The following is a 72,089-nucleotide window of genomic DNA, read 5'->3' as shown; positions in this document are numbered from 1 at the left end:
ATTACTAGATGGATAAAGAGACTCACCATTTTCTCCTTCCTCAACCGGTTCTTCAGCTTCCGACCGCCCAACATCTATATTCTCTGCCAGCTCATCATCACCTATGCAGTATTCATCTCCTATTGTAAGAAGAACCAAATTGCAGGACTTCACCAATATAGGCTTTCTTTAATCTGTTATTCATGTCTTCTTCTGTCACGAACTTCAAGCAAGAGGTTGAAGCCGGAGCAGAGCTGCTCACCTTGTTAGCAACCACATTTGCAAAAGATTTTCCGCCTACCCCTCTCGTAACCCCTTCTTCTCTTCTTTTCTGAAACTCCTTCTGATAAGTAATATCATTCCTCCTTACTTCCCCTGATTTATGAAACCCCTCCTTACCTCCACCACATTCAAACCTTGAAGGATTAACATGGATTTTTTCCCCTCAATCAATACATTGTCTAACTTTATTTCCAACCTCTTTAGATCATCCACCTCCACAAACCTAGCAAAACCAAACCTTTTGCCATATTTGTTCCGTCTGGGAGAAATCAACACTTCCACAATGTTACCTATGCAACCAAACAGCCCAAACACATCCTCCGCTGAAGTTTTTTCTGGTATTTTAGAGAAAAACACGGAAGAGATAGATTGATCCTCACACCCTAGCTTTCTCCGGCTCACCGGAAATACGTCCCAATAAGAAACATGATTTCTAAACCCCCTTCTTTTTACCGATTGCCATTCTGATCCCATTGCTAAAGGATTACCCAAAAAAACCTAATGGAAGTTGGAAAAACCTAGGTAAAATACAAAGGTCGTTGAGTGGACTAGGAGAGGAACAGAGCATTTTCTCTCTCATCATTATCTCACGGATTTGAATTGGTGTATCAAATTGTAAAGTTGTGAAACTTCTAACATTCACCAATTCTTATTTTATAAACCTTATATATCTTTAGTAACAGTTTACACTCATGTTAATTTTAATTTTCATCTTTTTGACAAATGTTTCATTTGCCAATTAAAAAAATAGTGTTTTCCTATCTCTTGTAAATCAATAGTTTTTAATTTTATTTTTAAAGTCTGAAAATAACATTTAAATAATTAATTGAATAAAACTATCATCATTTAAAATCTATTATATATATTAAAGCAGACACCCAACATATTTCCCACATAATGTAAATTTCGTCACATAAATCTGTTTTTGTCATGTCAACAATTTGATAATGTGGCATCTCTCACCTCTCAACTTTCATCCAGAAGAATTCAACTATTTTCTTTACATTCCTATCTAATTTATTTGGTCTGCACCTGTTTATTTTGATCTTTTAATGTGACGTTTAATTATCATATTAAATATTACATAAATGTTACAAATATTTTATTAAAATAAAATTGTAACCAATAAGCCGTTAGGAAAAAAACATAATTGTTAAAATTGAATATTTTCTTCAATTCAAATAGTAATTTATTTATTATAATCTATTATAAATAAAATAAAGTAATATACTACCAAAAGTACTTCATTACCCTAATTAATTTTAACATCCATAATTTATACCCTTAAACGTAATTTCTTCTTATTAATTATTATACCCTAATTAATAGCATGAGAACCATTTCCTTCCTTTAACGTATCGTTTTTCTTCCATTATCATGCCGTTTTCTTCCATTTCTAGGGCTGAAGTTTTCTATCTGTTCCAAATTGACTGCAATCTTTCATCTTCCCCTCCCAAATTAACAACGTTCGATTCAAAATCTAGTAGATATTATAAATATAATAAAATAATATACTACCTAGAGTACTTTATTACCCTAATTATTTTCGTTTAACATCCATAATTTATACCCCTAAACGTAATTTCATCTCATTAATCATTATACCCTAATTAATAGCATGAGAATTGTTTCCTTCCTTTAACGTGTCGTTTCTCTTCCTTTATCGTGCCATTTTCTTCCATTCTCGGGGTTGAAGTTTTCTACCTGTTCCAAATTGATTGCAATCTTTCATCTTCCCCTCCCAAATCAACAACGATCAATTCAAAATCCAATAAGTTTGTATTATTTGAAATCAAATTATTACTGTGATTTAAGTTTGTTAACGATTTAATATTTGAATTCATGTTCAAAGGTATAATTTATGATTTCAATCTTCAAAAAGGTAGATTGATTTGGGAAATTTTATTATATTTGCCTAACTTGGAATTTTGAATGTAGATACAATTTCATTCTTTACCTCTGTAATTGAGGGAAATGTTCTTCTTTTTCCAACTTCGAAATCTAGATTTGTTGGAACATAGATCTTATATTCATGTTTAGATTCAACTACTAACATCATTTTTCTGATATTTGGGTTATGTTTGCAGGTTTTTTGGTAGATTCTTTGATTTCTAATTTCTTAGTTTGGATTTAGGGTTATGAAGGTTACTTTGGATACCAAGGAAATTGGTTTTTGATTGGAAAATCATTTTTCTTCTCTATTTGTTTGATGATTGGAGGCACTGATGCATGAACAATTCATTTGTGATTTATTTGAAATATTTGGTTGTTTCTTTTATATGCTTAATATTCTCTGTTCACAATTTTTAGGTGAATTTTTCTTTTTTATTTGTTAATTTATAATTATTTGGTTAAATTTTATTTTTCAAATCTCTTTTGGAGAGTAACACACACATTAGTTAGTATTCACAACAAATAAGCGCTTAAAATTTAACATATGTGGAAAATCTATTATTGAAATCCAATCAGACACATTTTTTTATTTTCCATTAGAAATATTTTGCACTTTACATGCATGTCAAATTTTTATCTATACCAAAGATTAGGATAGCTAATTAAGTTTGAAGTTATAGATGTGTGATGCCTTATACTGCACTGCTGGAATTTTAGGTTTGTTTTTCTACATATCTATTAGCTATGGTTTGTACTTTATTATTTTGTCTCATTGTAATGTTGAATTAAAATATATGAATACTTTATGGTTATGAAATCTATGAATACTTTTGTATTTTCTGTGTGTCGGTAGCCATATGCAATGAATAATCAATTGGATTGATGGTATTGAACAACTTTCAACTACATTTGACTTCACAACAAAGGGAGTTCTCTACTATTTTTGTCAAAATTTGTCGATCTGAATTTGAATGCATGAAATGGAAGCTATCATTGAGGTTGTAGATGGAAATGAGAGCAAATTCGGAGATATAATTATTACAATCATTGGTGATAAAATGTCAGTCAAAGTAGGTGTGTGCGTGTGTGTTTTTATTTATCATTTCTTTTCATTATGATTTTAGACAATAAGTTACATGGTCGAGTGTGTAGCTTTGAAATTAAGTAGGTTTGATGTTTTGGATGCATATTTATATTGATATTGATTTGTGTTCTGCTTTTGCTATGACAATTAGTGATTGAACCAGCTGATTTCCTAGACAACATGGCTATAACAACATTGGTTCAAGTTCTCTAAAGTAGTACAACAATTTTGATGATAAATGTGTGTGAGTTTTTTTTTCATCTGTTTTCTGTTAAGATTGAAAGGAAAGTGAAGGAATGGTTCTGTCATTGACTGTTTATGAAAATTTTATTTGTATTGATTATATTACATGATTTAAAATTTGTTTTTTATTTTGGTGCTTTTAAAACTTTGAAAATTAAATGATTAGTAATTTTTCTTATCATTACTATGTGTTTTACCTATAATTTCATTTTATTCAATCTATGTGTTTTATCTAATTCTTTCTTGCCACTATTAAATCGGGTTGAACATTTATATTACCTATGTAATGTATCCAATTAAGGTGCAATTTAGAGATGGAAGAAAGGACAAGTTTTTTTATTGAAGCTATGAATCGAATTTCGCGTGAATGAATCGTGTCAGAAAGAATCGTGTCAGAAAGCTTCCTCAATTTGGAGTTGTGATCTAGTGAAAATGGAACCATGATAGCTGAAAATGCATTTTTACCAAAACTTGAATCGCTCTAATTCAAATTCTAAGCCAAATTAGTAATGCATTTCGTGTTTAAATGTGATTACCAACCTTCCATAAGCGATTAGAACTTTAAAATTCAAAGATGATGTGTGTTTTGGATAAGTGGAGTCACGAACTTCCATGAGGTAAAATGGAATCGATTTGATGAAATCACCAAACATTTCTCTTCCTCCAGCTTCACAGGTCACTCCATTATAAGTATAGACCCTAAATATTGAACTTACAACACAATAGAAACTATCTTACTCTAGCATCAAGATGATTTTAGAGAGGCTCGCAATTAACACACAAACCTTAACAAAAACACATGTAAGTTACACACAAAAATAGGTTTGCAACAATCTATTTAAAGCATAAATCAGGACTGGATTTGGGCTTTAAAAATGCAGTAAGGAGAATGCTAAAGATCTGCAAAAACGTCTCTGTTTACGGTGATTTCCGGTAAACAACCGCTAGTCCTCCAAACTATAATAAATATGATTTGGTTACTCGCAGGATTGACTAGATTGATCCTAGGACATAGTCAAACGAAAGGTTTATTGATGTGATTTGGTTCATACCTGTTTGTTTTGATTTCGAGAAATTTATGTTCAAATGACTAATCATTCGAGATAACGCTGGTTATATGAGTTAGTGTAACTTCGACGCATAAATCGTAATAAGAAAACATGTAAATTGCGAGAATGTAAATTGCAAGAAAATTAACATGCAAGAATGTAAGTCGCAAGAATATAAATTGCAGGAAAGTAATGTGCATGAAACTAAATGACTTCGAAAGTAAAAGTTTAAACAAGGAAAGTAAAGAAAACGAAAAGATATTTGATAAAAGTAAATACACATGTATTCAAATTGGTGGTGTCATACGTACATTTCTCAGCGAACTCTTTCTCTTAACACTTGATACTTGAGCAATATGTGAGTGATTTGTACAAAATGAACACCCAAAATCCTATCATTAAGACTCCTATTTATACTAAATTTGACCCTAACGGTCATACAATAATCTAATGCCACGTTATCTACGAGAACTCTGGGGATGCCATCTGTCTATGTGCAGTTACATAAACCGTTTCGCAATTCAAATCTTCCCGCTCAAGTCCTTTTCGACATGTGGCCATATAGTTATATTCGAAAATGTTACGGAAATACATTAAGCTTCAGTACTTTATGTAATTTTCCGCGAAATGTCTAAGTCTTGGCAATGATATCCTCCGTGTTAGCTTCGATACTTCTCTCCTTCGTTTCAACTTAGACATTTTCTTGAAGCATGGCCATCAGTAGCCATTTTTTAAATCTTCGAAGATGGTCATCAGTAACCATCATTCTTCGAACTTAAAACCTTCAAAGATCAACTTCTTAAACGAAATCTCCAGCTAACAAATTGCCCCCAATAAATGCCTGTTTCGATAAACGAGAGAAATGGGCGTTTCTTGCCATAATGGGATTTCGTTTTGCTTTCTTAGAGTCCCGAGACTAATAATTGACGTCATAATCAATTATGACTCTATTTCCAAAACGTCTTGTCGCTTTCAAAAACGTCTCCTCAACAGTTACATTCCCACGTCTTGACCTTACTTTATGATCATTACTCCTATATCCTAGGAATAGAGCTGGTGACTATTCGACCGCCGTTGGATTAAATCAATACTTGCCGCGTGTCCTTTAGTCTTTACCCAAAAGATTTGAAAGGGTTTCCGTTAAACCTTTAAATACTTAGTCTTTTCCTCTCTTTTTCCCTTTTAGTTCTATTCCTTCAAACTCTTTTCAGAAAAGACCGTACTTAGTTGCCTCCAAACTTCTTCCTCAAATCAAACATCTTTCAATGGCGTCTTCTTCAAATGCTCTCCAACCAGTTCTGAAGCTTCAGAAACCTATGCAAATGGAGAACCAAGAATACATACCAAATCCGAATACTACGGAGGAACGCGCCATTTACGCTTCTCAGGTAATCATCCCTTTTGAACTTTCTGGAAAAACTTATGCTTTCATGGGCCCGTTACCAGGAGAAAATAGTTCACCAAATAAATTCTTTCCTGCGTATTATAAGACTAGGCCTCTGGTTAGAAAGATTAAAATAGACGATGAAGGTAATCCAATCTTAGAGGATTCTAACCCTACAGAAGGGGCTTCGACTGCGCCTCCCGTAGCCTTTGAGAAAATTAGGTTAGATTATGTAACCAATTTTGTGAAGGTTTTTAGGTCAATCCCTTTAGCAAAAGATCCCGAACTGTACTATTCTTGGTTAGCCAAAGTGGAGAAACAGAAGGCTTCTTTCTGGCAAGAGTTAGGGATTTATGACCTAATTCAATTGTCCAAGACTGGTTTAGAGTATAACCAAACTATGTTAGTAGCGTCAGTCCATTTCTGGGACGCTTCTCACAATACCTTTCACCTTCCATGTGGAATGATTACTCCAACCCTTTTCGACGTAGCTGCCATCACAGGGCTTCGACCGACTAGCGAAACCTTTGATCCTAATGTCTTGGATGTTGATACTATCAACTTCAACGAAGCTACGGTCACTTATACTGCTTTCATCGAGCAATATCATGATCAGGCAAATGCTGCAGTCTCTGACGTAGAACATATTGCTTTCCTGGCATTATGGCTTTTGAGGTGTGTTTTCTGCTCCAGGTCCATACAAGTAGCGAAAAGATATCTTTGCATGGCTAATCAGTTACATGATGGTAAGAAACTGAACCTGAGCCAATTGATTCTAGGATTTCTTTACGAAAACCTTGGTGAAGCTGTAGATCTTGTAAAGACTTATACAACAGGATCTCTCCTTTTTGCTGGTCCCTTCTGGTTATTACAATTGTGGCTTAACGCCACCTTCGAAGCTCACCTCCCATTCCGGGGCGTCGTCAACGAAGAAGTTCCAGAAATCAAAAATCGAGTTGTCAAAGGGACTAGATTGGCCTTGTTAACCCCGAAAGAAGAATTTGGGAAACTTCGTGAACATTTCTTAGCATATGTAATGATGTTTGCTAAACGTTACCAGTTCAGTTCCTCGATGGCCCCATTTGTACGAAGAGCTGTAGGTCCTGAATGGTTTACTCGAGAGTTTCCTGCAACATCTCCGGATCACCAAGCTGAGTCTTTGGCTATTTGGGAAGCTTTTCTTACCCCGAGGTTATTCTATCACCGCCTTCGACCTTCCAAAGGTCAATGTATCCTCGTTTGCTATCAGCCAAATCTTGTGTCGAGACAGTTTGGGTTGGTCCAAGTGAAGCCCAAGTGTCTGTATGACAAAAGGAACCACATGTGCTTTCGTACTTTATATCTAACTGAAGATGAATGTGATACGAAGATAGCCAGATATACTGATGTCTTCACCCTTTCTCCTATATCTTTCGTTCCTGCTTTCTATTCCACTCCAGATTTTCAACAATGGTGGTCAGATTATTATACCACACAAATCTATGATGTCGAAGGCCTTACTCGAGAACTAACTGAAGCTTTTACTGCTGTGCAGGATAAATTCCACAAAGGTACCTCCACTCACATTAAAGAAATCCAAGCTTTTCAAAAGTTCTTTGAAACTATTTACAGGCCTGATGATCTTAGTCGGACCGTTCGCGAAGCTGCTGTTATTTTACGTGAAAAGTTTTCTGCAAAACTGGATAAGTTGAAATTGCCCCCGTCTGTTCGACCAGAACTACGTTATGAAGTGGCATTTAAACTTAATCCTCCAAAATTCCCTCCACTACCAAGTGCTGATTTTGGTGTGGCTTTAAGTCCTCATTTACCAGACTGGTTCGTGTGTGGGAATGCTTTCAAAATTCTTCAAGAGAGTACCAAAAAACGCGCTGAACGAGTGGTCCCGACTAAGCATACCCTGGATACTTTCAAAGGGCATCTTCATATAGATCTTGAACACGTTCGTGTCTTGACTCCAATACCCAAAGGTTTGGGTCTAGTTAATCTTTAGACTGACTCTTCTTTCTCTTATCGAAATAATAATTCCAATCTTTGTTACAGCTGTTGCTCGAAAGAGAAAGGTTAAAGCAACTGCTGCGCAGAAAGATTCTGAGGCCTCGAAGAGCAATAAGCCAAGTGGGAGCGATTCTATTACGACTGACGCGAAACCCACGGTACACACACATTTCATATTCCAACTTGCATGTCTTACGAATAGCGCTTATTTTTCTCCTTTTCACTTTTCAGAGTTCGAAGCCTCCAATGCCTTCGAAGCGAAAAGTTCTTCCAACTACTACTCCAGACGTTGCTTCGGATGAGGAAGACAAGTCTCCCCCTCGTACCAGGCAAGGGCATAAAAAGAGACAGAAGGTCACCACTCCTGTGGGCAAAGGGAAAGGACCCGGGTCTTCGAAGATTACCTCTTCGAGTGATAAGGTGTCTTCTGAAGAATCGCCTTTAAAAGCCACTAGTAATGCTCTCGTGATGGAAAGCCACAATTCAAGTCCAGCCACTAATACAGCTAAGGTATCCAGGCTTTACAACATAATCACTTCAATAAATTTTTTCGAATGATTAAGTTAACGTCACCTTATGATTGCAGGATGATATTGGAACAGCTACTTCTGATTTCAACTCCTTCAACGCTGCCATTGTCCTTGGTAATCCCCAAGGTGAGCAAAGAAGTCTTTTGCTTATGTCGAATGATTCTCTTGCAACTCTTTCACCACAATTAACCATATTTGTTCATTTTTGCAGATGTCCCTCAACACACCTCTCATATACTTTCACCAGTCCTCGAAGACGCTCCTCCTCTTGCCACTATCAATACTATATCCTCTGTTGAAGGAAGCCATTCGACTGATGATTCTCCTCCTACTCGCAAAGACGCAAACATGGGTGAGGAGGACCAATTCTCAGGCGAAGATAATGCAGCTGTACCATCGACTGAGAGTGAGGCCACCGTATCTGATCAAGGTATCATGGAAGAAACCTCTAAGTTGATCGAAACTGACCTCTGTGGAAATTCAAATTTCGAAACTGTAGTTATTCCTGAAACTACTCCAATGCCTGCCCCAGCCATACCTACTCCTTCAGAATTGGAGCAACTTAGGCAAACTGATCCTCTCAGCTTTCTCAAAACCATGATGAACATTGATAGTATTTCAGCTCTTGCGTCCGAAGCTTCTCCAACTGTTCAGACCAAGTCTGGAGACAAAGAGGACACCCCTGGCCTCCTTCATCAAATAAAGGATAATTTCTTCGAAACGAACCTCGTCGAAATCTTAAGTAAGGACTCCACAAGATGTCATGGCTTGAAGCAACTCTTGAAGAAAGTGGATTTACTTCTGGTTTCGAAAGAGGTCTCAGATGTGATTGTACTTCTGGGCTCTTTAATCGACCAGCTTCAGTCTAACATTCTTGGACAGAACAATGTTAATGAGCAGCTTGCTGCAAAAATGACTTCTCATAGTTCTTCATGGAAAGCTGCCACTGAGGCAACCAACAAGGGTGACGCTCTTAGGTTAGAATGTTTGAAGAACCAAGAAGAATAATTTAAGTGTGAGAAAAATATACAATCTTGGAAGCAAGAGATTAAGAAACTCGTAGAGAAGATACAGGAAGCTGAATCTCGCCAAGCAACCATTCGACAAACCAATGATCAAGAGATAGCTGAAGTAGCGCGACTCGGTATCCAACAATTCAAAGCTGCGCAGAGATTGGTGCTAGAGATCGAAGAGTTAAAGAAGCAACAAGCATTGCTTGAGCTTCGTATGTCTTCGTGGGAGGCTCAGTATTCGAAGATCAAAGATAGCCTTCCTAGGGATTTCAGTTAATTTTTCTTCGAACTTTGTATTACTTTTTGTGGCGTAAATCCCTTTGTTTTGTAATCGCTCATTTTCAGAATATATGTATGCAAAACTCGTCTTTTTATGTGTTCACATTTTTCTCTGAGATGACCAATGGTAATGTTTAGCAATACTTCAAAATATTATCAATATATTTCTTTTTACGCCACAGTAACCTTAATGAATGCCTCATGTGGCTCGATTGCCCTTCGCAGCCCTAGACTTGACGTTTCTCCTCCCCTTAGCCGTAATCATCATTATTTGCTGATGTCATTTCCTCTCAAACGTCTCTTTAAGACGTGCGTGCATCAGTTTTATGATTACGTTCCAACTTCCAAGGGCGGGAAACGGCGGTGACCATAACTTCTCTCTGGAAACACCAAACGCAGTCTAATCAATCATTAAAACATAAACGTTTCCTTATCGCTCCTTTTGACTATATAAAGGGTTAGTGTCCCATTCTTTTCTTCACGCTTTTTCCAAACCTTCACTTCAGAATTCTTTTCTTCCTTCTCGTGTTCTTTTCAACCATAATCTTTTTCAACCTTTAGCATGGCACTCAACAGCAACCTAACCTATGCTAACATTAGAACTCTTATTAAAAAGGAGTTCAAACCTTGCCCAGAAGAATTCAGCAGGCATCACATCAGCCTTCGTGCTCTTTTCCACAACCAGGGGATGGGATTTTACCCAACAATTTTAGAAGGGAATGTTTATCCCAAGATGCTTGCTGACTTCTGGATGTTTGCGTACCTACGCATTGATCCTGAAGGAAGAACTACTATAGTTTCTGAAGTTCGAGGGGCTGAAGTTTCTATCACGCCCTCCACCATCTCTGACTTGTTGCGCTGCAGCAACACTGGAGCAACCTTTTATGATAACAGCTTCACCATGACCACTTCTGTCTTACTGAAGGGTCTCATGGAGAATGATCCATATAGCGCCAAAGTCATCAGGATTTGGCATCAACTTCTAGTGGGTAACTTTTACCCACGAAGCTGTGATGAGAACAACATTATGGTGGAGGACTTAGAGTTCATCTTCTGTGCTTTGCGAGGGGTGAAGATCAACTTTCCTTTGTTGATCTTCAAACGACTCGTGGAAACTGTTGCTTTAACTTCCTCTCGAGAGGGTTCAGTAAGTTGCCTTCCTTTTGGGAGGTTTTTATCCTACTTGTTCCTCAAGAGAGGTGTAGTGCGAAGGATGCGAGATTTGGGGCGCATGAACATGTTCGAAGCAGAGGGTCTTCATATGCTGTCTTTGGAAGACTTAGAACAAAGGGTCAACTAAAGGGTAGATCCTTTTTAGGTTTTTTTTTACTGCTTCGCTTTTTGTAATCTTTGCTGCTCCATATGGACCAAAGTCGCTTGTACCTCCTTTTTTTTTTTAAATTAATGAAGATCTTCTGCCGTATTTTTATTTATACATGTTTTCTGGTCACGGAGCCATTTTGGTGCAAATCTAACCATTTTGGCTTACGTAGTATTACTTAGATGTCTACGTTTTTGCAATCTTTACTTCATGCATGCTTGGTTTGTATCTCTTTAGATACTTCCCATTCACTCTTAAGATCCTACGATCTTCTGCTAATTCCTCTATCTCGTAAGCATTATTTAAAAATACTTTCAAGATTCGAAAGGGACCTTCCCAGTGTGGGGACCATTTCCCCAAAGCTTGGTTCTTTCGATCTATAGGTAAAATAACTTTCCAAACTAGGTCATTATTAATAAACGTTTTACCTTTCACCTTTTTATTGTATGCTCTGAACACCCTTTCTTTCTGTCTCTTTATCATCTCCAAAGCTCGAAGTCTGTCTTCGTCCAAGTCAACTAATTCATTCATCATCAGTTCCCAGTACATGTTAGGGGGAATTTCTGCTTGTCTTTGTATCCGGACTGATTGCAAGTATATTTCAACTGGGAGTACCGCATCATGTCCAAATGTCATTTGAAAAGGTGTAGTGTTCGTAGCTTCTTTCGGAGATGTTCGACAAGCCCAAAGTGCTTGGTCCAAAGTTCTGTGCCAACTTTTAGGTTTTTTCCCTACATGTTTCTTTATGAGACCAATTATTATTTTGTTTGCTGCTTCGACTTGTCCATTTGCCTAAGCATAGTAAGGTGTAGAAGTAAACAACTTGAAGCCTATCTCTTTGGAGAAATCTTGCATTTTTCGCCCAGTAAACACTGATCCTTGATCTGTAGTTATACTTTCTGGGATCCCAAATCTGTATATAATATGTTTTTGAATGAACTCGATCACAGCTTCTTGATCAACATTCGCGAGTGGTATAGCTTCGACCCATTTTGTAAAATAGTCGATTCCCACTAAAATATACCTTTGACCTTTAGATGACTTGGGGTGAATTTCTCCAATTAGGTCCAACGCCCATCCTCTAAAGGGCCAAGGCTTTATTATTGAACTTAGTTCATTTGCGGGAGCATGTTGATTACCTGCATGTTCTTGACATTCTTGACACCCTTTGGCAAATTCTATGCAGTCTTTTAACATGGAAGGCCAATACATTCCGTATCGAAATAGAAGCCATTTCATTTTGTGCCCCGCTTGGTGGGCACCACATGCTCCGCTATGCACGTTCGAGAGAGCTAAGTAAGCTTCCGCTTCACCCAAACATTTTAGCAATACTCCTTCAGGAGTCTTTTTGAACAACTCATTTCCCATCAGAAAGTATGATAAGGCTCGATATTTTACCTTTCTATCTGTGTCTGACGAAGGGTCCTTCAAATAATTCACAATTGGATTTCTCCAGTCTATGTCTGCCAACGAGTCTATGTTCAAAACTTCGAATTCTTCTTTGTTAGCAAACCCTATTTGTGAGTTTTCCAGATCACTTGGAGAAAATTTTGTAGCCATTGCTCTGCCTCTTACTTGGATCAATTCCTCGAATTTGCTTTTCGATACCCTGTACCCTAAGGCTAGTTGTGCCAAATCGTTTGCTTCCTGATTATGCAATCTTGGGACATGGTTCAGATCCACATATTCGAATTTTTTAAGCAACCTATTTGCTATGACAAAGTACATGATCAAATTTTCTTTGATGCACTTGTACTCTTTCGTTAGTTGTTTAATCACCAATTCGGAGTCCCCTTTAATTTCGACTCTGGTTTCCCCCAATTCTAACAAAGCTTCAAGTCCGGCTATCAATGCTTCGTACTCAGCCTCATTATTGGAACATAGAGGGCCTTCGATTTTATACTTGAGCTTTGTTGGAATTCCTTGCGGAGAAATTAGCAATATTCCAACGCCAGTTCCTTCTTTGTGGGTTGAACCGTCAAAGTATAACTTCCAAGGTGGCAGTTCCACATATTGCTGAGAATTTTCCACTACTGCATGATCAACAATGAAATCTGCCACAATTTGCCCCTTCATTGCCTTAAGGGGTTGAAATGTTACAGAGTACTCAGTTAGGGCCAAAGCCCATTTGCCAATTCGACTATGTAATATTGGCTTCGATAACATATGTTTAATAACATCACAATGGGACGAAACATAAACATCAACTGGCTTTATATAATACTTGAGTTTAATACATGAGAAATATAAACAAAGGCAAAGTTTTTCTATTGCACTATACCTAGTCTCTGCATCATTGAGTACTCTACTTAGGTAATAGACGGCTCTTTCGATGCCATTTTCATCCTCCTGAGCTAACATGCTACCTATTGTTTTATCCGAAGCTGAAATATACAAGCGCATGTGCTTCTTTCCATTCGGAGGAGCCAATATTGGAGGATGCATCAAGAATTGCTTGATCTTTTCGAAAGCTTCTTGATGTTCAGCTAGCCATTCAAACTTGCCTTGCTTGAGTCGAAGCAAAGGTGAAAAGGCTTGTGTGCGTCCACTTAAATTGGAGATGAATCTTCTCAAAAAGTTTATCTTCCCCAATAAGGACTGCAGTTGCTTCTTCGTGGAAGGAGGCTTCGCTTCCATAATGGCCTTTGTTTTATTCTGGTTAATTTCTATCCCCTTCTTGTGGACCAAAAAACCTAGGAAGTCTCCCGCCTGCACAAAGAAAGCACATTTAAGGGGATTCATCTTCAAGCCATGTTTTCGCATTCTCTCGAATGATTGGCTCAGATGATCTAGATGATTGGAATCTGATACAGATTTTACCACAATATCATCTATGTATACCTGCATAAATGTTTCTATAAAGTCATGAAATATAGAATTCACTGCTCTCTGATATGTTGCCCCAGCATTTTTTAGGCCGAAAGGCATTACTACCCATTCGTATGTACCTATTGCCCCTGGGCAACGAAAAGCTGTTTTAGATACATCTTCTTCTGCAATGAAAATTTGGTTATATCCAGAGTATCCATCTAACATACTCAGATACTCGAAACCTGCGGCTGAATCTACCAGCATTTCTGCCACAGGCATAGGATATTCATCCTTAGGTGTTGCTGCGTTTAGATCACGAAAATCTATGCATACCCTTAAAGAACCATTCTTTTTAATAACTGGCACAATATTAGCAATCCATTCAACATACCTCGTGGTCTGGATGAATTTGCAGCGCAGGAGTCTTTCTACCTCTGCTTTGATCTTCGAATGGATCTCGGGTGCAAACCTTCTTGGAGTTTGCTTAATAGGCTTTTTCCCTTCTTTGATTGGCAACTTTAGTTCGACCAAGTCTCGTCCCAAACCAGGCATTTCGTCATAATCCCATGCAAAACAATCTTTATTTTCTTTCAGCAACGTAATGACTTTAGATTTTAGAGTTGGTTCCAGCTTTGCACTAACATACGTTATCCTCTTCCGATCTCCTTCCCCGAGATTTACTTCTTCAAGTGGATCTTGGGCTAACATTTTAATATTTGAGGCCATAGGGTCTTTTTCGAACCCCAGAGGCTCTTCGTCGTAAATTGCGTCCAGTTTTTGGGTAAGTTCTTCCTCTGTGGTGTTTACCATTCGAACTGGATCTTCAAAGGATTGAGAGGATGCATGTAACCTTGAATTTGTTATCTCCTTATTTTCTGAAACCGAATTTACTGTCATGTTTGATAACTCGGCTTCGAGAGCCGTGTTTCTTTTGTTCTTGGCTATATAAGCTGAAATCTTCTCAAAGAAGGAGGACTCAGACATCATCAACATCGTCGTCCCAGCCTGTTGGCCGTATCGTTGGATAATTCTCTCTTGATGCGACATCCTCTGGACCGTCCATTATCTCTCTATTCCACTGGAAGCCATTTGGGTGTAAAGATAGATAATATACAGCGTTCTTGTTTGGAGTGTATATATCTTCCGCAGCATGACAAGGTCCTATATTTCCCAGGTTCCTGTCGAAGCTAGTTTTGTTGACTTGATTAACTTCAGCCATATAATAACTCTGGTCTCCTTCGATGTTCTCCACTATGCCATCTTGTCTCCAAATGGTTAGTCTTTGGTGCATAGTTGAAGGCACCGCAGCAACTCCGTGGATCCATTCCCTTCCTAACAAGAGGTTATAATTTGCTTTTGCTGGTATTACCATGAACATAGTTGGTCTGGTAACGGAACCCACAGTTAAATTTATTTGAACAACTCCCAGAGTCTGCCCAATTTTGCCTTCGTAGTTTGACAAAACCATGTTATGAGGCCTTATATCTGTGTCAAACATACCAATTCTCTTCAACATGTATTGGGGCATTAGATTCACTGCCGCCCCTCCATCTACTAGAACTTTGTTAATGCCAACGGTCTCAATCTTAGCCCTTATGTAGAGTGGTTTCAGATGATTTCGCATGCCTTCGTCAGGCCTTTCGAAGAAAGCATTCTGCTCCTCAACTGCTCCGTTGTTTAGCACGTAGTAACACACAGGTCTGTGTTTTGTCATCTCTTCGACGTCAGTTTCTTCACACTCGTCAACTTCAGTTTCTTGATTGAATTCGTGAGGGAGGACTGACACCACGTTGCATGTAACACCCCAATTCTACCCAAAGCATTTAGGCAAGAAAATATCAGAGTATTAAAATTTCATACAACACAATTAGGATGTTACACTAAGTAACCAAACAAACACCTTGAAAACAAACGGACATCACCGATGCCAAAAGCATACACACCTGCCAATAACATGATACATAACACACGGAAGATATGAACATATATATATACGTATAGCTCTCACTCTCAAAGAGGAGTTTTCCAAAATAAAGTGTTTACGATACACAATGGCACGTTATCACATATACATGTTCAAAAGAGTCATATACAAATAAATAACAACAGACTCCCGACTACCCAGTGTTACATATCAGAGCGATCGACAAGACCAACTGGAGAACTACCTCTTCCAAAAGACTTCCAAAGCGGCTAATCTGCAGGATGCCACTCAAGCATCAAATCAGCAGAAGGGTGAGAATATAATTCATAATGAAAGCATGACAATTATAGTAATGCCAACAAGTATCATCAAGAATCATACAACAAAGTAATCCACTCATTCAACCACAATCAATATATAAGTAATGTGACACATGAATGATAACATAAATTATAAAGACAGACAATGATGAATGAGACTCGACTATGCATATGCATGTGGTACCAAATCCGGAGTAAAACTCCTCCTTGTCATTATGACAAATACACCTTTGCCGAGCATTATGCTGGGACTTCTTTCCCTCAGGAAAATACACCTTTGTCGAGCAGTAAGCTACGACTAAATGTCATCGAGCATTTAGCCCCCACTGATGACCTCTTGCCACTCGGGCAAATACACCTTTTTACCGAGCATTAAGCCCCCACTGGTAATAATTGCCAATTCAGGCCACCTGTTAATAGCATTCCGCCATTAACGTATTGAAATATTATGCTGTGGAAATATATGACTCTATTACACGACAACAACATCATCAACAATATAACACGGTCACATACCCACGTTACACCGTTTATATTCTATCCAAAGGGATACATCACCAATTAATAACATCGTTATCAATTATATCACACCATAATTACCACACAGGCATTAATAAGCACACAGCACACATTCACCGTAAAAACATACTAGCCACATCGGCATAAATGATCGCATAATTGCATCACATCAAATTAATATTGGCCATTGGCCCACAACTCCATCAATACATCATCAACGAGTTGTAATAACAACAATTCAACAATGATAATACATCATTCTCATAACAACAATTACTTGCCATAAGGCCACACATCATGTTAATAACAAACAACCAAACATCGTCACATATCAAGAATGAACATTCATTAATACATAACACATATGAACATGATCTCAGGTTATCGACAACTAATCACATTCCTCGTACCAATACGATAACATTCACACAACATATCATCATGATTTATCATGCACTAGTTCACAAAACCATTTATGAAAATCAACCAACCACTACTACATCTTACATCATTAACAATTGCAACCAAGCACTATGATTATTTACCAATCATATCGCGTATATAAACAATTATGCGATTTCATCAACAACACCCCATAACCAATTAATAACAAGCTAACCAAGCCTATACTATCATATAGAACATCCAACTAGCTTCCTAACACTTCGAACGGCGTACGAAACGGAGCTACGGATCAAAAGTTACAAGGTTTCAAAGTTTGGGAAAAACAGAAAATGCTGTTGTCCGCTTCAGCTCCGCTCAGCGGACCCTCACAGAGATTTTTCTGCAACAGAACCTCCGCTCAGCGGACCCACCTCCGCTCAGCGGACCTGCGTAAACCCAGAAAAAACCAGAACGAACCAGAACGGTCCTAACCCTCTTATACCCACCAAAACCACTCCAAAACATCATTATAACACCAATACCACACATACAAACCATAGAAACAACCTAACATCAAACTTTCTATGGTTGATTCATCAATCTATCTCAAAACCTAACTTTTATCCAAACTCAATCAAGCCATAGAAATGGAAAAGAAAGCATGATCAATGAAGGTATCTATCATCATACTACACATACACACCACAAAATCATGTTTATAACTTCTAAACTCACAAAACTCACAATCCACCATTGTTGGTCAAGCATAGAAATAAACAAGAACAAGAACAAGAACAAGACTATAAGAATCATACATCCAAGATAAATTAGATTCACCCCCTTACCTTGCTATTGTGACGATCGGCAATCGATTCGGTTGAGAATCCTCCACTTTCTCTTGTTTTTCCTCTTTGCTCTTCTTCTTCTTCTTCCTCTCTTCTCTTCTTTCTTACCTTTTTCTTTCCATCCTCTTTCCTTTCTCACAAATATCTCCTTCTTATAAGGAAAATATTTATCCCGCGGAAATGACCAAAATGCCCCTACGCTCAAATATCGTTCAAACGTCCCAAAACGCGGAATATTACCTTAATGATATTTCTAGTACCAAAAATATGAAAACCTTCAATTAAATATTAGTCCGCCATCCCGAACTAATACCGACTGAAACGACTCCAAAAACGGTAAAATTCCAATAGATGTCACAAACGTCCAAATTAAGCATATACTTATTTTTCCGAGCGTTACAACTCTCCCCCACTTAGAAGATTTCCGTCCTCGGAAATATCCCAAACACAAACGAACTTGGATACGCTCTCGCCTCCGACTAACCAACTATCAAGCCACGAAAGCAACGGCACAATCAGCGCCAAACAACGAATCACTCTAGCTAAAAACAAAACAACCAAAACACAACAACGGCAACGAGATGCAATGCCCATACAATGCACTCATCGACTAACACCAAAACACAAGAAATAACCAAGACACAGACAACAAGGACAAGACGGAATGCCCATACAATGCACTTGTCAACCAAACCGCAACCATATTGTTACCATCATCAAAGGCAACACACCTCTAATCCCCCATCCAAGGAATTAGCTACATGTACTCGAACCATCACCATGGAAACGAGACATCATCTTAGATAAGGACATAAAGTTCCAAGACATATACAGCTTCTGAACATCCTCAGCAAAACTAGAATACCAACAACCCGGTCGCACAACATCCACACAACCATGCCAAGACATAGCAGTCAAACATGTAACCAAAACATATGGTGGTCTTATCATTCCTACCACATCCACTGTCCACAATTTGAACTCTAACAATTCACACACGCACATACGAACCGCGTCATTTCACGCTTCCGATGCGCACTCTGATTTCCCACAACAAACAGATTTACCAATTTCATAACCAACTTCCAACTCCTTCTAGTATTCACCAGAAACTCATTGTTCTCTCTTAACATACTCAACCTCTTAATATGCTGTGTCAGTTTGCACACCAGACAAAAGTCTTTGTATTATCCAATCAAAGGCAAAAAGCTAATCCAAACACATCCTTGTTTCACAACACAAGCCCTCATAGATCCTTAAGTGACCAAACCGTCCTCTCAGTCTGACCATCCGTTTGAGGATGATACGCCAAACTCAAACGCAACTTCGTACCCAAAGTACTTTGCGAACCTTCTCAAAATTTCAGAAATAAACCTCGGATCTCAATCTAAACAATACCTTTCGAAACACCATGCAAACAAACAAACCAACAAACAATTTTTATCAACATACCACTCGCCAGTACTTCCATCAGTTAATCCATTCTTATCGAATTAACGTGAGCAGATTTCGTCAATAAATCCACAATGACCCAAATCGCCTCACAATTACTCGACGTCCTCGGCAAACCAGAAACAAAATCCATAGAAATGCTATTCCACTTCTACTCAGGAATGGATAACAGTTACATGAAACCAGACGACTCCTGACAAGTCAAACACAAATAAACAAATCCCTTCATATCCTTCTTCATTACCTTGCCACTAAAAATGACCTTCTCAAATCTTGATATATCTTAGTACGTCAGGATGAATACTCAAATCACTACGACGCACCTCATCCAAAGTCCTTTTTCAAATCCAAACATTAGGAATACAACCTTGATCATGACATCCCATGACATTGCTCTTATCAATCCGAAGATCACCATCTTTATCTTTGACTAATAAATGTCATCATATCAACCCATTCAAATCTGATTCCTGACCTTTTCTAATCTCATCAAGAATACCATAAGTAAGCTTTCACATAAAAGTTCAACACCTGAAGAAGTCGCTTTTGTGAATACAAGATCACACTCTAAGATGTTTTTGATGTATGGCAAACTCAAATGAGCATCCAAACAACAAGGAGGAATCAGCATCCAAAGAACAAGGAGGAAACGGAAAAGCAAAGCATTTAATCACTCATGAAAGCACAGGATGATCTACTATGCATAAAGGTTGACTCAACACAAGCTAAACAAAAAGAATGCAGAAAAACAGCAGTTAGGTCGACCTACCATCAACCCAGGTCGACCTAAAATGGAGAAAAATTCATATACTCCTGCTAGGTCGACCCACACATCATTTAGGTCGACCTAACTTGATGAATTTTACATACCAGCCTGTTAGGTCGACCTACACATCAACTAGGTCGACCTAATCTGTGAAAATGTCCCCAGAATGCATCAGAAGAGGATTCTGGTCGACCTACTCCTTCAACAGGTCGACCTAACTGGGAGCAAAATTCTGCAAGCTCTGTTAGGTCGACCTAAGCACTACAAGTGGTCGACCTAACTGATCAAGAAAGTTCAAAAATCAGTTTTTCTTGGTTCTAACTGTTATGCAATCATATATATTGTGCAAGGGTAATTATTCAAGCAACACCAACGACTGAAAGATACACAAACGCTTCTCATCTTCGTTCTTCATCATCTCCAACACAATTACACATAATCATTCTTGCGTTGCGGGTTAGTGATGAGTTCGATAACGTCCATGGAACGGAATTGAAGATTCCTAGTGGGTGAAGGTTTGTGGGGTTTGTTGGTGAATAAAATCTGCGGGTTTTGTCCTCCACGACGGGTGGTTCTTGGGGGTTTTTATCAAGAGGCGTTCATTGAGGATTCGGCTGAGTGTAACGATTGAGGAACGGGGAGTTCAAGGAATCAAGACACTGCAGAAGGGAATCAAAGTGAAGCTCTTGGATAACCTTGATCTGGCTCAAGATTAAGGGGGAAGAAGATTCAAAGGATCGACATAATTGGTTTATCGTTTATCGCTTTGTTATCTTCTTTGTATATACTACTTTCAACATTAATGAAAGATTACCCAATTTCAATTTGGAATTGGGGGCAGACGTAGTCGTAGCGAGGACGATCGACGAACTGCCTAAACAAATATCGTGTTCTTGTCGCTTTTACTTTTTCATTTACATTCTGTTCATATTTGGTTATAATAGCAAATTGATCAACGATTCGAGTGTTAAGATTGTGAATTAAGTTCGTTCATAAACATCACAATCCATCACACATTGAATTACCTTCAATTTGATCATTATCACCAAGTGTTTGTATATTTGTTTCTATCACTCTTACTGCATTGCAAACATTGTCCATCATACAAAAAGTTAATCTGATTTTCATAAGAGAAACGTCTTGATTCTGCGACATATACTCTTATCATTTACTTCAAGTCTTTGACTGGTTTTTTAAACACATATATAATCGTTTCGATAGTGGTTCGGAATAGACGCGAGTCGATTCAGAATTCACTTCCGCTGAAAAGTCGTTTAAATCCGTAAAACTGTGAACGATCTATTCACCCCCCCTCTAGATCCTAAGGCCAGCGTCTAACAAGTGGCATCAAGAGCTCTGGTTTATTCCGTGCTACGTGAAACACTTATTGGAAAGATGGCTTCCGGACCTAAAGGGGCTCATAATAGAGCTCCAGTTTTCAACGGCGAAAACTACGGCTATTGGAAGGATTGTATGTGTGTCCATATCAATGCAATTGATAGGAACATCTGGACAGCTATTGTCAATGGTCCATTTCAGATCACCATGACAAATGCAGCTGGTGCAGTTGTTCCAAAACCAGAAGATACTTGGAATGCTGAAGATGAAAAGAGATATGCATACGATTGGAAAGCGAGAAACATTCTAATCTCAACTCTAGGAGTTGATGAATACTATCGCGTTTCCCATTGTAGATCAGCTAAAGCTATGTGGGACACATTGCAAGTTGCCCACGAGGGAACGGATGATGTCAAACTAGCTAGGATCAATACGTTAACTCAATGGTTCGAACTCTTCCACATGGAAGATGGTGAATCCATCGAAAACATGCAGAAGAGATTCGTTCATTTGAAAAATCGATTAAATTCTCTTGATAGACCTGTTTCCAATGCAGTTGCTACTAACAAAATCTTAAGATGTTTGAACAGGGAATGGCAACCCAAAGTTACAGCAATTAAGGAAGCAAATGATCTCAACACTTTAGACATTACCACTCTTTTTGGTAAACTAGAGGAACATGAACAGCATCTTAAATGCCTTGACATGCATGAGAAGAGGACAAAGAAAGAAAAGAACATGGAGAAAGAGGTAGAGAAGAAGTCAATAGCTCTAAAAGCTTCGAGCTCCAAGACCTCAAAACGAGAGCCAAAGGATAGTGACACAAGTGATGACGAAGACTCCGATGATGAGGAAATGGGACTGTTTGTGCGAAGATACAACAAATATCTAAAGAAAAATGGAGCAAAACATTCCGACAAAGGCTTGATCAACTATAGAAAGCAATCAAACATGTTCAAACAAGATGACGACAACAAAGGAAAGATCAAAGGTCTTTGCTTCAATTGTGGGAAAGCCGGTCACTACAAACCGGATTGTCCATATCTTAAGAAAGAAAAGGAGAAGAACCAAAGCAAAGGTCATAACAAATCTAAAAGAGCTTACATAGCATGGGAAAGTGATTCATCTAGTGAAAGCTCATCAAGCGATGAAGAAGAATCAGCAAACCTATGTTTCATGGCTCATCAAAACAAGAAAAAGAAAGCTGTAAGTCATCTTAAACCTGAACTCGTAGATAAGGTATCTCATTCTCAACTAAAACTTGCTTTTGAAGAATTACATAGAGATGCAATTAAAGCTTTCAAACTTTTGGCCTCAAATAAGAAAATATTTTCATATCTTGAATCAAAAGTTGAGAAAACCGAAAAGGATATGGAAGCTTTAAAACAATCTATGTTAGACATTCAAATGGACAAAGTTGAAATAGATCCTACATCATGGTTTGGTTGTGAGACATGTCACATTTGGCAAAAAGAAGTGAGAGATCTAAAAGCCAAGTTAGACAAGGCTCTACAACCAAAAGTGACTTTTGCGGTTGATCCAAACAAGTTCAAAAGATCGTATACTCCTTTATATAGTAAATACACTTTTGAACCAAAAGTATCAACTAGCAAAACTCCATATTCTCATCATATTACCTGTCATTATTGTTGCAAAAAGGGACATACCATTGAAAAATGCAAATTTAGGAGAATTTTAGTTCCTAAAGGAGTATTTCAATGGTTGCCTAAGTGCAACAAATTGTGTACTCACCATCCAGGACCCAGTGAAGATTGGGGACCTTCCACTCTAATTTAATCTCGCAGGAAAAGTGTCTTGACATCGCCGAACGGTGGTGGTTCCTTGACAGCTGGTGCTCAAGACACATAAAGGAAGACATACCAATCTTGGTATGTCATCTATGAAGACAGATTGAAGAACCATACTTGGCAAAGGAAATGTAGGTGTCCTGGCCATCGCAAATGTATGAGATACATTACAAATACAGATATTCCGAAAAACACATAGGACGCAGTACTTGATGTGCAAATTGGCAAAGTTGCATTGCAAAGAGATTTTAAACCTATTCTTAGCAGAATATTGTTTGGGACTATGTCCCGCATCCGGGAGAACATCGAGTAATCGATACTAGATAAGTTTTTCGCAAAAATCAACCTGTGAAACATTCCATCAAAACAATTCATCATCAAATCTAGGAGCATGGCACACTGACAAGAAGACTCCACACAATGATGACAAAACACCTACATATTGAGAAAGCGGTAACATGTTTATTGTTCACTTCCAAAAATTTTATTGATGCTATAATATGCTATCAATTAACATGCTTATAGTGACTTCATGTGCTCTTACCTACTCTTCTCAAATACTTATGTATATGTGTTCATCATTTTCATTCATAACATACAATAGTTGTGCATTCAAGCAAATGACAAAACAAAAATACATCATATAGAAACATTTCTAAGGCATGTTCATCATTGAAAGAAACTTAGGTCGACCTACTCTGTATTTGAGTCGACCTACATAAAAGGCTTCTTTAGAAAAACTAAAAAGGTCCAGTTGCGTCGACCTACTCACAATTTAGGTCGACCTAATTTGGTCATTTGTTTTGTTACTTCTGTTAGGTCGACCCAGCTTCACTTTAGGTCGACCTACTGCGTTAATTTTTCCATATTTGGGTCTGTTAGGTCGACCCGACCCAATATCATTCATTCAAAACATTCCATTCTTGCATTCCCTCTCATTCTCATCTCTTTTGGTACGGCTAACCCTAATTCCTCAAACTCAAAATTGTCAAAATATCATCCCTCTCTCACTCAAAGCATCTCCAACCATGCCTCCAAAATCAAGAAAAGGAAAAGAAATTGCTTCCAGTTCATCATCTCAACCGGTAAGTGCTCTTGTTCATCCTGATTGTAGAGAAAACTTTGAGAAGTGGCAGATGAAAAGGAAAATTGTTAAGCAATATACTTATGATCCAAATCTTGTCGAAAACATGCATATCCCTGATGTCGCTGCGTTAATTGAACATCAAAATATTCATCCCTTAGTGCAATGTGATACCCCGTACTGTGAAAATACCGTTAGGGCTTTCTATGCAGGATTTACAAAAGGGGACGGTTGTAATTTCCGTTTCAAAATGGGATCTAGGTCGCATGTTGTTGACAAACGGGTCTGGATTAGTATCTTTGGTCTGACAATCGTTGGTGATGAACTCCGTATGGTAGACGGGGATGTACCGGGAAACTATGACCATGAGGCCTACATGAAGTCAATCCTCAAAGATCCTTCCGTATTTGACAGATCAAATGAAACAATAACAGCTGGTCATTTGAAGCGAGATCCTAGGCTCTTGAATTGGGTAATCTCAAGAATCATTCGACCAAGGGCAGGAGGATATTCGAGAATTGAAAGAAATGAAGTGGTGCTCATGTATCTGCTGCAAAATAGAACGCGTTTACACTGGCCTCACTTCCTAGCTGCTAAGTTTCATGAGGTCAAACAGAAAACTACAGCTCTGTGTTATGGTTCAATCATTCAAACAATTGTCAATCACTTTGGTATGCGACTTGATCACTTACACTACACTCGCATACATCAATCCCAAGAATTCTCACAAACCCCCTTGACTCTTATGGGATATCATTGGAATCCTGTTAGGAAAACCTATTATCTCATTCAAAAAGGAACAGGGAAGGTTATCTACAACTATGATGATCCTACGGAGTTTGGAAACAATGTAGGAAATGAGGAAGAGGGAAACGATCAAGAAATAGCAAATGATGAGGATCAAACCATGGAAGACATAGCTCATGACACGGATCCAAATTGGCAATATGTTCCGTCTCAACAGGAAGAAATTCCTTGGGGATACACTGCTCCACCTCCTCCTGATCAATCCAACATAATATCTATGCTTGAAGCTATGCAACTTCAACAACAGCAGAACTTTGAAACTCAACAGCTTCAATTTCAAACAATGCAGCAGCTTCAACAAGATAGATATGAGGAACAACAACGTCAATACCAATCTTTGTACGGCTTGGTTCAGGAACAAAGGAACGATTTTGAAACGTTTGCATCCAACTCCATATTGAGGCAGAATCAGTTTGAGGAAACGGCATTGCATCGCCATGCTAACTTAAGCCAAAGCTTCAACACTCTTAACATGTCTGTGCTGGATTTGTTGGAACAGGTTGAAGAAGATCGACCTCATACATTTCAAAGAGGAAGAGGAAGAAGGGGCAGGCGTTAGGACATATTGTTTATCATATCATCATTTCATTGCATTTCATGCCATTAAGTTTTTTTTTGTTAAAAACATTATATGATGTAGTACTCTCTGTTTTCTTTTATTAATCTCTTGAACTACTATGTATGTTGTTGGCTTTCTTTAAAACATGATTAGTTCTTATGATTTCACCATTTACATGTTATCTATCTCTATGACTCTTTATTTCTTTATTTCTCTTGTTACTCTCCTACTCTGTTCTCTTTGTTTCTCTTTTTGATGTTGTCAAAGGGGGAGATAGATACAATAGATGCTGAGTGTACGGGGGAGCTTTGTGGAGAGATTGCTTGGTTGAGAAATAGATGCTGGATGTACGGGGGAGCCTTGTTGAGCCTGTGTCACTTACTACCAAAGCTTTTGACTATTGGTTTGCCATCATCAAAAAGGGGGAGTATGTGAATACAAGATCACACTCTAAGATGTTTTTGATGTATGGCAAACTCAAATGAGCATCCAAACAACAAGGAGGAATCAGCATCCAAACAACAAGGAGGAATCGGAAAAGCAAAGCATTTAATCACTCATGAAAGCACAGGATGATCTACTATGCATAAAGGTTGACTCAACACAAGCTAAACAAAAAGAATGCAGAAAAACAGCAGTTAGGTCGACCTACCGTCAACCCAGGTCGACCTAAAATGGAGAAAAATTCATATACTCCTGCTAGGTCGACCCACACATCATTTAGGTCGACCTAAATTGATGAATTTTACATACCAGCCTGTTAGGTCGACCTACACATCAACTAGGTCGACCTAATCTGTGAAAATGTCCCCAGAATGCATCAGAAGAGGATTCTGGTCGACCTACTCCTTCAACAGGTCGACCTAACTGGGAGCAAAATTCTGCAAGCTCTGTTAGGTCGACCTAAGCACTACAAGTGGTCGACCTAACTGATCAAGAAAGTTCAAAAATCAGTTTTTCTTGGTTCTAACTGTTATGCAATCATATATATTGTGCAAGGGTAATTATTCAAGCAACACCAACGACTGAAAGATACACAAACGCTTCTCATCTTCGTTCTTCATCATCTCCAACACAATTACACATAATCATTCTTGCGTTGCGGGTTAGTGATGAGTTCGATAACGTCCATGGAACGGAATTGAAGATTCCTAGTGGGTGAAGGTTTGTGGGGTTTGTTGGTGAATAAAATCTGCGGGTTTTGTCCTCCACGACGGGTGGTTCTTGGGGGTTTTTATCAAGAGGCGTTCATTGAGGATTCGGCTGAGTGTAACGATTGAGGAACGGGGAGTTCAAGGAATCAAGACACTGCAGAAGGGAATCAAAGTGAAGCTCTTGGATAACCTTGATCTGGCTCAAGATTAAGGGGGAAGAAGATTCAAAGGATCGACATAATTGGTTTATCGTTTATCGCTTTGTTATCTTCTTTGTATATACTACTTTCAACATTAATGAAAGATTACCCAATTTCAATTTGGAATTGGGGGCAGACGTAGTCGTAGCGAGGACGATCGACGAACTGCCTAAACAAATATCGTGTTCTTGTCGCTTTTACTTTTTCATTTACATTCTGTTCATATTTGGTTATAATAGCAAATTGATCAACGATTCGAGTGTTAAGATTGTGAATTAAGTTCGTTCATAAACATCACAATCCATCACACATTGAATTACCTTCAATTTGATCATTATCACCAAGTGTTTGTATATTTGTTTCTATCACTCTTACTGCATTGCAAACATTGTCCATCATACAAAAAGTTAATCTGATTTTCATAAGAGAAACGTCTTGATTAAGAGAAACGTCTTGATTCTGCGACATATACTCTTATCATTTACTTCAAGTCTTTGACTGGTTTTTTAAACACATATATAATCGTTTCGATAGTGGTTCGGAATAGACGCGAGTCGATTCAGAATTCACTTCCGCTGAAAAGTTGTTTAAATCCGTAAAACTGTGAACGATCTATTCACCCCCCCTCTAGATCCTAAGGCCAGCGTCTAACAGCTTTACACACCCAACTCAAATCCCACAACTGTTTCAACAATCACAATACTCGAATCATCCACATAGACGTATGCAATGGTTTCTCATATTCAACTCGTCCTGATCAAATGAATACTTCAAACTCTTGTAGTCACTTACACACACAAATCTAGAACCGAATATTAGTGCCTTCAAATTTCCCAAACAGAAATAACAACTGCCAACTCTAAATCTTGTGACAGATAAATCCTTTCAAAAACCTTAACTTGCATAAAAGCACAAACCACCACTTACCCCTTGAACATTCACTTCACTCAACCAAAAACTCACACAAGGAAACTTAGCAAACAACTTCTTCTTCCCAACACGGACAAAAAAATTCTCAAATACTTAGCATGATCATCTTCACACTGATGATACCCATACCTCAAATCAAACTTGCAAAACAAACAAGCTCAAACCAACTTGATCCATCAAAATATCAATCCTCGAAAGTGGATACTTTTCCTTAATTGTCACTATTCTCAATTGTCTAAAATCGACACAAAGCCTCATAGAACCTTCCTTCTTAACCAACAAAACACGTGCACCCTACGGCGACACACTCGAATGAACAAACCTCTTCTCAGGAAATCCTTAAGTCGACTCCTCAACTCTTTCAACTCAAAAGATGGCATCCGATACGGAACCCTCGACACAACAATAGTTCTAGGAACTAAATCCATCAAAACAGAACTCCAAGACAGAATTCCTCTTTTCGACGATGAATCAATTAAACCTTCAAGAAACACTTATACAAATGCGCAACTATCCATAATTCCCACAATTGCTATTCCTCAAGAACATCCAAAGTCGTCGACAACATAAACAACGTCGTACCACCTTGCACCGACTCATTCACTTCCAATATTATCAAACTAGCCAGATAAGCCTATCACATCCAATACGATTCCGTCTACTATCAACAAGAGATTAAGGGTGATCAAGTCCTCAATTTGTCAATAGGTAGCCGACAATCATAATATAGTATAAACTATCAGTACTAACATTAATAATATTCTTTTCCAACTTTTGCTCATAGCACAGAAGCACTATGATTCCATAACTCACAAATCTCTCAAGATCATCTGAACCAGCTAACACCGACGTCCGGTAGCTACGTACCAAAACACTTCTAACAATATCTCAAAACAAAATACCTGAGATCCTACTCATCTCTTCATACTCCTAATTTTCACTCGAGTTCCAAAACGTTTCCAACAACGTCAATAACTCCTACAACAAAGTCTACCACAATAATTTCCTTAATCATTGATCCAACAACGACACCTCACACAAGGCTACTCAAACAACAACTTCATAGTCCATCAGTAGCGTTAGAGCATCACAACTTTCTAAATTCCATTCCTTAGAAATAACCAAAATATACTCCGAGACACTCCGACTTGATTAACAACCAAAGTCTTAAGTCCAAGTCGCCTTTACTTCAGAAAACAACAAATTCCAACAACACTAGTACTGCTGCCCTCAATAGCATACTAACATCTTGCAACTGAAACATATCCGAGAAGCATATCTTCTCCCCCACTTAGCTTCAAACCATTCCTGCATACAACTGACTAGAGGCACAACAAGTACTGACAGTGCTCCACACACTTATCACATATTGAGGAATTAAACAACATTAGACAACACTGGCCGGACACACCGACCTGCTCTGATACCACTAATGTAACACCCCAATTCTACCCAAAGCATTTAGGCAAGAAAATATCAGAGTATTAAAATTTCATACAACACAATTAGGATGTTACACTAAGTAACCAAACAAACACCTTGAAAACAAACGGACATCACCGATGCCAAAAGCATACACACCTGCCAATAACATGATACATAACACACGGAAGATATGAACATATATATATATATACGTATAGCTCTCACTCTCAAAGAGGAGTTTTCCAAAATAAAGTGTTTACGATACACAATGGCACGTTATCACATATACATGTTCAAAAGAGTCATATACAAATAAATAACAACAGACTCCCGACTACCTAGTGTTACATATCAGAGCGACCGACAAGACCAACTGGAGAACTACCTCTTCCAAAAGACTTCCAAAGCGGCTAATCTGCAGGATGCCACTCAAGCATCAAATCAGCAGAAGGGTGAGAATATAATTCATAATGAAAGCATGACAATTATAGTAATGCCAACAAGTATCATCAAGAATCATACAACAAAGTAATCCACTCATTCAACCACAATCAATATATAAGTAATGTGACACATGAATGATAACATAAATTATAGGGTTAATAGTAATTCACCCCCCTGTAATGTTAGCGAATTTTGCTTTTCCCCCCTCCCTACCTTTTGGCAACGGTTTTTTCAAAAAAACTGTTGCCAAAACCTGCCTTTGGCAATGGTGAGGGGGTAAATCAAAACACGCTCATATTACAGGGGGGTGAATGCCTATTAACCCTAAATTATAAAGACAGACAATGATGAATGAGACTCGACTATGCATATGCATGTGGTACCAAATCCGGAGTAAAACTCCTCCTTGTCATTATGACAAATACACCTTTGCCGAGCATTATGCTGGGACTTCTTTCCCTCAGGAAAATACACCTTTGTCGAGCAGTAAGCTACGACTAAATGTCATCGAGCATTTAGCCCCCACTGATGACCTCTTGCCACTCGGGCAAATACACCTTTTTACCGAGCATTAAGCCCCCACTGGTAATAATTGCCAATTCAGGCCACCTGTTAATAGCATTCCGCCATTAACGTATTGAAATGTTATGCTGTGCAAATATATGACTCTATTACACGACAACAACATCATCAACAATATAACACGGTCACATACCCACGTTACACCGTTTATATTCTATCCAAAGGGATACATCACCAATTAATAACATCGTTATCAATTATATCACACCATAATTACCACACAGGCATTAATAAGCACACAGCACACATTCACCGTAAAAACATACTAGCCACATCGGCATAAATGATCGCATAATTGCATCACATCAAATTAATATTGGCCATTGGCCCACAACTCCATCAATACATCATCAACGAGTTGTAATAACAACAATTCAACAATGATAATACATCATTCTCATAACAACAATTACTTGCCATAAGGCCACACATCATGTTAATAACAAACAACCAAACATCGTCACATATCAAGAATGAACATTCATTAATACATAACACATATGAACATGATCTCAGGTTATCGACAACTAATCACATTCCTCGTACCAATACGATAACATTCACACAACACATCATCATGATTTATCATGCACTAGTTCACAAAACCATTTATGAAAATCAACCAACCACTACTATATCCTACATCATTAACAATTGCAACCAAGCACTATGATTATTTACCAATCATATCGCGTATATAAACAATTATGCGATTTCATCAACAACACCCCATAACCAATTAATAACAAGCTAACCAAGCCTATACTATCATATAGAACATCCAACTAGCTTCCTAACACTTCGAACGGCGTACGAAACGGAGCTACGGATCAAAAGTTACAAGGTTTCAAAGTTTGGGAAAAACAGAAAATGCTGTTGTCCGCTTCAGCTCCGCTCAGCGGACCCTCACAGAGATTTTTCTGCAACAGAACCTCCGCTCAGCGGACCCACCTCCGCTCAGCGGACCTGCGTAAACCCAGAAAAAACCAGAACGAACCAGAACGGTCCTAACCCTCTTATACCCACCAAAACCACTCCAAAACATCATTATAACACCAATACCACACATACAAACCATAGAAACAACCTAACATCAAACTTTCTATGGTTGATTCATCAATCTATCTCAAAACCTAACTTTTATCCAAACTCAATCAAGCCATAGAAATGGAAAAGAAAGCATGATCAATGAAGGTATCTATCATCATACTACACATACACACCACAAAATCATGTTTATAACTTCTAAACTCACAAAACTCACAATCCACCATTGTTGGTCAAGCATAGAAATAAACAAGAACAAGAACAAGAACAAGACTATAAGAATCATACATCCAAGATAAATTAGATTCACCCCCTTACCTTGCTATTGTGACGATCGGCAATCGATTCGGTTGAGAATCCTCCGCTTTCTCTTGTTTTTCCTCTTTGCTCTTCTTCTTCCTCTCTTCTCTTCTTTCTTTCCTTTTTATTTCCATCCTCTTTCCTTTCTCACAAATATCTCCTTCTTATAAGGAAAATATTTATCCCGCGGAAATGACCAAAATGCCCCTACGCTCAAATATCGTTCAAACGCCCCAAAACGCGGAATATTACCTTAATGATATTTCTAGTACCAAAAATATGAAAACCTTCAATTAAATATTAGTCCGCCATCCCGAACTAATACCGACTGAAACGACTCCAAAAACGGTAAAATTCCAATAGATGTCACAAACGTCCAAATTAAGCATATACTTATTTTTCCGAGCGTTACATTGCATATCAAGTTGAGAGATGATACTCCATCCGAATCGAAATCATTTGTCATTCTATCTTCTTCCTTCCAAGAACTGGACCGCATCTTTTCTTCTTCTTCTAAAATATTTTCAGCTTCGAAGAGTCTGTGTTCTACCAGAGGTTTGCTTGACTTTGCCCCCTGGTGTTGGACTTGGTTGCTGCTAGACTCTCCAATCTCTCTTGGCTTGTATTCTCTTTGGGCCTTCTTCATTCTCTGGTGCCGTCTCCATTGGGATCTGGACATAGGATTTCTACCTTTGTAATTCTCAAGCCTATACATCTCTCGATTTGAGGTCTGGAATTGCTTCCTATAGGCCATCGCAGTTCTTCCTCCTTGCTTCCTATAGGCCATCGAACGTATATATATTAGGACGGAGACCTTGGGTTTCTCGGTTCATGATAAAATAACTCCTTTCGAGGGAACGCGCTAGGAGTTCATCCTACACTGCTCCACACCTGGGACATAACACCACTTCTGTATTTGCTTTGTGGCATCTGACCAAGAAACTCACCAAACTTTCCGCAGTTCTTGGGTATATCTTTAGCAGTAGGTTTCCGCCTCTCCAAGGCTGCTCCAATCTCTCTCTCAGGGTCCTTTCGAAGTTAGCTTGGATTCTTCGATTCAGCATTATAGAGCATCTTGGGCACATCAGCATTTTTCCTCCATTCTTCTCGTGGCAATTCCAAAGGTAATCTTTCAAAGTTTCGCCCTTTGGTGAAATATCCACATTTCCCTGTTGCCTTGTCAACCATTCCTCCAGCTCTTCGATTTCAGACAAAGGTCGTCTAGCATTTACCATGTTGACAACTGCTGGAGGGGCTTCAGAAATTTGTATCTGCTGAAGTTTCATCCTGAGGTCTTCAGTGGCCTCACTAGTTTTTTCTTCCAGATTGTCGGTCATTTCTGGGTCGAGGGATGCTTCAACATCAGTATTGAAGACCGCGTCATCATTTAGGCTTTCAGTAGCCTGCTTTCCCTTTGACATCATTTCTGGTTCAGCAAATTCGACTTCAGACACTTCCACCATGTTGATGTCACATGGCTCACACAGGTTGGTGTCAGCAATGTTCAGGGGGTTGGTATCGACCTTCATATGACTTTTGGTCTTGTCAGCGAATTTCAAACGACCATCCTTGATAGCATTCTGAATTAGATCCCTGAAAAGAAAACATTGTGAGGTTTTATGGCCTACAAAACCATGATATTTACAAAAGCCTCGCTTCTTCCGTTGTTCTAACGGAGGAATTTTAGAGTTAGGAGGCACTATCATTTGGCCATATTTTACTAGTAAATCGAATATTTCGTCACATTTGGTGACATCGAATGTATAGGTTTTCTTAGGAAATCTATTGCTTTTATCATTTTCTACTGGATTTTTTTTCCGTTGGCAGGGGTAAGTAATTTGCAAGCATAAGGCGGTGCTTTTTTTAATTCAGCTAGATCTATTTCGACCTCCTCTATGCTATATGAGTCATCGAAGGTTTCGCTATCAGTGTCTTCGACTTCAACATAGGATATTCTTTCTTTCTTGTGACTTTTGTTCACTTTAGCCTTTTCTGCTTTCAGCCGTTCGACCTGTCGAACCCTATCTGCCAATTGGGCCATGTCTCTTAAATATTGGGTATCTAATTTCTTTCTAATCGAATAGTCTAAACCACCAGCGGATATTTCGACTAATTCGTGCTCTGGGATGACTGTGAAACATCTTGATTTCAACAAACGAAACCTGTTTAGGTAATCATCAATAGGCTCTGTGAACTTCCTTTTAATGCTAGCCAATTCCTTCAAACTTATCTTTGTTTGACCCATGTAAAATTGTTCGTGGAACAATCTTTCCAATTGTGTCCATGTATCTATGGAGTTTGGGGGTAAAGTAGTAAACCAAATGAAAGCATTCTTCGTTAATGAACTAGGAAAATACTTGATCCTTAGATCTTCGTTCCCTGCTAACGTTCCTGCCTCTGTTAAATATCTGGCTATATGTTCTATCGTCGATTCACTAGTATCCCCTGCAAATTTGGTAAACTTGGGTACCTTAATACCTCTTGGCAATTCACTTTGCATGATGTATTCAGATATGGGAGATGTGTAATTTGGACGTCGAAATCCAGCATTAAAGCCGTTATTAGCCATTATTCTTTCTATCATGGCAGTAAGATTATTTTCTGTTGCCAAATCATTTCTCCTGACTCTGTGGACAACTTCGTCAGGATGTTCGTCTCTCCCTACCATAACTAGTCTGGGCTGTTGTCGAGGAATAGCTTTTTGGCCAGTCTGCGTCGTTTCGATTTGAGTTCCCAATTCGACCGCTGGATTCTGTGCGAATGGATTTGGCCTTGGTGGGGGTACTATGTTTCGGATTGGTTTGACAATTGGATCCTCTTCTTGGTAGGTTGACTGGTTATTCCTTCGTCTATTTTGTGGGACTCCTAAAAAATCCGCCATTCGTCCCAATTGCGATGATAACCTTTGGTATGTTTCTGCACTATCCTGGCTAGACCTAGTAATGCTTGCTGCTATTGGATTAAAGATTGTTCATAACTCTCTAGCAAGGAGTCCTACCATATCTTGGTTACTTGCATCCATTTCTTGTCGAAATGCTGCTTGAGTACTAGTGGTCATAGGGGGAATCTGAGCCGACAAACCAGTATTGTGTGCGCTTCGACCTACTGAACCCATGTTTGGTGAAAACGCCGTTGGGTTGGCTGTAGTGTATGTGGGCCCTGTTCCTCGTAGTCCTGCCATGTATGAATATGGCATCCCGTATGGCATATTTTGTCTCCAACCATCTACAGCGAATGATGGTCCTGGGGTAGATAAATAATTTGCAGCGTTCGTCGATACGAGTGGTATCTCGCTTGTGCTTGCAAACGGAGGAGCGGTGGTCGATACTGAAATTTGGATAGTCCCAGTTGATGTGGTAGTATTTTCAATCATGGCTTGTGAACTACCCGCTGGTTCAGATCTTGTCGAAACCGGTATGGCCTGCGCTCCTTGAGTGGAAGTCGAAACATTCGTCGCGTTTGGCGCTACTGTTCCTGATCCTTGTGGGGGATCTTCTTCGCCCCCTGCACTGGCCGCTACGACCATTTTCTTGTTGTACCTTCGTTTAGGAACTGGATTTGCACTGTTGGTTAATTTACCGTTCCTAAGGTTCATACAAGGTCTTGACAATTTCTAGACAAAACAAAACAATTAATTAATAACACTTAGTTTGACACAGTCCCACTGGGCGTGCCAATTTGTTTACGGTGATTTCCGGTAAACAATCGCTAGTCCTCCAAACTATAATAAATATGATTTGGTTACTCGCAGGATCGACTAGATTGATCCTAGGACATAGTCAAACGAAAGGTTTATTGATGTGATTTGGTTCATACCTGTTTGTTTTGATTTCGAGAAATTTATGTTCAAATGACTAATCATTCGAGATAACGCTGGTTATATGAGTTAGTGTAACTTCGACGCATAAATCGTAATAAGAAAACATGTAAATTGCGAGAATGTAAATTGCAAGAAAATTAACATGCAAGAATGTAAGTCGCAAGAATATAAATTGCAGGAAAGTAATGTGCATGAAACTAAATGACTTCGAAAGTAAAAGTTTAAACAAGGAAAGTAAAGAAAACGAAAAGACATTTGATAAAAGTAAATACACATGTATTCAAATTGGTGGTGTCATACGTACATTTCTCAGCGAACTCTTTCTCTTAACACTTGATACTTGAGCAATATGTGAGTGATTTGTACAAAATGAACACCCGAAATCCTATCATTAAGACTCCTATTTATACTAAATTTGACCCTAACGGTCATACGATAATCTAATGCCATGTTATCCACGAGAACTCTGGGGATGCCATCTGTCTATGTGCAGTTACATAAACTGTTTCGCAATTCAAATCTTCCCGCTCAAGTCCTTTTCGACATGTGGCCATATAGTTATATTCGAAAATGTTACGGAAATACATTAAGCTTCAGTACTTTATGTAATTTTCCGCGAAATGTCTAAGTCTTGGCAAAGATATCCTCCGTGTTAGGTTCGATACTTCTCTCCTTCGTTTCAACTTAGACATTTTCTTGAAGCATGGCCATCAGTAGCCATTTTTTAAATCTTCGAAGATGGTCATCAGTAACCATCATTCTTCGAACTTAAAACCTTCGAAGATCAACCTCTTAAACGAAATCTCCAGCTAACAGTCTCCATAAAAATAGTTCTTCAATCAAGAGTTTCCTAAAATGTCTCAACATTCCTAAAATGTATCAACATGTAGAAAACTGAATGCTTTTGAGTACCAACATGATCTCTAATTCCCCAGTCATACTCTTCTGGATAGGATATCGCATTCGACATGTTGAACCTATAAGTTAAAGCATATTGTTCAACATGTTGTTGCCAAGTTATTTTTGCCAAAATTCATGCCAATTATAATTTCATAGAAATAACATTAACGTTTGTCCATATGTTATCTTTGATTTTAACTGGCACTTGTTTCCAATCTTTTATCAATATACTGGCTTTTCTATGTCCAAGGAACTCAACATAACTCTTAAAAGTAGAGTAATGTTCACAACGATCTACTCTATAGAAGGAATTAAACGCGATCAAAACATTGTCCCTTGATAAGTTGCGGGCTTTTGTAAACTGGGGCATCATTGTGACACCTCTTTGTGATCTTTCAGATTGAGTATCCTTTGTCTGATATTCATTTGCAGAAGCATCATTTGTTTGAGTTTCTTTGCTAGTATTTGAAGAACTCGACAGGGCCGACCTCTATAATGAAAAATAACAACAACATGAACAACACCCACAAAAAAACAACAACAACATAACCAAAAAGAACATAAACAACAACATTAACATCAACCACAACATAAACAATAACAACAACAACCACAAAAATGGTAAATAAAGTTTACTGTAAATGCATGGGGTAAATATTTAACGTACCTTAAACGTGATGACTAAGTAAATGATGAGAATACTTTGTTGGTGTTGGTGTTGTCTTCCTTCCTTCTAGTAAAGACGTTGTTGTTGTTGTTTTCCTTCTCGATGGTGACAACGATGTTGGTATACTCTGCCTCCTCGACATCGACAATCGTGATGGTCTTGTCAACCTTCTCGATGATGATGACGAAAATGACAAATACACAAATGGATACTGAAGAAACAAGCTACCTAGAAGTCTAAAATATTATAAAGATACCACCACGGCCAATACCCAAAACTGTTATGATATATTAGTTGAATATGGAATTTCATAAAGAATCGCCAAAGTTTAACTTACCAATAAATTTTTTAAATAAAAAAAAAATCACAACACTAGAACGTTCCAACCGTAGTCATAACTCTTTAAGTTTTTTATTTAAAAATAAATAAAAAAGAAAAGGTGCGCCTTAACGTTAAAGGAAACACAACATTGGAACGTTCTAACCGTAGTCATAACCCTTTATTGTATCACCACGGTTGGATCTTTAACCATTGTTATATACTAATAAATTTTTAACCTTAAATCAAAACAAAAATTGTAGCGCCTCAGTTTAGCGATGTCACCACGGTGTAGGACTGAACCGTGGTGAGCATGGTGTTGTTGTATATGTGTTTTGTAGAAAGGATGCTTATTATTTTTCAACCTCTCATTCCTTCACCTCTAACTTATTTTCCAATGTAAATAAAATGTTGCAAAAAGAACTATAGATTAAGGAACGGAGGTTGAAGAACTAGGAACATCAAAATCAAGTTTTTAAAATTAAAGAATAAAATACGGATAAGTAGTTGAAGAATTCTTGTCTAGCATTGAATGTGTAATTTGTTTGTCTACTATAACTTTATTTGTCATATTATAATGTTCTAGATTAGAATGAAAATTTATATGTTTAGTAAGCATTGGCGAAATGAGCATTCCACATAACTTATAATAAACTCAGTGTATATACCACAACGGTTGTTTAGAAAAGTCGTTGTTAAATGTTTTTCTTTAAATTATATCACAACGGTTTTTGGAATCACCGTTGTAGTAGGTAGCGCGCTACTTCACATGTCATCAAGGTCGAGTGCCTAAGGTGAAAAACATCATACATACAACCACCCCTTACCTCACAACGGTTGGTAAGCCATTTTGATGCCCTTTGGTAACCGTGATGGTAGAGTTTTTCTATAATATTATATATGTGTGATATTTTATTATTTTATCAATACATAGTACCAACCATTTTATTGTCATAACTTATATAACATTATTGAGCATTAAACTTCAAAATCTTTCAATTGATTTATTTATTTATACTCATCAACTTTAGAATTCAGAGGAACAAACATGTTCATAACAACATCTAAAATACCCAAACATCAAACTCTAGACTTAAGTGTTTCATTAACTTATTCTTTATCCACAAAATGGAATATATTTGAACTCTTATTTTGACCTTTATTCTTCATCACTTATTTTGTTATGGGGTTATAATGAATTGATTCTATATACTCCATACTCTTTACCGGTGTTCCTTTTTGCAAACATATAACTATCAATTTCCAAACTCGTGTCCCATGAATTCTTCACGATATAATAATTTTCATTGTCTACCGAATCATAACCCTCTATGACTTGATTTTGTAGAATTAACCGGACAATTGGGACCCTTATATATTTCTTGGCAATGGACCATAAATTCTTCGTTAATAACATATGTAAAAGTACTAACACTTCTAAAAAACTCGCTTTTCTTGACTGCTTTAGTAACCAAATAATTTTGGTTTTCGTGACTAATTTAGTTACCGAAATTTTTTATCACTGTAGTGACCAAAATTTAATACTCGTGAGTCAATTTTAAGAGGTCATTAAATTAGTCATCAAAATAAATCAGCCACTGATTTAAACCAAAATTTTGTGATTGCCTATTCGATCGCAAAAAAATTGTTTTTATAAACAATTTAACTTATATATGAATATTAGAAATGTGTCGATCACTAATATTTTTTATTTTCTATTTCTATTTTTAATCTTCTTTATTATATTACTATCTCCTTTCATTTTAATTCTCTTTCAATTTTTATTTTTTATTAAAAGTTTCATCTTTTTTATTGTTTTAACTAATAATATATTTATATAAAAATATTTGTATATATGTTTAAATATAAAATCTAACCATAGATGTTAAGTGGTGTAGTGGAAAATTAATGGTCGCAAAATGTTTTAGTGACCAATTTTTAAGCCTTTTCGGTCTCTAACTCAGTAACTAAAAGTGATTTTTCTAGTAGTTTAAGAAATTATGTTGGAGTTTTGTAAAGTTAGAATGAAATATTGAGAGATGAAGATAAAGCAAGAGAAGTTAGAGTTTCACACTTACATACAGCGCAGTCTGTTTTGAAGTGAATTAAATTAGCTTATATAGATAATATATTTCACACCAGATGTGAAAAAAAATTATAGTGATTTGTCCGGATAATTTAAAATTAAAAATTAAGAACACACCTTTTTACTAGAACTAGTGAGAAAATGGAAACAAACACAAGAGATACCTTGCCATCAATAAAAACAAACCAGACATAGTGTACAACAAGAATACAAAACAAAGTACATCGATGCTTTAGACAATCAGATGACTAAGATGTTTAACAACCTTGAACAATAGATTTGAGATGTTCCAAACAACATGAAGTATAGCCACACAACATACTCTAGAATCACAAAACCATAATTTTTTATTTCACTTATTCTTCATTCTCATATGCTCATTTATTTGACTAGCTTTATTGCCCATGCATTGATTGCACACACTCCATACTTTTTGCCAGTGTTCCTTTGGATATACATATAACCTTGCACTCCCCAACCCGAACCATATGAATTCTTTACTATCCAATAATCATAACCTTTATAAGAATCATAACCCACTATTAACATGCAGTGAGTAACATATGTAGAATCCACAGGGCAATCACGACCTTGAAATATTTTCTGCCAATGAATACATATTCCTCATTAACAAATATAAAAACACTAAAATCCAATGGTTATAATGAATTGACGTTTTAAAAAAAAAAGTAAATAGAATATACCCCATCAATGTAAAAAATATGAAAATTATTATTATAAAATACTTTACACAATCGGTGAATCACAATCACTCACTAGTGATACTTTATATGAGATTTAAGAAAAAGTCAAATTTCTATAAAATTTTACCGTCATGAATCAGCGAAAGTGTAAAACTCCTTTACACTAGGGGTGTTCGTGGTTTATGAACTGCACTGAATTGAACCAAATTAATGGTTCAGTTCAGTTTTTGAAAACCATTTTAATAAAAAATCAGTTAACCGATAAAACAGTTTCAATTCAGTTTTAAACTAGTTCAGAACTAGTTTGTATTTATAAACTGGTTTATAATCAATTTCTAGTTATAAACTAGTTTAAAACCAATTTGTAGTTAAAAATTAGATTTTTCTTTTTCGATTGAAGATTTATTTTATAAATTATTTCAAAATTGCTTTTATATATATATATATATATATATATATATATATATATATATATATATATATATATATATATATATATATATATATATATATATATATATATATATATATATATATATATATATATATAAAATGATTTATCAATGTGTTGTATTTAAAAGTTACAAAATCAATTTTTAGAATCATAATAGAATATCAGTGCAGTGGAACGATGCTCTTCAACTGCAGTATATAAATAGTTTATAGATTATAACATGCAAGCTGAAATTTGTTTTTAATTACGTTTTTCATTGGTTCTTCCGGTTCATGAAGTGAATTTTTTCTGGTTTTACAAGCAACACAAGTAAGGGTATGTGCAATTGTTTATATAAATACTTTTCCATAATTTTTTTTCTCTTATAAACACTTTTGCATAAACTTCTTCCAACTATGAATTCATTTTTTTAATTGTAGTATGCTTCCTTCTTAACTTCTGCTGTTGGTGATACTAGATTCTCTATATAAATATTTAATGCATTTTCTTAATTGTTGGGTCTAATTATCATTAATTTATCTAAATAATTGATTATAGTTATATAATTTTAAATGTAATATAAATTAATTATCTATATATTTTTGGTATCACATTTGTCATATTTTATCATATTGGTGAACAAGTAACTAAAATATTGTAGCATTATTTTTAAACTTAATTTAAAAAAAAAAAATCAGATTTTTAATTAAAAAGTATCTTTTTTTATGTTTTAAAAAACAATTAGTTAAACAGTTTAAACTGGTTTTTAACTTAAATTTGGTTAACTGAATTGATTATAATATATGGTTCAGTTCATTAACCATTTAAATGGTTCAAGTTGTTTGTGGTTCAATGCAATTCAGATTAGGAATATGGTTCAATTAACCATATTTTTGCACACCCCTACTTTACACCGTCAGTGGATTTCAATTAAATTCAGAAAAATCTGTATACTACCAACCAATCACGAGCGTGTATTCTATCAAATCAGACTTTCATTTTAAAATTATTTTGATGACATAACAGATTGTTAGGTAGGTTTTTAATAGGCGTCAGTGTGAAACTATTTTACTCTGTAAATTCATTTTCATAAATTAAGTACATTAAATAAAGACTTACATTTGTGTAATGTTGAAATTCTGGCACGGATGCATAAATACAGATACCAATTGGCTGCTTAGCAACTGCACACAATAATGCATTATCTGACACCTTCACATGATTATATGTATAAATGGCACTGGTTGGACTGTTTGGAATCTACAATTCATGAACACACTAAATGGTAAAATAAAATTAATAAAAGAAGTTGAACAATGGAAGTTATATAACAATAATGATAGAAATAAAGAACCTGTGTGGATCTGCAGGCACCCTTCACGGCTGTATAAGGATACTTACTATCCCTTGCAATCCCTCCGTTTCTTAAAACCCAATTGAATGCGTCATACAAATATCCGCCACCACAACCTAAACTTACAGGGTCACAATCCACAAGCTCCTGCGCTGAAAGGCTGATGAGCTTCCCGGTGACAATTGCAACTATTCCTTCTATGGCGCCTACCGCTGTGTGTGCCCAACAACTGCCTAATAAAAATAATAAAATTATATTAGAGTGACATCCTTCACTTAACAACCCGATTTTATAAAGATGAGTTAGGCTAAAATACTCTAATACTGTGAATGTATAAATTGATTTTTATAAATTTTTACAAAACAAGTGTTATTTTTGTGCGTGAGGGTATAAGGCCCGTTTGTTTTGTTTTTTTTTTTAAAAATGATTTTTATAATGTTACATATGGGTCAGTTTGTTTTATCTTTAAAAAAATAGATTTTTTCTTTGTATTTTTGAAAATAGATTTTCTAAAATCGTTTTTCAAAATATTACAAATTTTTTTATAGTCGTTTTTTCTAAAATGAAACACTTAATTTGACATCCTATAACATAAACTTACATAATTGAAGACCAAAACTTAGTCAAAATCATAATTTTTTCAAAAAGTTGTATTTCAAAAATGATTTTTATGAAAATCTATTTGAAATAGCTTCAAAATTAAGTGATTTTTTGGAATTTTGATATCCAATTTTTTTTTCATAAATAGATGAAATACCTAAAATAACATTTTAAGAATAACTATTCAAACAAAATTTTCATTTGAAGCTTTTATAAAAAGTTTCTTTGTAAAATTTTTTTTCACAAAATTTGAAAACACTATAAAAATCATTTTTAAAAAAAACCAAAACAAATGGGCCCTATTTATGAAAAAAAATTTACAAAGAAACTTTTTATAAAAGTTTCAAATGAAAATTTTGTTTGAATAGTTATTCTTAAAATGTGATTTTAAGTATTTCATCTATTTATGGAAGAGAAATTTGAATATTAAAATTTCAAAAAATCACTTAATTTTGAAGCTATTTCAAATAGATTTTCATAAAAATCATTTTTAAAATACAACTTTTTAAAAAAATTGCGATTTTGACTAAATTTTGATTTTCAATAATGTATGATTATGTTATTGATATCAAAATTAGTATTTCATTTTAGAAAAAACGAATATAAAAAAACTTGAAATATTTTGAAAAACGGTTTTGAAAAAAAATCTATTTTTTTAAAGCTGAAACAAACGGACCCTATATGAAATGAATCAACTAACACAAATTTACCAATTTTAAAGAATAAAAATTCTTGCATCACAACAAACTTACCACAAGTCCTTTGATCCTTAACAGAAGTAACAGCTCTTTTTAACCTCCAATCCAAGGATGAAGGTGGATTACAAGCTAATTCAAGAACATCATCATTCACAATAGTCAAGTTATCACTCTTCATGGTCATGTATGTTTCATTGAACTCCTTGAAGCTCCAATCTGCAAAGTTGGTCAGACCAAGAAGAGCACTTTGAGGTGAGTCTCTCTTTGCATTAGTTTCTACGATATACTTCAAATTTGAAACAAAAGTTTCAAATTTCTTTGTCATCTCATCTAGATCGTTGTATACTCGTCCGTGTTCTTTCTTCCATTGTTGGAATAGTTTTAAAACATCATCATCATTAGGAAGTTTATCAAGTTTAAGACCTGATAGAGAGGAATAGTTATTAATTGGGATCTCAAAATTTGAGAATTTATTTAAAAGTGGTGGTTTCTTTTTCTGAATGCCAAAGAATAAACATATGCATACAGTGAATATGATGAATATGATGAAGATGCGAAATCGGTTTGAGGTAAAGGAAATCCTCATTTTTTATTAGAAGTAGAATGAAGATAAAACTTTGTATGGAAAGATGTGTTTTCTTTAAAAGTCAGTTCCACATATTTATAGAATATAACTTGAGATGTCAAGCTTTACTTCATAGTTTATGTTTTTTTGGTGTATTATGAATGAAGTCAATGGTTATCCAATTTATTGATCTAATATAAAAAATGGATTAAAAAAAGAAACTAATACATAGAATAAATTTATGGATTTGTCTAATCAGAACTTTATAGTAAAAGATCCTAAGATTGGCTATTAACATTTTAAATAAATAAAATAAAATAAATAATAATAATAATAATAATAATAATATTAATAATAATAATAATAATAATAATAATAATAATAATAATAATAATAATAATAATAATAATAATAATAATAATAATAATAATAATAATAATAAAAGATAAAAACTTAACATTATATTGGAATTATTATGAAGACTTTTCATATGCAAGTAACCTCTACAATTTTCATAGTAATTTTCATATTACAATTACTATGAAAATTAGTGCTATTGTGGAAAAATTCTTATGTCTGTGTCTATTTAAGAATTTCTGCTATTGTGATGGTCACTGCAACGATAACTCCACAATTACATATGAAAAAGATCTTTTTTTTTTTTGAGTTAGTAAAAAATATAGATGTATCGTGGGTCTCTTCTGCATTTTCTTATTTTATTGTGTTCAATCTGAGATCTGAATATATTCCAAATCAAAATGTCAATGGTTCTCATTATATTGCAAATATTTATTGCAATAGAATAGAAGGTGGCTTGCACGATGAATTATAAGGTTTAAAGATGTTGTTACATAATTGGTTGGTGTTTCGTTTTTTCAATTTACTAGCCCCATTTTTGCTAATAGATTTTTCATGGAAAGAACTATAAGGTTTAAAGATGTTGTTACTCTTTAAAATAATTCTTATCCCAGTTACTCAATCTTCATAATTATTCCTCAAAACCTATAATCTAAGCAGTCAAATTCTCATAAGTTAGAAATTAAATAAACTAAGGTTTTGTTTGCAAGTAGGTTTCATGAAATGAGTTTTGTAGGGAAAAAAAAAAGACAAATTTTTCTTATTTTTTGAAATTATGCTTTTGTATGAAATAATAAATGAATGTTTATCATTCCTGTTTTTTTTTTAATGGGCAAGAGATCTATTAAAAAGAATAGAAGGATTACTCAAACCGCACGAACAACAACAAAATAACTCTACCTCACAAAACAAAGTAAAGGTAGAGTATTTCAAGTATGAAAGTTACACCCAAATGTCAAAGGAGTATAAAAGGATAACCAAATCCAAGATCTAAAAATAATAGACGACATACAATCATCAAAGGAAGTGTTAATACTATTAAAAATACGATCATTTCTAGAAATTCACACGCTCCAAATAGTCACTAGCCAAATGACACCAACCACCTTTCTCTTCAAGACATTTTTAACTTTGTCAACATGATACGAAAAATTCTTAAATTCATCCAAAGTAACCTCTTCAAGAGGGTCAAGCCAAAACACCACTCTTTGCCAAATGTAATCCGTAAAAGGACAATCTCCAAAGAGGTGAGCATTAGTTTCCAACTGTGACGAACATAACACACAGCAAGGATCAGAACTTACCAGAAGAATGTTACGCGAAATAAGCTGGTCTTTAGTAGCTAAGCGATTGTGTAACACCCTCCAACCCAAAAACTGCAGTTTAGGAGGAGCATCAATCTTCCAAAGGGATACCATGGCCTTAACAACATCTCCGTGGACAGTGTTACTTGCAGTAGCCTTAGAAAAGAATAGATCGTAACAAGACCGGACTGAAAAAGCTCCATCGTGCGTAACCGTCCAACGATGCTCGTATTTCTAACCACTACCAAAGCAAAAATGTTGCAGCTGCTCCAAGAATTCCTCTTTGACTAACAGAAAAGAAGAATCCTCCATGTCTATTCCAACCTCTAAATTCCAAGACCAATCATTTCCGTTCTAAGATACCAGTTGAGCCACACTGCAGTTTCTATTAAAACCTGCTGCAAATTCTTCAGGAAAAGCCTCCATAAGCAATTGGTTCCCCATCCAAATAGATTTCCAGAAAGCTGTATCTCTGCCACTGTTCACAGCAGAAATAACCGCCCCTGTAAACAGATTTAAGAAATTAGGCACAATATTATTAGATAGAACCACGTCGCGCCACCATATAGAATCTGTTTTACTTAACACCGAATATGCCCCAATTAACTCCTTTAGCCCAGGGTCCCCATATCTTCCACGAAGCAAACCACTCCACAGAGCCTCTGACTCATTTAGAATTCTCAACTTCCATTTTTGTAACAAGGATCGATTAGTTATCTTGATGTCCTTAACTCCTAACCCTCCTTCAGATTTTGGTTACAAACGAATTCCAACTAACCCAATGTATGGAGCGAACATCTTCCTTCTTATTCCATAAAAAATTACTTTGAATTTGTCTAATCTCATTTAGCACTTTTGAAGGGACGTTGTAAAAGGATAATGAATATATTGGAATTGCATTCAACACTGAATTTATTAGAATCACCTTAGTAGCCATGTTTAAGAATCTTCCTTTCCATGTAGCAAGTCTAGACTTCAAATGAGATGTTAAATCCTTCCACACAGAGAGCTTTCTAGGACTATATCCCCAACGTTGACCCCAAGATATTTGAATGGTAAACAATCAATGTCACAGCTTCTCTTCTCTCTTTTCGCCAAGTCCAATACCTCGTTGATCAAACGAACTCCGTCAAAGATATTTCCGCCAGGGATAGACGCACATTGATTAACCGAAATGATTTTCCCAATCACCACTTTGATCCTAGCCGCCATCAATTTCAAAAGGATCTTATACAAGCTTCCAACCAAGCAAATGGGCCTGAAATCATTAAGATTTTGGGGGCAGTGTTTTTTAGGGACAAGCGTAATCAAGGAAAAGGTAACAGATTTGATCAACCTAGCATCCTTATAGAAGTCCTCCACAAATTTTATCACATCAGATTTAACAAACTCCCAGCAACACTTGAAAAATTCAAAAGAAAACCCGTCTGGCCCCGCGCTCTTATTCCCATCACAAGCCCAAACAACTTTAATTTCTGCTTCGTTAAAAGGCCTCTCCAACCAAACCCTCTCCTCCTCACTAAGGCAATTGAAATGAAGATCTTCTGGCACTGGTCTATTAACACTGCAGTCACTAAAGAATTCTTCAAAATGGCCCTTCACTTCCTCTTTCACACCATCCACTCCTTCAACAAAATTGTTTCTTCCGATAAAAGCAGTGATTGCATTCCTACTCCTTCTAGACTTTAAAGACTTGTGAAAAAATCTAGAATTTCTATCGCCTTCTTTAAGCCACAATTGCCTTGACTTTTGCCTCAGCATACTCTCCTTTAACTGAAGAGAGTTCCAAAACTCAGTTGTCACCTTGTATCTGTCGTCCACCAAACTTGAAATGTCTTCACCATGGTTTTCCAGTATCATACTATCAAGAGCATGTAACTTTTCTACTTTCTCGTTTACCTGCAGATCAATCCAACCAAAGATGTCACGGTTCCACTTTCTAAGTATAGGTTTCAGTCTCTTCAATTTCTCATATAATACTTAATCCCCTCTCCCTTCCACAAGCAACTTTTCTCATTCCTCTTTAACAAACAGCAAGAAACCACTGTGTTTGAACCAACAGTTGTTAAAAATAAATGGCTTTGGACCCCATTCTATTTTCCCAACGTTGAACCAAATATGACAATAGTCAAAAATGTCCCTCTCTCCCACTCTTTGATCAATAATATTCCAGTCCTCAATCATCTTTTAGAAGTTAGAAATCTGTCTAGACGACTCATAGTTGTGCCATTCCCTTTATACCATCTGAACTTACCACCTACACACTGTATTTTATATTTTTTTTAATATTCTAACAACTTAAATATATTAAAGTATTGATGCAACTTCTCCAAAATGTTTCAAAAACTCAGTTAAATACAAGTTTTAGATTTTAGGGTATGAATGAAAAGAAGACCTAAAAAGGATGCAGTGACATTTTTTAATACGAATTTTTCTGACATTATAAGAAAATACATATATTCCAATAAAATATCAAATATGTCAAATAGTCCATATAATCCATCAACGTAAATAAAGGATGCAGTGACATTTTTAAAATTTTAAACAATTTTGATGATATCCCATTAACTAATAGTTTAATTGAAAGGAAATATAATTAATTTTTATTCTAAAAAATGGGCGTTTAATCCATCTCCTATGTAGAATTTTATATCGATAGAAAAACTTTATTACTGTACGTTTGTGAAGAAGATATTTATCATCTATCTCGATTTAGTTTTGAAGAAGATAAAAATTTATCAAAGAAGAAAAAGGTTGAAGTATAGCTCTATTAAATTTCAAGATTACAAAAGACATTGGATCTTGAAATAAAAGAATTTGTTTATGAAGTAAAGGCATTACAGTTCACATTATGTATATCCTTAGATGATCATAAAATATTTCTTCTTTTTATCTCTGATGTTCATAAGCATTCACGTATCAAAAGAACTCATTAATCCAAGTCATATATATATATATATATATATATATATATATATATATATATATATATATATATATATATATATATATATATATATATATATATATATATTACAATAATGTACTTGATTACACAATTTATGTAATCGGCTACATACCTATTCTTCCAGAAATTTTAAAACGTTGAAATTGCACTTTTTTAGACAAGTAATTGGTTAACTGATCTAAAAAACTAGCTACATGACCTTTGTTGTTTTAAATTTATAAATTGTTATGCACTTTATAAATCAAGTGTCCATTTAATCAATTTAAAAAGGAAAATTCTACGGTGAAATCATACAATTGATTTGTGAAGCCATTCAGTTGACCAATGAAAAAATAATGTTGACTTAGTCAGAGCCACAAATGATAATATGGTTCATAACATTTATGTATCCTCATATCTATTAATATTAGAATTAAGTCCCTAACAAATTTAAAGCGAAAAAATTATTCTAATATTAATATTGTTTTTTAATTTTAATTATTTCTATTAAAAAAACCATCACCATGAATATGAATGAGAATTTTCCTATGCGAGAATAAAAATCTTAGTGTTTGATCAAAATACAAAGTAAGTTCTTACATATAAACCGAAGTAATATCCGGTTGAACACAAAATAGCGGAATAGTGGTGTATAGTGGAGCTCTATTACGCAATAGTGTGGTGCAATTGCCTTGACGGTGTGGCGATAGAAAAATAAATAAATAAATAAATTTTATTTTTTATCTCAAATATATTGTTTGATAAATTTATTTAATTACGATAAAAAATAAATTAGTCAAGTAAAATTGTCATTTAAATTTCAAAATCAATTTTGTCACATAAAAATTATTATAAATTATTTTCTAATTTAAATTTAAATAAATATATTTTTTATTTGTAAACTATTATTACCTTAATGGAAGGTTGTTATACAATTTCATATATAAATATTTACCATAAATTTTCGGCTATATAAGTTGATGTGGCATCCTTTGTTATTTTATTAATAAATTTGTGAGATATTGGATCTAAATTTAGTATGATCGAAGTGTAGCTTCTTGGTTCGACAAGATTAAGCATGAAGTCGAAGGTTGTTCACATGCTGGTGTCGAAGATGCTAGGGTTGTTAGCATGTTAAATTAGGTTTTAGTGTTTAAACCCTAATTTGTTAAGTTAGCGTGTTTATTAAGTTAGCTTGTGTAATGGGCCTTGTGGAAAATGCCAATTAGTTAGTATGTTAGGTTTTATTATAAATAGCATACTAGTCTCTCATCATTGCATACTGCAAATCCTAATTTAGGTGAGAGGGTTATTTTTTATTCTTGTAACTTGTAATATTGTTTTAAAGAGAAAGGAAAGAATAGGCAGTTATAACCAATTATTGTGTTCTTCTTATTTTACCATCTTTTCTAACCATTGTGAGTTTCTTGCCGTCAAGAAGAAACTGTTTATACTTTGTTTACGGTATCGTTTTTTACAATAAATTGGTGCGGTGAGCATGGAGATGATAACTTCAACAAAGTATGAGATTGAAAAATTCACCAGAGTGAATGATTTCGGTATGTGACGCTCGAAGATCAAAGTCCTACTAGTTCAACAGGGTTGCTTGGAAGCATTGAATGGTGAGGCAGCCATGAATGTTGCATTAACGACAACAGAGAAGACGACTATGACCGAGAAAGCACACAACACAATTTTGTTGAGCCTTGGTGATAAGGTTCTCAGGCAGGTATCAAAGGAGAGGACGACATCAGGGTTATGGGTGAATCTTAAAAGTTTGTACATGACCAAATCTCTGGTAAATCGACTCTGTTTGAAGCAAACTTTGTATTCATTCAAGATGATTGAAGATAAAGTGTTAGTTGAGCAGTTGGATATGTTCAACAAGTTGATTCTTGATCTTGAAAATATTTATGTCAAGATCGATGATGAAGATCAAGCGTTGTTACTATTGTGCGCTTTGTCTCGAACACATGCTCACTTCAAAGAAACTCTCCTGTATGGAAGGGAGTCCCTGACCTTTGAAGAAGTTCAATCAGCCCTGTATTCTAAGGACTTGAACGAACGAAAGTGTTGGAACATATTCTGTTAATGTTTTGAATATTACAAACTATTTTATCAAGGAAACTCCAAGGTTATTTCATCATCTAATCAATATAAACATTTCATTTAACATTGTGTTTCAAGACTTAACTATCAAAGAAAAAAGCTTTCAATACATAAGTAATCCTCAGAATCTATATAGTAATTCTCAGCATCAGACTTAGAAGATACAAGAGTTACTCTCCCAGAATTACTATCCCAGAGTTACTCTCCCATAATAAATGTCCTAGAGTTACTCTTCCAGAATTACCTTCCCAGCGTTACTCTCCCAGAATTACTCTCCCAGAGTTACTGTCCCAGAGTTTCTGTCCCAGAGTTACTAGTCTAGAATTACTTTCTCAGAATTAGTCTTTGAAGAATGAGTCAAAGGTCAGAACTACTAGTGTCAGCATTACTCAGAACCAAGACCAAGTCTTGCCAGCATAAGATCAAGTCAAGTCAAGAATAAGACAAAGATCCCAGCATTACTTAAGTAATTATCAGCACATCTCATACAAATATTTCAAGGGTTATTCTGGTACATACACTCAAGCTTGGCTCTATAAATAGAAGACTTATGCTATGTTCTCATTCACCGAAAATCCTTGCAAGCATACAAAAAAAAGCCAAAGTTCTAAATCACAAAGTTATCATTCACTCTACATATTACCTTCTATATTCACTACCATATATTGAACCCATAAATATTAGAGTTATCATATTCAATCTCAATTTTTCTACTCACTTCCATATGGAGAGTATTTAGAAACTTATTGTAAACATCCTAAGATCACAAAGTATATCAAAGATATACAAAACCAATCATTCGGTAAGTTGTCTGTAAGCTATACCATTCTGAAGTGTACGCATGGTGAGGTTAAGAATACATAGAAGAAAGAAGTTATCATAAGAAGATTCAATAAAGGATAATCTCACAGGGTGTGGGGACTGGACTAACCAAGTTGGTGAACCAGGATAACTTTTCTTGTGTTCTTCTTTCATAATATTTTACTTATATTATTCACTACTATATTTGATCACACACATTAACACTCATTACTTAACATAAACTTTTAAGTTATTACTTATCATCCTTACTTCTTTAGAGCTAAACTTTAAATACTTAAACAAATTTAAAAAGGACACAATCCAACCCCCCTTATTGTGTCTTACCCTTTTCCATCAGAAAGGAGCATAAACCTTCGACTGTTGGTGAAGGTTTGGCCGTTAAGGGAAAATTCTTGCGAAAGGATGGTAAGTTCGACAAGAAGAAAGGCAAAAGTTAGCAGAAGTCTTATAGTGGCAAAAGTCAGCAGAAGTCTTATAGTGGCGATCATAGAGGTAAGGATAATGGCAATGCAGCCATTGTTCAAGTTGATTTCGAATCATCTGATGTTCATGTGGTTTCAAGCAGTGACTCGAGAAGAGAGTGGATTATGGATTCAGGTTGCACTTGGCACATGACTCCAAACAATGACTTGTTCGAGGAAGTATGTGATCAAGATGGTGGATCTGTATTGCTGGGAAACAACAAAGCTTGCAAGATTGAAGGTGTTGGATCTTGAGATTCAAGCTCCATGATGAGTCAATAAGGTTGTTAACTGGAGTCAGGTATGTTAGAACAAGATTTGTTCTGATCAATTATCTTAGTTTTGATGATAACAATAATATGAATTTTGCTTAAGATAATATGGTACTCTAATCCAATGCAATTTCCCTTTCAGGAAATATATAAAGAGTACGCATAATTCAGCGCTCAGAAGCTTTGTCTCAAATGGTTCAGCATGCAACATCAGAACATGGTCTGGCAAGACATCAGAAGATGGTCGAAGCAGAATCAGAACATGGGTCTATGGAAGCATCAGAAGAACATGAGATCAGAAGCACTGAAGCTCAGAAGATGGTATCACGCTCAGAAGCACTTCAAGGTCAGAAGATCAGAAGATGCTATGCACCAAGCTGTTTGACTCTGATGATATTCAAACGTTGTATTCACAAACATCAGATCAGAAGAAAGTACAAGTGGCAAGCTACGCTGACTGACAAAAGGAACGTTAAAAGCTACTAAAGGCTACGTCAGTAGACACAGCGTGAACAAGGCTCGAGGTAGTTGACAAAAGCGTATAACATTAAATGTGATGTTGTACGGAACACGCAAAGCATTAAATGCATTCAACGGTCATCTTCTCCAACGCCTATAAATATGAAGTTCTAATGAGAAGCAAAAAAAAAACGATCCTGAACAAATACAATTCAAATTAACTTGCTGAAACGCTGTTCAATCAAAACTCAGAATCTTCATCTTCATCAAAGCTCACTACATTGCTGTTGTAATATATTAGTGAGATTAAGCTTAAACGATTAAGAGAAATATCACAGTTGTGATTATCGCTTTTAAGAAGCATTTGTAAACTCTTAGAATTACATTAAGTTGTAAGGAACTAGAGTGATCGTGTTGATCAGAATACTCTAGGAAAGTCTTAGGAGTGAACTAAGCAGATTGTAACTAGAGTGATCGTGTTGATCAGTAGACTCTAGAAAAGTCTTAGAGGTTATCTAAGCAGTTGTTCCTGGAGTGATCAGTGTGTGATCAGAAGACTCTGGAAGACTTAGTTGCTGACTAAGTGGAAAACCATTGTAATCCGTGCGATTAGTGGATTAAATCCTCAGTTGAGGTAAATCATCTCTGCGGGGGTGGACTGGAGTAGTTTAGTTAACAACGAACCAGGATAAAAATAACTGTGCATTTATTTTTATCTGTCAAGTTTTTAAAGCTACACTTATTCAAACCCCCCCTTTCTAAGTGTTTTTCTATCCTTCAATTGGTATCAGAGCGCCGGTTCTAAGGTGCAAGCACTTAACCGTGTTTAGAAAAGATTCAGGAAGAGAAAAACGCTTCAGTAAAAGATGGTTGATGAAAGTGAAAAGTCTACACCTACACCTGCATCTACATCTGGCTCTGCTGAGCAATACAACGGTAACAATGGTTATACTAGACCGCCGGTATTTGATGGTGAAAACTTTGAATACTGGAAAGATAAACTGGAAAGTTACTTTCTGGGTCTAGATGGTGATCTATGGGATCTTCTGATGGATGGTTACAAACATCCAGTAAATGCCAGTGGCGCAAAGCTGTCAAGGCAAGAAATGAATGATGATCAAAAGAAGCTTTTCAGGAATCATCATAAATGCAGAACTGTTTTGCTGAATGCTATCTCTCATGCTGAGTATGAGAAGATATCTAACAGGGAAACGGCCTATGACATATATGAGTCCTTGAAAATGACTCATGAAGGAAATGCTCAAGTCAAGGAGACTAAAGCTCTAGCCTTAATCCAGAAGTATGAAGCCTTCAAGATGGAGGATGATGAAGACATTGAAAAGATGTTTTCAAGATTTCAAACTCTTACTGCTGGATTGAGAGTTCTTGACAAGGGATACACCAAAGCTGATCACGTAAAGAAGATCATCAGAAGCTTACCCAGAAGATGGGGTCCTATGGTGACTGCATTCAAGATTGCAAAGAACCTGAATGAAGTTTCTCTGGAAGAGCTTATCAGCGCCTTGAGAAGTCATGAAATAGAGCTGGACGCAAATGAGCCTCAAAAGAAAGGTAAGTCTATTGCATTAAAATCTAATATCAAGAAATGCACTAACGCTTTTCAGGCTAGAGAAGAAGATCCTGAAGAATCAGAATCTGAAGAAGAAGATGATCTGTCCCTGATCTCCAGAAGGCTAAATCAACTCTGGAAGACCAAGCAAAGGAAGTTCAGAGGCTTCAGAAGTTCAAGGAAATTTGAACGTGGAGAATCTTCTGATGAAAGAAGATTTGATAAGAAGAAGGTCATGTGCTATGAATGCAATGAGCCTGGACACTACAAGAATGAATGTCCAAATCTTCAGAAGGAAAGTCCCAAGAAAAAGTTTCATAAGAAGAAAGGTCTTATGGCAACCTGGGATGAGTCAGAAGATGATTCAGAAGATGAGCAGGCCAACTGTGCGCTGATGGCGACAGAAGATGACGGATCAGAATCTACATCAGAATCAGATTCTGAAGAGGTATTTTCTGAACTTACTAGAGATGAGTTAGTTTCCGGTCTAACTGAACTTCTGGAACTCAAGTCTCAGATTAGTCTCAAATACAAAAAGCTGAAAAAGCAATTTGAATTTGAAACAAAGAAGCTTGAGTTGGAGAATTCTGAATTAAAAGAAAAACTTTTAAAATTATCCAATAATGTTGGATCTCCTTCTGATTCAGAAAAATCCACTCCTAGTCTAAACCATATTCTGAAAGAATATGATTTAAGTTTCAGGAAGTTCTTATCTAGAAGTATTGGCAGAAGTCAGCTAGCTTCTATGATATATGCTGTGTCTGGAAACAAAAGAGTAGGCATTGGTTTTGAGGGTGAAACCCCATACAAACTTGAACCTGTTGATGAAATGAAAATCACATACAAGCCATTGTATGATCAGTTCAAGTATGGCCACTCCCATGATATTAGGCACACCTCACATGCTCAAAGTTTTCACATAACACACACCAAAAGGCATGTGACACAACCTAGGAAATATCATGAAACTCACATCAAGAATTATCATGCTGTTCCTCCTATTGCTTATAATGTTAAACCCAAGTTCAATCAGAACTTGAGAAAATCTAACAAGAAAGGACCCAGAAAGATGTGGGTACCTAAGGATAAGATTATTCCTATTGCAGATATCCTTGACTGCAAAAAGGACAAGGCACAACATGTCATGGTACCTGGACTCTGGATGCTCGCGACACATGACAGGAAGAAGGTCTATGTTCCAAGACCTGGTGCTTAAGTCAGGAGGAGAAGTCAAGTTTGGAGGAGATCAGAAGGGCAAGATAATTGGCTCTGGAACTATAAAGTCTGGTAACTCTCCTTCCATCTCTAATGTACTTCTTGTAGAAGGATTAACACATAACCTCTTATCTATCAGTCAATTGAGTGACAATGGTTATGATATAATCTTTAATCAAAAGTCTTGCAAGGCTGTAAATCAGAAGGATGGCTCAATCCTATTTACAGGCAAGAGGAAGAACAACATTTATAAGACAGATCTGCAAGATCTTATGAGTCAGAAGGTGACTTGTCTTATGTCTGTTTCTGAAGAGCAGTGGGTCTGGCACAGAAGATTAGGTCATGCTAGTTTGAGAAAGATTTCTCAGATTAACAAACTGAATCTGGTCAGAGGACTCCCTAATCTGAAATTCAAATCAGATGCTCTTTGTGAAGCATGTCAGAAGGGCAAGTTCTCCAAACCTGCATTCAAGTCCAAGAATGTTGTTTCTACCTCAAGGCCATTAGAACTCTTGCACATTGATCTGTTTGGCCCAGTCAAAACAGCATCTGTCAGAGGGAAGAAATATGGATTAGTCATCGTAGATGATTATAGCCGCTGGACATGGGTAAAATTCTTGAAACACAAGGATGAGACTCATTCAGTGTTCTTTGATTTCTGCATTCAGATTCAATCTGAAAAAGAGTGTAAAATCATAAAGGTCAGAAGTGATCATGGTGGTGAATTTGAGAACAAATCCTTTGAAGAATTCTTCAAAGAAAATGGTATTGCCCATGATTTCTCTTGTCCTAGAACTCCTCAGCAAAATGGAGTTGTAGAACGAAAGAATAGGACTCTGCAAGAAATGGCCAAAACCATGATCAATGAAACCAATATGGCTAAGCATTTCTGGGCAGAAGCAATAAACACTGCATGCTATATTCAGAATAGAATCTCTATCAGACCTATTCTAAATAAGACTCCCTATGAATTGTGGAAGAATAGAAAGCCCAACATTTCATATTTCCATCCTTTTGGATGTGTATGCTTTATTCTGAACACTAAAGATCATCTTGGTAAGTTTGATTCCAAAGCTCAAAAGTGTTTCCTTCTTGGATATTCTAAACGCTCAAAAGGCTACAGAGTATACAATACTGAAACATTGGTTGTAGAAGAATCAATCAATATCAGGTTTGATGATAAGCTTGGTTCTGAAAAACCAAAGCAGTTTGATAATTTTGCAGATTGTGATATTGACATATCAGAAGTTGTTGAGCCAAGAAGCAACGCATCAGAAGCAGAGCTTCTCAGAAGCAAAGAATCTGAAGATCAAGTATCAGCTTCTCTGGAGGATCTAAGCATATCTGAAGAACCATCTGTCAGAAGATCATCCAGACTCATCTCTGGTCACTCAGAAGATGTCATTCTTGGAAAGAAGGATGATCCAATCAGAACAAGAGCATTCCTTAAGAACAATGCAGACTGTCAATTAGGTCTTGTATCTTTGATCGAGCCAACTTCTGTTGATCATGCTCTAGAAGATCCAGACTGGATAATTGCTATGCAAGAAGAACTGAATCAGTTTACAAGGAATGATGTTTGGGATCTTGTTCCTAGACCAGATGGATTCAATATAATTGGCACAAAATGGGTCTTCAGAAACAAGCTCAGAATGAGAAGATGAGAAATTCTTACGTATGAGTATCCTTTGATATGAATTTTTTTTTAAGAAGTTCTGATTGAAATCAATTAGAAATTGTGATTCAGTTATTACTAACGTTTCAGTGTCTAAGTTGATTCAGAATCTCTATAAAAGCAAAACAGCTGTAACTGGCTATCCAGATGGTAAACACGTGTTCACTATTCCTGGACAAGCGTGCGTGCAGTTGAGGGGACGTCTACTTAGGTAACTGTGCAAATCACGTCTTTTGTCATTATTATCTCTCCTCATGTCACGTAACATTAAATGCTTTTCATCATTTACTCTCTTTCAGTTTTCTTTTTATACTCTTCAAACGTTTCTTTTCCCTCTCATATTTCTCTCTCTTTGCATTCGGTTTCTTTTTCGTTTCTCTCTCTTTTCATATCATAAACCCTAGCAGTTTCCAATATCTGAAAATTCATCATGAATCCATCGTCAAGCTCTGGGAATCAAGACAATGATAGGAAACAAAAGAGAAAGGCATCTGCTGAACCAGAAACCAAACCTAAAAGAGTTAGGATCTCCTATGACCCTCTCAAAGTGTATCAACCCCTTGACGGTTCCCCTCAATCACCCCCCTCTTCAAAGACCTCCACCACCTCTTCCTCCTCATTCATCCTCTCGGAACCACCTTCTTCACCATCTGATATCTCCTCTCCTTCAACCCTTCCATCAGATATTTCTTCATCTCTCTCATACCCTTTTCCCACCAGAACACCTAATCCCTATAGTGTTGTTCTTCCCGACTCTAGGTTCACTGTCAACCCTCCAACCCCTACCACTAAAACATATCTGGAGCTTTTACATGCTGATGTAAATGGCTGGTTGGAGATTCTAGGTGCTGCTCACCTTTATCATCTGGATGAGTATGCTACAAACAACCTTTGGAATACCTTTCGTCAGGATTTTCTGGATAAGGCTACAGACACTCAGAGAAGGATTATGTCTGAAGCTCCTGGTGTTCGTGGTCTCCGGTTGGAAGTTGGTGAAAGCAGCCATCACCATCTCATCAGGAACAGAAATGTTCTTGAAAGAAAGATACCAGCAGATGAGTTGGAAGAAGAAAATCTCTGCAGAGACATCGTGGTGTGGAGACCATGGTTTCCTGTGCTGACTAGAGATTTTCAGTGGCTGTTCAACTGGTTCAGAATGAACCCTTCTGAAAAAGCACCTCACATGGTCTTTCCAGTAGTGGTTTATCGTGCTGAAGTTGCTGGTCCTACTCCTCCAACAAACCTAGCGTTCACCCTTAGCCTGTTGAAGATCTATGACTCAAAGGCGACAGATCTCTGCATATCTCGGGATGGCTCTCCTAATACCTCTCAAGTCAGACCTCTTCTTTGATGTTGTTATCAACTTTCACCAAAAGACAGAAGACTTTCTTGAGTTATGGGAGGAGGTTAAGAATGATATTCTTAACTTCTATGTTGAGGGAAAGCCCCGTTTGCAACATTAGCTCTCTGTCTGTGAACTGTCCCTCTCTTCCTCTTTGGTCACTTGGATCTCTCCTACAGTGGAGGTTCCAGTCTGGAAGACAAGAAGTCCTCAGGGATTCTTGATGGGTTGACACTGAGTGTGTCTTGCTAGGGTTTTGTTTTTAATTTTTGTAGTCATTTCCTCTTTGGATGACTTTTTATGTATTTGCTAGGAATGTTTCTCATCTTGTTAAACATAGGAACCTTTTGTAATATCTTTTACTTATCTATGAAAAACGTTCTTTGTTTTACATTCCAGTGACTCTATTTGTCGTTTTATGCATCTGAATCGTTTGAAATATTCTTTTTGATGTTATGACAAAAAGGGGGAGAAGATAAATGATAAATGATTTGATTAAATCTATCAGTTGCTGGGTAAAGCTTCCACACATTCACTAACAAGAACTGCAAAGTTCTATATGGTTTAAGTGTTTTGCAGGTATAAAGAAGTGAAGAAAATCTTCAAAGCAAACACAAGAAGCAAAACCATGGAAACTGAAGCAAGCTGAGTGCTATCAAGCTTCAGAGATCAGAAGCAAGAAAGAAGAATGAATCAGAAGCACTGATAATAGAATTTGATCCATATTTGTCTATTTGATCTGACAAAATTCTATTTGCTCTGATACATATATTGTTATGGCTCTGATACATTATTTGCTCTGATACATTATTTCAGCCTATATGGCTCTGATTCATATAATGTGTTCAAACATACATTTTATGTTCTAACTCGTTCATGCTGACTTTTGTCGTTTAGTTTTTGTTCTGTAACATTTCAGGATGTAGAGATGCTCAGATGATGCTCTGGTACATTCAACAATGTTCTGATACAAATCTAGCATGAAGTGATGTTGGTAGAAATTCAAAGCTCTGAAGCTATCCGAGGGAAGCAGAAATCAGTAGCTGCGAATGTTCTAAAGATCCAGAAAACTCAAGTTCTGAAGCTGTCCTGAATGGAAGCAGAAATCAGAAGCTGTGAATGTTCAGAAGATCAAAGAAATTCAAGTTCTGAAGTTGTCCTGAATGGAAGCAGAAATCAGAACCTGTGAATGTTCAGAAGATCAAAGAAATTCAAGTTCTGAAGCTGTCCTGAATGGAAGCAGAAATCAGAAGCTGTGAATGTTCAGAAGATCAAAGAAATTCAAGTTCTAAAGCTGTCCTAGATGGAAGCAGGAATCAGAAGCTGTGAGTGTTCTAAGAATCTTAAGAAATTCTAGTTCTGAAGCTGTCCTATGGAAGCAGAAGTCAGAAGCTATGAATTCTCTGAAGACAAGAAGCTTATATGATCGTCTCTACCGAAATAATCAGGGAAGTCTTTTATTAAAGTTCTTCGAGTATTTATTTCAGGGGGAGATTATTTATCTCAGGGGGAGATTGTTAATCTCAGGGGGAGACATATTCATATGCTTATGCTATAGCTGTGTAATTTGTCTTTTGCCTACTACTCTTTCTGATCGCAAATTCATATCATTTATATATGTTTTTGTCATCATCAAAAAGGGGGAGATTGTTAGAACAAGATTTGTTCTGATCAATTATCTTAGTTTTGATGATAACAATAATATGAATTTTGCTTAAGATAATATGGTACTCTAATCCAATGCAATTTCCCTTTCAGGAAATATATAAAGAGTACGCATAATTCAGCGCTCAGAAGCTTTGTCTCAAATGGTTCAGCATGCAACATCAGAACATGGTCTGGCAAGACATCAGAAGATGGTCGAAGCAGAATCAGAACATGGGTCTATGGAAGCATCAGAAGAACATGAGATCAGAAGCACTGAAGCTCAGAAGATGGTATCACGCTCAGAAGCACTTCAAGGTCAGAAGATCAGAAGATGCTATGCACCAAGCTGTTTGACTCTGATGATATTCAAACGTTGTATTCACAAACATCAGATCAGAAGAAAGTACAAGTGGCAAGCTACGCTGACTAACAAAAGGAACGTTAAAAGCTACTAAAGGCTACGTCAGTAGACACAGCGTGAACAAGGCTCGAGGTAGTTGACAAAAGCGTATAACATTAAATGCGATGCTGTACGGAACACGCAAAGCATTAAATGCATTCAACGGTCATCTTCTCCAACGCCTATAAATATGAAGTTCTGATGAGAAGCAAAAAAAAAACGATCCTGAACAAATACAATTCAAATTAACTTGCTGAAACGCTGTTCAATCAAAACTCAGAATCTTCATCTTCATCAAAGCTCACTACATTGCTGTTGTAATATATTAGTGAGATTAAGCTTAAACGATTAAGAGAAATATCACAGTTGTGATTATCGCTTTTAAGAAGCATTTGTAAACTCTTAGAATTACATTAAGTTGTAAGGAACTAGAGTGATCGTGTTGATCAGAATACTCTAGGAAAGTCTTAGGAGTGAACTAAGCAGATTGTAACTAGAGTGATCGTGTTGATCAGTAGACTCTAGAAAAGTCTTAGAGGTTATCTAAGCAGTTGTTCCTGGAGTGATCAGTGTGTGATCAGAAGACTCTGGAAGACTTAGTTGCTGACTAAGTGGAAAACCATTGTAATCCGTGCGATTAGTGGATTAAATCCTCAGTTGAGGTAAATCATCTCTGCGGGGGTGGACTGGAGTAGTTTAGTTAACAACGAACCAGGATAAAAATAACTGTGCATTTATTTTTATCTGTCAAGTTTTTAAAGCTACACTTATTCAAACCCCCCCCTTTCTAAGTGTTTTTCTATCCTTCAAGGTATGTTCCAGATTTGAAGAGAAATTTACTTTCTCTTGGTGAATTCGACAAGAAAGGATATGTTTTCCAAGGAGAGAAAAGTATCCTAAGAGTCATGAAGGGGTCGAAGGAAGTCTTGAGAGGCATGAAGAAATAAGGCTTGTAAACCCTTGAGGATGAAGTTGTAAGTGGTTCGACAAATGTTGCATCCACGAAATATTTGTCGAAGACAGAAATCTGGCACATGAGATTGGGCCATGTCAGTGAAAGGGGTTTGGTTGAATTAGGGAAACAATATATGCCTGGTGGAGACAAAGTCGAAAAGCTGAAGTTTTGTGAACCCTGTGTACTTGGAAAATCTTGCAGAGTGAAGTTCAACAAAGGCAAATAAAGAACACATGGAACCCTTGATTATATCCATGTTGATCTTTGGGGACCTGCAAGGTGTCCATCACATTTAAGAGCGAGGTATTTTATATCCATAATAGATGACTATTCTAGAAAATTATGGGTATTCATCCAGAAGACTAAGGATGAAACTTTTGAGAATTTTAAAAGTTGGAATACTCTGGTTGAAAATCAGACTGGCAGAAAGGTCAAGAGGTTGAGAACCGACAATGGCCTTGAATTTTATAATGAGGTGTTCGACAGCTTTTGCGCTGCCTCTAGTATTGCAAGGCACAGAAATACTGTAGGTACTCCACAGCAAAATGGTTGGCTAAAAGGTTTAATCGAACTATTTTGGAGAGAGTCAGATGCATGTTGACTAGTACTGGATTAACGAAGGTGTTTTGGGCTGAGGCTATTTCGACATCAACATATCTGATAAATAGATGTCATTCGATAGCATTAAATATGCAGATATCTAAAGAAGTTTGGTCGGTACATCCACCAGATCTAGACAAACTGAGAGTATTTGGCTGCATTGCCAATGCTCACATTAGGCAAGACAAGGTCGAACCTAAAGCTCTGAAATGCATGTTCATGGGATACCTTGAAGGAGTTAAAGCTTATAGGTTATGGTGCCTAGAGCCATGTCATAAGAAGTGTATCACCAGTCGAGATGTGGTTTTCAATGAAGCTGAAATGGCTTTTAAGAAAACTGATGATGTTGGTCGAAATGCAAAAACATCTTACGAAGAGCTGGAGCAGATAGAGAATCCTGTTGAGATGGAGCATGTTGATGTTGAATTGCATATTCCTGATGAAGTCAAAGAAGAAACAGAAGATACTGAGGAAGTTAAGGAAAATGTCGATGACTACCTATTGTCAAGAGATAGGTCAGGAAGAGTCATCAAGCGACCTCAGAGACTTGGGTATGCTGATTTTATAGCTTATGCCTTAATCTCTGGAAGTTAGGTTCTAGACGAATAACCTGGAGAATATAAGGATGTTATAAGGATTCAAAATAAGACGGAATGGATGAAGACCATGAATGATGATATAAAATCATTTCACGATAATCACACCTGGGAACTGATCAAGAAACCTGCTGGATCAAGGTTAGTCAGCTGTAAGTGGATTTTCAAAGTTAAGGAAGGAATCAAAGGAGTGTCGTCGAAAAGATACAAGGCAAGGTTGTGTCATACCCCAATTTTTGACCCTAAGATCATACATTGGTTGCATTTTTAATCATCAATCAAGAGTCGCCACCGACTTTTATTTTATCCAATTGGAAAGGCTAAAAGAACAGGAAAATACCCTTGAAAGATTTTGAGTTCAGGGGGTAAGTTATACAAAGGGAAGGTGTAAGGCACCCTTTGCATCCATGGTTATCCATGGGCTCTTAATTGCTTAGCTCACTTGTTTGTTTGAAAAGTTTGAAGTGTCGTGTGTGTTTAGAAAAGATTTGAATAAGGACTTTAGCTTGTAAATAAGCGTAGCCTTTTGGAAATCGTTTTGAAAAGGAGGTGTGAAAAGCATTTGATTTTGATTTGAATGGAGCAAGCAATTAAGAACTACCTACCCTAAGTTCGTCTTTCTTGTTCTTTAAGTCTTTCGGGCGAAAGGATCTATCCATACCATGAGAGGGCAGAAAGTCTTTCAATTGGATGTGATCGGGTCATCGAGAGGATCGTTCGCCATGAGACTGTCCCTACCATAAAGAGGGCAGGTAGTCTAAGGGAAGGATATAATAGTCATTTAGGCAACATGTAAAGACTCCTTAGCATTCAAAGGGACGATCATCATTTATCGAGGCAACATCGAGGGACGAGATCATATTTATCGTAGGCAACTCGAAGGGACTATGATCTTTATATCGAGGGACTATGATGATTTGATCGACGGCAACAGGCTAAGGAGTCCCTACGCTCGAAGGGACTTGACTATTTTATCGAGAAGGCAGCATAAAAGGAGTTACCCTAGAGGTGGGTGTGTGCATCAATCACGTGGATTAGATTCAGATATTTATCTTGTAAAGTTATTCATTCTAGATCCAGTTAATAGTCTTGCCACTCCCTATTGTTACTAACCACAACAATTAATATTACGGAAATTAAAGGCAGATAAATTCCTACGCTATTACAATAAACACCTGTGGGTAGAAAATAAAAGGCAGGAAAGTAAATCCTAATTACTATTACAAGAAAACTTATTGCGACCTATACATAATTTCTAGAATTGAAATGATAGAAAATTAAATCATTGAAATAAAGGCGAAAATTTAAATAAAAGGGTAGAAATTAAAAGGCAAAATTTAAAAGATAAAATATTAAATAGAAGGCATTCGACAATCACAAAATATGAGATGAGAAGAGAATGGCGATGAAGAAATTCAATGTTTGATTACAAAACTTAAAACCTAAAGGTAAAAACCTAACAGGGTAAAAACCCTAAAGGGAAAGCCTAAGCCTGTAGTTAGACAACTCTTACATTCTTGATATGGTTTTGATTAAAGGCTAAACCTGACTATGATTAAAATTTAAACCTAAAATTAATTTTATTAAAAACCTAAATTTAATTATAATTACCCTAAAATTAATTAAAATTAGCCTAATTACTAAATAAAAAATCTACTAATTAATTGATTAAAAAACTAATCCTAATTTATAGGTGATTAAACTAGTCATACTAATTAAATTAACCTAAATGTATAATTAACTAATTTATTAAAAAAACATTTTTTAAGATTTTATGAAATAAAGAAAAAATTAGAATTTTATAAAAAAAACTAAGTTTTGAAGGAAAATAAACTAAATTCAGTTTAAAAAAGAAAATAATAAAACAATTTAAGAAACAAAAAAGAAAGAAAACAAATAAGAAAAGGTAAAAACCTGGTGCTGATCGTATATGGCACTTGCTTGGTGGTCCATGGTGAGCCTGCAATTTCTGGGCGCAGATATGAGTTTACTGGAGATCTGATGGTTCTTGGATGAGGGCGTACCGTAGACCTTGGCTGGCCATATGCGCTGAATATGTGGAACAAGTATGACAAATGATCTGAAAAAAATCCATGTCATAGGGAGGACTCGAACTCAAGTCTTCCAGGCTACAACACGCTCCCTCTAGCCAATCGCGCTGCATGTTCAATACGTCAAAGGCTTCGCAGTGATTTAATAAATATAAAATGCAAAATTATAATTTAATTCAGATGAAAAGTCACAGTGGACCCCAAGTATCTTGATGGGCGAATCAGAAGAGGCGAAGGTGGATGGGATTTGTTGACTCGCCAATGGGATCACTTATTAGTGCCACGTAGGAAGTCAAATAAGACCTTTGAATCAAGACCACCGGAACTGCGCGTTTCCGACCTTCTTCTCCGGCCATCCCTGGCAGCGGTACCTGCAAAAGCGAAGAGAAAAAGAAAAAGAGACGTCCAGACCCCCTTAAAATCACCTCCCGATCACGAATATGCCATCCATTTGGACTGAAACGACTTGCAAATTAAGAACCGAAGGGGAGAGGTCTTGTGCCTTAACAATGGCACAACATTATTCATGTGTGCAAGCTCACAAATAGTGGTTCAAGATCATCCCAAGCATCATCATGGACAGGTATATATACATGGAATTAATTAACAACGCATGAATTATGAGTTTGAGAGTTGAGAAAAATAAGCAAACCGGTGAAGATTGATATGTGTACTCTGGGACGTAGCTGGCTTCAAGGGTGACTGGGAATTACTCCTCATACCCTCAGGATCGTGATGCAACGCTTGAAATAGTTTGAGATTGGCTATCAATTTCTTTTGATCGTGCCCTATCCTTTGACCTTTTTTGGAAGCTTGGATAGGGTTTGTAGGAGGCAGAGAATCGTGATCCCTAGTGGCTGGGTATTATGAGCAATATATAAGGGTGAGATTAGGGTTGAATCATTGGAGAGGAAATAAGAGATTTGATTGAAAAATATTTGATTTTTGATCATGCATGAAAACCTTCTATTTTGACTCCTATAATAATTTGTGCACTTTTCTCACGTGATCCTAAGCTTGGTGAATTTAAGTGAGTAAATTCAAAAATAAAGGAATAAGATCACAAAATTGTATGAGATTGTTCTATGGGCCCTCAAGGTAATTCTTAGATTGATTAAAAAAAATTGGAAAATTAATCTCATAATCTTTTACCATTTAATTACGATTTTATTTGATTTTATTTGAATTCAAGTGAATAAATTCAAAATAAAAGAAATAAAAATCATAAAATAAAGATAATAAACTTATGGGCCTCTTATAAGCTTAGAGTCACGTGGTCAACACAAAAATATGGGCCCATTACTCAAAAAGTTCAAATTTTCTCAGTTGTGGTTTCATGCACTTTCCAAAATTTTAACCAACTTGCGCACTTCATATCTCTCTCAACTTTGATCACATGGAAATGTTCTTGTACTCTTTAGAAAGCTCAAAGTGTCCTCTAAATACTCCTCTTAGTTTCATCTTCATTGAAGTTTCCATGTTCACGTACACTTCTTCGCAAAAAGATGACTTTTTGTTGACTTTTAGAAGGGCCTATAATGTCTTAGTCCATATCTCTCAAATGATGCATTTCTTGTTCTTGGGTCCAACATCAAAGTTGTAGAGAATGAAATTTCCTTGAGAATGAGCTTTGGTTGGAGAATTTCTGAGAAAGTATGAGAGAGATACGATCAGTAAAAGTTGGTTTGACTTTTACTTAGAAACCCTAATTTAGCAACTTGTGCTTTTGATGATTTTTGAGCTCTCCTTAATGAATCATGATCAACATTTGATCAAATGATGAATTTAACATTAAAATATTGATGTTGACCAAAAAATCAGGAATTTTGACTGTGAGTTGACCATAGTTGACTTTTAGGTCCAATTAGTCGACTGTTGACCATTTGAGCAGTTGATTGATCAATCTTGTGAATCAGGGTTTGAAACTTGGCATGAGAATTTTTTGAATCATGTGAGAGGCCATGGATTCCACTTGAAGTGTCGGAAATTGATTTCACTTTGAGAGGAGTAAAACCCTAGTTGGAGGTTGTTGTTTAGGAGAGTGTATATTCAGTTGAGTATTGAGACTCTGGTATTCGAATGAGCTTGAGTATGAAAATGTGGCGGGCAAATTTTGGGGTGTGACAGCTGCCCCTGTTCAATTTTATTAAACCTGAAGATGTAGAGTGGTTTATATGTCAGTCGGAATCTGAAGGTGGAAGAGGATTGAACACTAGAATACCCAGAAATTTGCCCTAGCTGATGATGAAGGGGCTGTCGGAGATGGGCTTGAAGATGCCATCCAGGTGTATGATGGGGATGGGCTTAAAGATGCCATCCAGTAAATCATGCATTAGATTATGTTTGGAGTGTTTGAGAAGTAGTTGTTTGAGTGTTGATCGTGTCATTACTGTTCGTAGTAGACAAATTAGATCTTTGAAAGATGATCATGTCTACACCATTCGTGATGATAGAATTAGATCTCTGAAAGATGATCGTGTCTACACCGTTCGTGGTAAATGAATTAGATCTTCGAGCGTTGACCGTTACGGAACCGTCCGAGGTTACCGCTTTTAGATTTTGAAAGTTGATCGTTATGGAACCGTCCGAGGAGTCCGCTTAAATCTGAAGGTAGATTGTTTAAGGAACTGTCCGAAGTATCGACTTAAATCTGAGGGTAGATTATTTAAGGAACCGTTTGAGGTATCGACTTTAAATCTGAAGGTAGATCATTAAGAAACCGTCCAAGGTATCGACTTAGATCCGAAGGTAGATCATTAAGGAACCGTCCAAGGTATCGACTTAGATCTAAAGGTAGATCATTAAGGAACCGTCTGAGGTATCGACTTAGATCCAAAGGTAGATCATTAAGGAACCGTCCAAGGTATCGACTTAGATCCGAAGGTAGATCATTAACGAACCGTCCAAGGTATCGACTAAGATCCAAAGGTAGATCATTAAGGAACCGTCCAAGGTATCGACTTAGATCCGAAGGTAGATCATTAAGGAACCGTCCAAGGTATCGACTTAGATCCAAAGGTAGATCATTAAGGAACCGTCCAAGGTATCGACTTAGATCCAAAGGTAGATCATTAAGGAACCGTCCAAGGTATCGACTTAGATCCGAAGGTAGATCATTAAGGAACCGTCCAAGGTATCTGTAGCAACCTGCCCTAAAAATAAAGATTTTAGAGTCGCCACCTATTCTAAAGGGCGAATAGGAAACCCTACGCAGTTATGAGATTCAGGGTAAGTTATTATAATCAGGTTGAGGGAAGGTGTTAGGCACCCTCAACCCTTTCCTATTGGCTTTGAATCTAAGGCAAAGGTTTATGGCTAAAATATTGAGGTTTAATAGCTAAAGAATTGAATAGGGGAAAATTGAGATTTTAGGGAGGGGGACTCGCCTTGGTTATCCAAGTGCCTACGTATCTCCTTAGGGAGAATCAGAGTCAACGTAGTTCGGGCACAGAATTGTACGCCTTAGAATTTGAATTGAATGTATTTGAAGTTGTTTTGAGGCTTTTTGAATGGCCTATCGTAGTTTGTGAAGTTGTGATTTGAAAGGCTTTTTGAGTTGCCTGATTGAAAAGGATGAAAATCCGTAGTACCGTGGTTTAGTGTGTTAAAGGGGAAGTTAGAGTTTATTGTTTTTATTATTTTTATCTCTTGTCTACTGCGACTAATAGCTTTAGTCGGGTCGAGGAGAGAATTAGTTGAATTAGGATTAATATGTTTGCTCGAATGGTAATGGGATTGGGCGAACCCTAATTTCTTAATAGACTTTTCTAGGGTTTTTGTGATTTAATATTAATGATTAATTAAATCAATTAAATCAATTAAGTCGAATAATCGACAAAATCGAATAATCGGAATGATCCTAGTGTTAATTATTAGCCTAATTCTATTTTTATATCCCTAACCCTAAGAAATAACCATAAATAATATACATATAAATAATTAAACAATTACAAATAACATATAAATACTAAAAAACAAAGAAACCTGGTGGTGAGATTCTGTGTAGTTGGTCCTTGGAGGTGTATGGTAGGCCTTCATCCCCCCACTCGTTGGATTTGCCTTGGTGTAGATCCACTGGTCCAGAACTGGTGTGCACCGTAAGCCTTCTAGAAGCGTGCGTACAGGATCTGTAAACAAAGAAATACAAAGAAAAAGAATGCCCAGCCACGGTTCGAACTCGTGTCCAGGGCCCGACCAGCAATACGCCTTGCCGTTCGCGCTGCAAGATCATGTTGTCATATATTGTAAATGGAAAGCATTTGAACGAAACAATTACCCTTTAAACCCTGAACAGCGCGCGCTTCACCAGCCGTCTTCTTCGTTCAGTTTCTGAAAATACAGAACCATTAGGCAACGGTTTTCACGCGTTGCCATAGGTCTTCCTTCTTCAAACCTGCAAACCAAAACCAAACCACGCCAAACAACGGCCCAGAACACGTATATATTAGCCTACGAATACATTAGTCCTTCTAATTTGATTCCCAATCGCTCCAAAGTACGAATCCCCTTTTCACGAACACAAAACCCTAACAATGGTGAAAATGTGATTCTGCACCAATCCTCAAATTAAATGCATCAATAACGTTCCACACATTATCATGAACCAAAATATGCAATCAAAAACTATTAATTGTACGTGCATAAGCGAAAACAAAATCGACATTTTTAGGAGACAAAACGTGATGAATCCGTGGTGGTTCAGGGAGCTTTGGGCTTCGTTTACGATCGAGACGCCATGAATAACACTCCAGGAATGTGTTTAGACATCCAAAGCATCTTGAAACAACCTCCAATTCCAAACCGACATTGGCATTTACCTTGGATTTTGACTACGGTTATGACTCCTTGAGGCCGAGAAAAACCGACCTCCTCTGTCTGCAATTGTTATTGGTTTATATATCATTGCATTAGGTCAACCAAAATGGCAAGAATTGATCTTTGAGTGTGATTGAAAATTGATTGGAAATATCATATAAACCTTCTTGTTTTGGCCCAATGAGTCTCACGAATTCCTTTGGCAGAAAATGTTAGTGTCCCATGTTTTTTCTTTTTGGATTTCATTCATACTTTATTTTGTAATTAAAAAAAAATAAAAACCTAAATAAACAAACAAAAATATTATGTATTATTTATTTGGTAATTAAATGAATAAAAACCTAAATACATAAACAAAAATATTATGAAGCCATGGAATGGCCCTTAAGGTTTTTTTTTAATAAAATCGCAAGTATACTCGAATTTAAATCGTGGGTCATATGTCTTTTCAAAACTTAAGCTTCACCATTTTGCTCTCTTTTGAACTTTTACCGAATTTATAAGAGAGCAGGTTTGACAATAGAAATGCCAAACCCCATGACTCTTAATTTTGGCTTTTGATGAATTGAAAGATGCAGATTTGATCGGGCAAATTTTGGGGTATGACAGCTGCCCCTGTTCAATCTTCTTAAACCCGAAGAGTCGGATAGGCACGTCTGCCTATCGTGATCTAAAGGTAGAAGATGATTGGACATTGAGAATGCCCCGAAATTTGCATTTGTTGGGAAGAAGTTATGTGCTTTTGAAAGAAACCATTGTGTCTTGATCAGAGCACGGCCTAAAAAGGCAACCTGAATTTTATGCAATGGTATGATGCATGCGATGTATGATGCAGTGAGCTTCTCAAAATAAATGAGAGTGATGTATGTATATGCATTATGAATGAATAAGGTATGCAATTGAATGATGCATGACTGTTAGTTATGTTAGTTGAAGTATGTTAGTAATTCTGAAAAGAAAGATAACACCTTTGATTGTTGTTGATGATGTTTTGAAAGATATCACTGCCGAGGGACTAACGTGATAAGAAACCCAATTGGGAAACCCTTTTGTAGATCCTTGTTGTATAATCCTTTGTAAAACCCTGTTTTCCCCTTGATGGGTACGGTGTCTTTGATTTGGCAGACAAATGGCCAGAGGAAAGTAAATCCTCTTGCCCCTAGATAGGAATTTCGTCCTTGATAAGAGCACATGAAACTGTGCGCCCTAAATTCCTAAGATCCTGGTAAGTGTTAGTTAACGTGATATGTTATGATGCCATGATGTCATGCAGATGCAATGCATTAAGTAAGGCGTAAGGTAATAAGGACGGAATGTCCTACAAGCAAATCCTACCAAGAAATAGAAGGGTAAAGCATATGGTAATAAGGACGAAATGTCCTACAAGCAAATCCTGCAAGGAAATAGAAGGGTAAAGCATATGGTAATAAGGACGAAATGCCCTACAAGCAACTCCTGCAAGGAAATAGAAAGGTTAGATACAAACAAGTCTCACAAGAGTCCTTAAGTTTAAAGGCTTGCATGAAGTAAGACCAGGTGACTACCCTTCCCCAAAGGTACTTCTAAGGATAAGGATGATATCAGCAACGGGTTTTACCAAGTTACTCAGAATTGTCAGCCCCTCTAAAGCACCCTCGAACATGGTACATGCATACCATGCAATGATACTTTGAGAAAGAACCTATCTGAGTTGTAGTATCGGGTAGCGACTATGCCCTTAACATACATCAAGAGTAGTCCCCCCACTACGTTTCTAAAGGTCAAGATGGGATAAAGGTGATTAAAGGTCCTTAAGCTCCGACTCACCTACAGATATCCACACGAACCTCTCTCATGCAAAAGAGGCATGCAAACACCCATAGAGGCCTAACTTAAGCGTGAACTCTCATATTGACCAATCCCAAGCATACACAAGGGAGGTCGCCATGACTATGCCACTCCTATCTTAAGGTGCACTCGAATCCGGGTATAGGATTCATCTTCCATTAAATACCCAAAACAACCTTGAAAAATAAAGCAAGCAAACAAACAATTATTAAAGTGATCCTAAACTTTAAGGTAACCCCTCTTTTAATCGAAAGCATCCCCAGCAGAGTCGCCAGTTCTGTAATACGGTGAACTGACTTTATTCGAAATGTGCGGATAGCAAGAGTCGCCACCGACTTTTATTTTATCCAATTGGAAAGGCTAAAAGAACAGGAAAAGACCTTTGAAAGATTTTGAGTTCAGGGGGTAAGTTATACAAAGGGAAGATGTAAGGCACCCTTTGCATCCATGGTTATCCATGGGCTCTTAATTGCTTAGCTCACTTGTTTGTTTGAAAAGTTTGAAGTGTCGTGTGTGTTTAGAAAAGATTTGAATAAGGACTTTAGCTTGTAATTAAGCGTAGCCTTTTGGAAATCATTTTGAAAAGGAGGTGTGAAAAGCATTTGATGTTGATTTGAATGGAGCAAGCAATTAAGAACTACCTACCCTAAGTTCGTCTTTCTTGTTCTTTAAGTCTTTCGGGAGAAAGGATCTATCCATACCATGAGAGGGCAGAAAGTCTTTCAATTGGATGTGATCGGGTCATCGAGAGGATCGTTCGCCATGAGAC

The 72,089-nt window shown here is 36.6% G+C and overlaps 2 protein-coding genes across 2 annotated transcripts; both read right to left on the bottom strand.

Annotated features, from left to right (window-relative positions):
• Positions 1–39,635: 39,635 nt before the first annotated feature.
• LOC131622806 (ervatamin-B-like) lies at positions 39,636–43,954 on the bottom strand. Its single transcript, XM_058893842.1, has 4 exons — positions 43,386–43,954; positions 42,034–42,266; positions 41,799–41,939; positions 39,636–40,145 (listed from the first exon to the last, which is right to left on the bottom strand). Exons 1-4 carry the CDS (start codon positions 43,915–43,917, stop codon positions 39,924–39,926), a joined length of 1,128 nt encoding a protein of 375 aa, XP_058749825.1. The 5' UTR covers positions 43,918–43,954; the 3' UTR covers positions 39,636–39,923.
• A 1,363-nt stretch (positions 43,955–45,317) lies between these two features.
• LOC131595221 (uncharacterized) lies at positions 45,318–46,494 on the bottom strand. Its single transcript, XM_058867523.1, has 3 exons — positions 46,336–46,494; positions 45,921–46,241; positions 45,318–45,713 (listed from the first exon to the last, which is right to left on the bottom strand). The coding sequence occupies exons 1-3, from the start codon at positions 46,492–46,494 to the stop codon at positions 45,318–45,320; spliced, it is 876 nt and encodes a 291-aa protein (XP_058723506.1).
• Between the last annotated feature and the right edge of the window lie 25,595 nt (positions 46,495–72,089).

This window comes from Vicia villosa, linkage group LG1, assembly GCF_029867415.1.
Source record: "Vicia villosa cultivar HV-30 ecotype Madison, WI linkage group LG1, Vvil1.0, whole genome shotgun sequence".
NCBI classification, from domain to species: domain Eukaryota; kingdom Viridiplantae; phylum Streptophyta; class Magnoliopsida; order Fabales; family Fabaceae; genus Vicia; species Vicia villosa.
This window is presented reverse-complemented; position numbering and strand designations above follow the sequence as displayed.

What these genes read in the sequence shown, in the direction of transcription:
- LOC131622806 (XM_058893842.1), bottom strand. Translation starts at nt 43,917, where the DNA reads ATGAGGATTTCCTTTACCTCAAACCGATTTCGCATCTTCATCATATTC. An exon ending in TAAGGATCAAAGGACTTGTG is followed by an intron (nt 42,267 to 43,385) that starts GTAAGTTTGTTG and finishes TATTTTTATTAG; the next exon opens with GCAGTTGTTGGGCACACACA. An exon ending in AATTTCAACATTACACAAAT is followed by an intron (nt 40,146 to 41,798) that starts GTAAGTCTTTAT and finishes ATTCATTGGCAG; the next exon opens with AAAATATTTCAAGGTCGTGA.
- LOC131595221 (XM_058867523.1), bottom strand. Translation starts at nt 46,494, where the DNA reads ATGGCTACTAAGGTGATTCTAATAAATTCAGTGTTGAATGCAATTCCA. An exon ending in ATGTTCGCTCCATACATTGG is followed by an intron (nt 46,242 to 46,335) that starts GTTAGTTGGAAT and finishes CAAAAATGGAAG; the next exon opens with TTGAGAATTCTAAATGAGTC. An exon ending in ACTGCAGTGTGGCTCAACTG is followed by an intron (nt 45,714 to 45,920) that starts GTATCTTAGAAC and finishes TTCTTTTCTAAG; the next exon opens with GCTACTGCAAGTAACACTGT.